The sequence below is a fragment of the Pan troglodytes genome, chromosome X, assembly GCF_028858775.2.
Source record: "Pan troglodytes isolate AG18354 chromosome X, NHGRI_mPanTro3-v2.0_pri, whole genome shotgun sequence".
NCBI classification, from domain to species: Eukaryota; Metazoa; Chordata; class Mammalia; order Primates; family Hominidae; genus Pan; species Pan troglodytes.
In genome coordinates, this window is record NC_072421.2 from 133969751 (window position 1) to 134041839 (window position 72089).

The window sequence follows — 72089 nt, forward strand, 5'->3', positions numbered from 1 at the left end:
TCACTATGGCTGTCTTGGGATGAATGGTTTAGAAAGGGGTAAAGGTGGAGGTCAGGAGTCCAGTTAGGAGGCTGTGGTGGTGATGGTCCTGGGGAAAAATGATGAGGGCTTGGACTACAGTGAATGTTGGAGAGGTAGTAAGAAAGCACAGATTGGAAAGCATCTGGAAGGCAGAACTTTCAGGATATGTGGATGTGTTCCTCCAACCCCTCTGGTGGGTTTCCTTCTCACTTACAGGAAAAGCCAAAAGCTGTAGCGTGGCCAATGAGGTCCTATGTTACCTGGTCCTCATCTTCTTTTCCCCTCACTCCCTCTCTTCTAGCCACACTGGCCTGCCTTTCTGTGAACAGATTAAGCACTATCTCATCTTTTGAATTTGATGTTCCCTCAGGTATCAGGAAAGCAGGTGTCCATGTGGTTTTCCCCCCTCAGGGTTCTGCTGAAGTGTCACCTTATCAGAAAATCCTTTTTTGGCCACCCTCTATAAATTAGCACCTAGCCTACCACTCCCTGTTCTTCTACCCTGCTTAATATCTCTTTATAGTACTTATCACCATCTGGCATTGTAGATATAATGTACATATGTGTATATATACACAAAAACATATAACATGTGTATGTATTTATTCCATGAGGACAGGGATTTGGTATGTTTTGTTCACTATAGAACACAACCTCCAGAACAGTGCCTGGCACACAGTTGGCATTCAATAAATATTTGTTGAATTAATATTCATGAAGTAGACAAAGAGAGGAGCAAACAATGGTTCCAGGATTTGGGGCCTGAATAATGGTGCCACTTACTGAGGTAATATTGAGGGGTTTTTAAAATGAGGATTAGGATCCCCTCCTCCAAACCTCCTGCCCTGAATTGCTTTGCGTATTGCAGATTGAGAGAAGTCCTTTCTCCCTCTTTGGCCAATGGAAGCCTGTGACAAGTCCAGACTCCTAGGGGTCTGAGCTCTCTTTTTCTTCCTATGGAGAGAGAGAGAAAAACTAGAGATAAACCAAACTGACTCTCAGTTCCTGAGACTGATGTGACATCGGCTTGATCTAAACCCCAAAGCTGATGTTTTATTTGTTGTTGACTCTGTGTATGGTTTTGGACAAACAATTGGCCTCCCAGTTTAAGAGACAATCTCACAAAATGCTTTTTTTAAACCAAAAAGAAAGAAATGAAAAAAAAAAAAAAGAGCTACCATGTTCCTCATTCCTGCAGGTGCCCAACCAGGTTGACTTGTTGGAGTACATTTTCTGCATTCTTAATAGATAGCTAGCAGGAAACGCCTTGTACAGTCCCAGCTAGAGGGGCGGAAAGTAACAAGGAGGTGGGGGTACAAATCCTCAGCTCTTGCTTCCGCAAGCACTAACCTGCTCTGAAGTGAGCCAGGCAGCTCTGGCCATCTTTTCCCAGCCATAGAATCAGGTGATGGTCCAGAATTAAGAGGTAAGAGAATCTGGGGATTTTTTTTTCTGGGGAGAAGGAAAGAAACTTAACTGGGAAGAAATGGGGGTAGTCATCAAATACTTTGCTCAATGAGATACAATCTGGTCCCCTTGGGGATTTCGTTCCAAGTGATTGGTTTGACAAACTAACCCCTCTGACTTCCCACCCTACCCCAGACTGCTAGGTACCATTTTGGAGAAGTGCGGTAAGTGCGTCCATGCAGGCAGATTGTGGTAGAGTTCTGGCCAAAATGCTGGTTTGGGATTCTGTGCTCAAATATTTTTCTTTCTTTCTTTCTTTCTTTCTTTCTTTCTTTCTTTCTTTCTTTCTTTCTTTCTTTCTTTCTTTCTTTCTTCTTTCTTTCTTTCATTTTTTGTTCTTTTTTTTTTCAGAAGTGTGGGCAATATTTGAGGGAGCACTTTCTGTCTTTGTATCTTGTGAGATGGGGAAGTTGCAAACTGTCTGTTGTTCAGTAATTATGCCGTTCTGGCGGTACCACTGGTAAAACTTGGCCTTGGGGTTTTGTCTACTACGAGAGGCTTTTGCTATAAGCCAGGCACTGATATGGAAACATCTTCTCTGGGAGACAGCCACCCTTTCTTTAGCTTCACTGACATCCCCTTCTATCCAGCTTTGCAGCATCTCTTTCTCCTAGGTGAGACACACCCCAGCAATTAATTCATGAATGAAGAGACCTCTTATGGAGGGCTCATTTGAGGATGAAGCTCCTCATGTTTCTCCAGAGGTAGAGTGAGATGCAGTTCTTCATAGGACTAAGCCAATGACAGTTCTCAGAATTTTAATATTCCTCAAATACAGTTTCTCTCCACTTTGGTCCAAGTGCAGCCCAGGTAGTTGCTTGTGAGCCGATCCAGAGAAGTGGCCTATGGCTTTCCTTTTGATTGTGTGCGGTGTGGTTGGGGAGGAAAAGAAGGGCATAGGTAGTACTTATTCAGTGAATACTGAATTTATTATTCAGGATGCCCAATTGCCCACGGACTGAGCTCTCCAAGGTGAAGGGGCTGAAACACCACCTCTGACTTTCTCCATCTCTAATATTTCCTGACTGTAGCCAGTTGGCCTGGGGCATCTGTGGATTCTACCCAAGGACACTAGGCACATGCTTCAGGGCCCTAATGTCCTCAGGGTCCTACCAGCTCCTTCCCTTGTGGCTTCAAGGGGAGTTAGCAAAGAGAGATTGCAAGCTGTGTCAAGCCTGAACCTTGAGCAGTGGCCACTGGAAATTCTGAGAATGAGAGGGTGAGTCCTCCAAAGTTGTTCACTGGCCCTGCCAGCAGCAGGCAGAGGCTTCAAGGAGAAGCCCTGAGGGAGCAGACAGAGTTGGGAGTTGCTGCCTGCGTTATCTGAAGGAAACCAGATGGCTGGTTTAGGGTTCTGGCTTGAGGCCCCCTAGGGATTAGGAGATAGATGGAGAGACTGAGGCCCATAGAGGAGAAGGGACTATTAGACCCAATGGGTAGTCAATAAGGGATGGTGAAGGTAGGACAGAAGTTAACGCCAGAAAGACCTAGGTTGAAATCCCAGCTCTGCCACTCCCCAGTTGTGTAGCCTAGGCAGTCTATTTCACCTTCTTTAAGACCCAAATTGCTCATCTGTAAAATGGGGATAACAATACCTAATTTGAGGATTATGAAGATTGGAGAAGATAGCTGTGTAGTTTCTGGCACACAGTAGGTGTTCTGTAAACTGCAGCTTTAAAAAAGCACTGCCTCCATGCTTCTCATTGCTTTATAATTCATAACACCTTGGTTTTTATTTCTGTCCCTTCAAGTATCAGAATAGATCATGAGCTTTTTCTCTAAATAAAGGAATAATTTACCTACAGTGAAATGCATAGGTCTTATGTGTAGAATTTGATGAGTTTTAACAAATTTATCCATTCATGTAGTAACCATCTCCCTCATCAAGATGTAGAACCTTTCCAACACCCCTGAGGGCTCCCTCATGCCCTTTCCTAGTCAATCTCTCAATCTCTACCCTACAGGCAACCACAGTTCTGAATTTCATCACTGCAGATTATTTGTGCTTGTTTCATGTACGTGAAATTGTACAATATGTGGCCTTTAGTGTCTGGATTCTTTCACTCAACATGTTTTTGAGATTCATACATGCTGTTGTGTAGATTGGTAGTTTGTTTGTTTGTTCTTTTGCTGAGTAACATTCCATTGTATAAATATGTCACAGCTAATTTATTTATTCTCCTGGTGATAAACATGTGGGTACTTTCCATTTTTGGTTACTATGAAGAAAGCTGCTGTGAACATTCACATACATGTCTTTGTGTGGACATAGTTTTTATTTCTCTTGGCTATGTGTACCTAGAAGTGAGATTCCTGGGTCACAAGATAAGAATATGTTTAACTTTATAAGCAACTACCAGTTTTTCAAAGCATTTGTTCACATGTTTTTGGAAAGTAAGGGTGCAATGGATTCGTTTTTGAGCTAGTACCTGGTTACGCTTAGCATGACTGTCAACCAGAGGAAACATTGGTTACTTAACACCTACATTATGCTAGGTGCTAGGAATAAAGAAATGAATATGAAATTCTGTTCTCAAGGATCTCATAAACTAGAGAGAGAGACAGTCTATTAAACTCTAGTCATTTTCATTAAATTGACAAGAATGAATAGGTCAAACCCATCTTTAGCCAGAGCACATGGCAAGTCAGATTCGGTGATCAAAGGTAAAGAAGCATCCTGACAGGCTACTTCCCTAGTAAAGGAAGGCCACGGCATGTCTTGAGGGCCCACTGTGTGCCAGGACCTGGTCTGAATGCAAATAGCCAGCCTCTGCCCACAAGGAACTCTCAAGGTGGGATATGATGATACCAATGATGGAACCCAAGTTTAGGGCAGTTCAATACACAGCTATTGAGCATCTACTCTATTCCAGGCACTGTTCTAGATACAAAAGATGTGCTGGGGAACAGAGCTGACAATCTTACAATCTTTCAGGAGGTTTCCACCAATGGTGACAACATTGGTATAAAAATGTTTTTTTTGTACATCTGCATTTTGTTCAGAATATATCTGTTGGAGTCCTTAGAGATGGTGTTGTTTGTAATTGCTAGTTTCTAAGATGGGATGCGGGTAGGTGTAGGACACAGTCTTACATAGATTAAGGCGTCAGGGGAGTAGGAGAATTTGATGTGTTTACTCCTCTGCGTGCGAGTGGTCAAGATGGAAAGCAATGCCTACTATTGAAATTGTCAAGCACCGACTGGATTGCCTGGTCAAGCTCTCCATGGGAGCCCATGGTAGTTCTGGGCCAACCTTGGCTCATTCGTTTAGGAGAAAGGCACTTCCCCAGGAGGCAAGTTACTCTGCTATTTGGCCTCAATGTCCTCCCACCTCCCCATTTCCTGATGCTCTCTCTAGTCAGGTTGCGTGATCATTCTCATTTGTAAGAGAAGGCCCCTTCTCAGCACTTCATGGAGATTTGTCGTGTTGTCCCTTGAAGACTGATTAGACAAGGCTTCTCAACAGCATCGTCATTGACCTTTAGGAGCTATGTGGCTCCCTGGGGCCCCAGTGAGCACGTGTACCTGGTGGGAGCAAATTGCTTGCCCCCAAGGACACTGCTCACCCAAACCACAGCCAAGCCACTTGGTAAATAGTGCCAGTGACATTTTGCCTTTGGTCCACAGCTGTCACCTGTGTCATTCACTCACAATGGAAGAAATGAAGAAGACTGCCATCCGGCTGCCCAAAGGCAAGCAGAAGCCTATAAAGACGGAATGGAATTCCCGGTGTGTCCTTTTCACCTACTTCCAAGGGGACATCAGCAGTGTAGTGGATGAACACTTCTCCAGAGCTCTGAGCAATATCAAGAGCCCCCAGGAATTGACCCCCTCGAGTCAGAGTGAAGGTGTGATGCTGAAAAACGGTGAGCATGTGGGGAGGGAGGGAGCTGGGATTCCCTATCAAGGCTGCCACGGATACACCAGTTCTTTGATGTACTTGACACACTTGGACACTTATATGTTTGCTAAAGGCAAGTTGCTCTGACTAGTGAGAAGCCACACCCCTTCCTAGAAGTTTAATGTCAAAATGGGGCTACCATCTACTGCTCCAACCTCACCTCCCCAGCACTGTCCTCCAGAAACTGGCTTCCTTCTGTCCTTCATGTTCGCTTTGATTTCTTCCTGGCCTTTGCACAAACTGTTCCTTGTCTGCAAATCTCTTCCCTCCCTTCTCCTAATTAACCCACATTCATCCCAAGATCACTTCTTTAGGGCAGCTTTCCCTGACCACCCACACCCCCAAGCATTCAAATATCCTATTACAGATTCTCCTACCGTTCTTTAACTCTCCTTCACAGCCCTTGTCACAGTTGCAGTTTTTACACTTGTATAATTATTTGACTATTGCATACTCCTCCATTAAATGAAAGTTCTGTGAGGGCAAGGACCATTGCTGATTTTGCTTAATATTGTATTTCTAGCATCTAGAAACAGTGACTGTGACATAGGGGACAACCAACAAGGATTTGTTGAATGAGTAAATGAACATACAAATATGCAAATTTGTGAGCACTATATCTAGGTACAAAGAACCTTGAAATTTCCATAAAAGACTAAAACATAAATTAGAATCTTGCTGAATAAGCCATTAGAGCAGAAGTATGTTATGATAGTTTTTAAATGTTGATAATATTTGCATTTTATATAATTTATTTCCATAAATGGAAAGTTCCCAGTTGTAGAGAGGTGGTTTTGAAAAGTTTTAAAATCAAAGCTGGCTGGGTGTGATGGTTCACACCTGTAATTCCAGCACTTTGGAAGGCCAAGGCAGGAGGATCACTTGAGGTCAGGAGTTTGAGAGCAACCTGGCCAACATAGTGAGACCCTGTGTATACAAAAAAATTTAAAGAAATTATTCAGGTGTGGTGGCTCATACCTATATCTCTGGCTACTAAGGAGGGTGATGCAGAAGGATCACTTGAGCCTGGGAGGTTGAGGCTGCAGTGGGCCATGATTGCACCACTGTACTCCAGCCTGAGTGGCAAAGCAAGACCCTGTCTCAAAAGAAAAAAAAAAGTAAAGCTACTGGAAAAAGAAAAAAAGAAGTTTAATGTAAAAATGGGTGTGTTTAATCAAATCAGTTCACCTATTTTATTATTTCCTCAATCATGTTAAATGCTGGGTTTACTGCTCAGCACACAGTGAAACTCCACAACTATTTACTGTAATCATTATCAGTATTTTTCTTCTTCTTCTGTTTTTTAGAGACAGGGTCTCACTCTGTTGCTCAGGCTGGAATGTGGTGGCGCGATCATAACTCACTGCAGCCACGAATTCCTGGGCTCATGAAATTTTCCCGCCTTAGCCTCGCAAGTAGCTAGAATTACAGGTATGCGCCACCACACCCAGCTAATTTAAATTTTTTTTTTTTTTTGTAGAGACAGGATCTCGCTATGTTGCCCAGGCAGGTCTTAGATTCCTGACCTCGAGCGATCCTCCCACTTCAGCCTTCCAAAGTGCTGGTATTACAGGTGTGAACCACCACACCCAGCTAGTATTATTATCACTATTATTATTACTATAGGCCTGTTGGGGCAGGAACACCAAAGCATCTATGAAAAGAAAACGCATGTCCCATGTAGGTGCTCCCAGCCTCTTCTCAACTAATAGTGCATGGTTTGGTGAGCAAGGGTAGGGGCCAGAGGGAAGTAGATGAATAGTCTTGCCACATCCCTTTCCCACCCTTCACAGGGCCAGGTGTGTCTATTTGCTAATTGTTAAGAAATAAACAGTCGTACATCTCAAAACAGTTACTTCAAGATAACTAAGTCAAAATGTGCACATCAAAATATCCAGGTTTGAAGGAAGCCTTAAACATCACACTAGCAGGGGCTGTAGTATGACTTTCACGGACCCTAGACACTTTTGTCTTCATGGACCTCCTTCCTCCACAAAAACATTAAAAGTTACATTTTATGACTGCATTGGTATAAAGATGAATATAATCCAAGCTGAGTTCATGTTTTAAATATATTCAGTATCACTGTCATATTTATTTTTTCTTCTGATTTTAAAACATTTTTGTGGGCCCCTAAAACTATTAATGGGTCCTAGGCACTGTGCCTCCTGTGCCTAATGGAGAAGTCACCCTCGCCAGCTGGATGTCACTCAATATGGCTCCCTTTACCTTTTTGGAAAGTGAGCAAATATATCAGGGTCTGGTGGATTTCAAGAGCTCTTTATTGGTGTTGGTGAGTGCACATGTTGAATGACTTGCTCCCACTGGAAGACATACGTACCTCCAAGTGGGGGTTTTTGTGTAAAGTGGACAAGTGGGGCCTCTGCCTCCAGGCAAAGAGCTCCCCTGTTTCCAGATGCCATCATTCTGGCTTTGCTTTTTGGGACTGGAGAGGGAGTTGATGTGTATCTGATGTATTCACCTTTGCAGAATTTACTTCTCTCTTAGAATTTACTTTTGCAGTCAACCAATGTGGTTTTCTCAGAGAATCTAGTGGGTTAAATAAATATGTGGAAGGGCATGGGGTAGCAGCAGATACTAAAGGAAATGATGTGGAGCTTGCTGTTAAAATGGGCAGGAGGGGGTGGGTGGGGAGTGGGGAGGTGATGTCTAAGAGTGTGCTGAATAATCACAACAGAAGCAGGAATGACCATGGTCTTGAATCATTTGGGGGATTGACATGTGGTAAGAGCTGAGAAATGTGGTGTGTGGGATTCAGAAGATCTAACTGACTCCTTGGAAGTGTCAAAATCTCGGGCAGTTAATACACAGACAAGTATACTGACTTCGGCTATTTGACTCTGATTTATTTCTGAACACATTGGCTTGGATTCATTATAATCATTCCCTTGTAAGCATCATCAAGCCATGGTCTCACTTTCTCTATTCTACTTGCCTGGTAAAACCCAAGCTGGGATAAAACCAACTCTTGGCCTATTGCCCCATTTCTCTGCTTCATTTTGCAGCAAAACTCAAAATTGGTATTTATGTGTACTCTGTCCTTTCCTCTCATGCTCTCTAAACTCCATTCCACTCATGCTTTCAACCTCATCACTCCTTGAAATCGCTCTTATCAAGGTTACCCAGTGACCTCCACTTTCCAAATCCAATGGTCCCTATCTGTCCTCATCTGATTTGACCTATCATAACATTTGCTGCAGAAGATTGCTCTCTCCTCGTGAAATACCTACTTCGCCTGCAGTCAGCCCATAACATTATGCTTTCTTGGTTTTCCTCCTGCCTCCCTGGTTACTATTTCTTCTCAGTCTCCTTTGCTATATGTCCTTCTCTCTCCAACTTCTAAACATTTCAGGGCCCCAGTACTCAGGTCCCAGACAACTCCTTTCTCTGTCTACACTTACTGTCTTGGTCTTAAATGCCATCTATATGTTGAGCAATTCCAAATGCATATCTGCAACCCAGAATGGATTTCAGACGTGCCTGTCTAACTGCCTACTTGATCTTCACTTAACATGCCTAATAGGAAACTCAAACAAAATAGCTCCCAAACTGAATAAACTCTTAATTTCCCCCTCAACCTGCTCTGCCCACAGTCTTTCCCATCTCAATAAATGGGAGCTGCACCCTTCCAATTCCTTGAAGTCATGCTTAACACCTCTCTGTCTCACACCCCACATCCAATCCTTTTGGAAATTGTGTAGGTTCTATCTTCAAAATATCCAAGATCTGACCGCATCTTCTCACCTCCGTTATCACCTGGGTCCTAGAAGCTATCATCGCCCCCCGCTGAATTGCTGCAGTCACCTCCTAATTGGTCTCATTGCTTCTTCCCTTCCTCTCCTTCAGTCTATTCTTAGGAGGGCAGTCAGAATGGTAGCATTAAAATGAAAGTCACACACTAGCACTCTTCTGTTCAAAACCCTCTGCCAGCTTCCCATGTCACTTGGAATCATATCCAAAGTCTATAATGGGGCCCTACCTCATCTGGGCCCCCGTTGTCTTTCTGATCTCATATCTTACCACTTTCTGCCTCACCCGCTCCAGTCTAGGCTTCTTGGTATTCATAAACTATGCCAAGGACAATCCTGCCTCAGGCCTGCCCTTTGCACATGGTCTCTCCTATCCCTGGAATGCTCTTTCCCCAGATACCTGCATGGCTTCACCTTTCTCCATTCAAGTCTCCACCTGGATGTCACCACTTCAAACAGTCCTTGTCTGAGCAATCTATTTAAAAAATGAAAGCCCCCACCCTCTCACGTCTGTCTTCTTACCCTGCTTCATTTTTCTTCTTAGCATTTGTCACCACCGGGCACATTATATGTTGTATTTCTTTCTAGACTCCTCTCTCCCCTTACCCTCTGAGCTCCGTGGCAGTAGGGACTCAATCTGTTAACTGCTGCTTTCTAAGTACCTACCACAATGCCTGACACATGGAGGCACTCAATACATATGGCTTGAACGAATGAAATTATGGTTTTGATCACAAGGTGTTGACCCTACAGATGGGGGTCACTGTAGAGAGGGAGTACGGTGTGGTGTACAGCTTTAGAACCACTCAGCATGGGGCCAAGCCAGCTCCATCACTTACTAACAGTGTGGTCTCCAGAAATATCACTTCTCCTCTCTGTGCCTCAGTTTCCTCATCTCTAAAATGGAATAATATTGAATTATAGGACAGTGCTTGTGAGGAGTCAATGAGATAATGCATGTCAAGTGGCACATAGTAAGTGCAATGTAGTCCAAAGCTTGAGTTGAGTTTTTGAACAGCTAAGATAGATGTGAGGACCTGTGTTCAAAACACCAGGTTCACAGAGCAGCAGGCATCTCCCATAAGCCTCCAGGTTTTCAGGGGGTTCTGTTTCATGGCTGCCATAGAGTTTCCTGTGCCTTCTGATTTCACCTCGACCTTCTGTGAAACCCCTGCCTGCTGAGGGAAGTTGGGCATGGCCCTGTTCCTTGCCCAAGCCAGCCTTCACAGGCCAGATAGAGAGGTGACTTGGTTCTCCATCTTCCTTCTTGGTTGTTGCATTTTCCCTATAAGAACCCCACAAATCCTTTGACTGTGAAGATGTTGTCTCCCTCACAGAGTGTGGTGCGGGCTAGGCAAATATTTGTCCGCTGATTGAGCAAATGAAGGAAAAACTGCCTCCCTCAAAGCCTCTCTTATCACCACTAGGAGTCAAGTTTCTCATAAGCTCTGCTGCCTCAGGGGAGGGCCCCATGAAAGGCTTCCAGTCCCACAGAGGTTCTCACTGGAGGTGTTATATGACATACATATGGCTTTGAAAATGGTGGGAAATCTTTCAAGTGGCCTTTCATTACTGACTGTTAGTATCCTCTCAAACCCTACAGACCAGCACCAGGCCGTCCAGCCCAGCTAGGCCATTCCAAGGAGAACAGGCTCCCATTCATGGGCTCCCATGGCCAACTCGCCCACATTCTAAGGGCTCTCTGTTGAGCCAAATATGCAAGTCCCAAACACAGAGACCCGTGTGGCTAGGAAATGCCGTCAAATTTCCTGGCTTCTCTTCCCCAATCAGTGTTGTGTTTTTATTTACTTATGTATAATTTATACTGGCTGTACTTCAGAAAAGAAAATACAAGTTGAAGGTATCTTTGAATTATCTCCCTTTTAAAAGGACATTGGGAATTTTAGAATCAGTAACTAGAGAAGTTTCAGTAACTATAGTTTGTAGGGGGCATGGTCCTGGTACGTATGCCACCCTGTGTTCTTCTTGTCCTGTCCCCAGCCCCAGTCCTGAGGCCGGCCTCAGACCTGGCAACATTGCTCTAGGGCTGCTGAGAGAAGGTGAGAGGGTATATACATGGGCCTTTAGAGGTCTCAAAGGATCCAGCCTCCTTCTCTCTCCCCTCCCATCTGCCATAATCAGTAAGGGTAGGGAAGAAATGCTGGCTTTTTTTTTTTTTTAAAGTGTAAATATCTATGTGAGATATAGTCATGCTAGTTGTTTATGGCCCTTGTAAATACTGACAGTTTCCTGTCCTCTTTTCCCGTAAGGAAAAGGAATCTTTCTGCACAAACATATATGGAGCTTCCAGCGAATACCAGACACCACACTAAAATTAGTGCATTTTAGTTCAGTCCACGAAATCCACTGTGATTTATAAAGTTCAAAGACAGGCAAATCTAACCTATGGTGTCAGAAGACAGGATATGGTTACCTTTTGGGGGTGTTGTGACTGAGAGGGGTACGGTGTGCTTCTGGGGTGGTGATCAGGTTCTGTTACTCGAGCTGGGTGCTCATTACCCAGTTTATGAAAATTCCCCCAGCTGCACACTTCCATTTGTGCATTTTTCTGCATATTGGTTGTGCTTCACAAAACTATTTTGCAATGGATATTATTATCCTTATTTTACAGAGCAGGAAACTGCAGCCCAGAGAAGGTAAGTGCCTAGAGATGGGTCACACAGCCAGTGAGTGATAAAGATTGAAACCCAAGTCCATCGATCTCCAGAGCCAGTCTCTTGAATACCCCATTGTCTTGCCTTTGTACACTCTGACAATGCCCCAGCAAGAGGATTTAATACCTATAAGGACTATCGCTAATAATGTGTATAATGGCTAACACTTTTTGAACACTTTCTGTGTGCAAGGCCCTTTGCTAGGGTCTGTCACGTGGATTATCTCACTGAATCTTCACACCAACTCTACTGGTTAACTCTGACTATGTCCATTTTCCTGATGAGGAAACTGAGGCTCAGACAGTCAAGTGACTTGCCCAAGATCTCTCAGCTAATATGGGGAGTCTATAGTATTTGCCGGCAGATGGAATTGATTTCGGATCTTAGCCACTCAGCATTTTGAATACTAGCTCATATTCTGTGTTTGATCTCTATTTTCAGTTGGGAAAAGGAATCTGGATATTCATCCAAAGACTAGGTACCCCAGGGAGGCAGCTGTGAAAGAGGGGAAGGAACTGAGAGGCCCCCCTGGTGCCCTGGAACAGCACAATCTCCTCTAAGCTGTCCCTCCATCCCCAGTGATATTTTGACCTCAGCTAATGCAAACAATATGCTTTTTGTACTTGGGGGTGAATGGATGAAGTGCAAGTGCCACCAGCAAAGAGGGCAGAGAGGGAAAGTCAATGTGTGCAGATCATGCAGGCCAAAGGTTGGACTTTCACAGTGCAAAGTGTGCATGTGTTCAGAGGGTTCTTGATTTCAACTTCATCATAAAATGAGATTTGTAGGCCAGGCATGGTGGCTCACTCCTGTAATCGCAGCACTTTGGGAGGGCCAGGCATTCAAAACCAGACTGGGCAACATACAGAGACCCTGTCTCTACAAAAATATTTAAAAATTGTCCAGGTGTGGTGGCTCACACCTGTATTTCCAGCTACTCAGGAGGCTGAGGCGGGAGGATTGCTTGAGCCTGGGGAAACTGAGGCTACAGTGAGCTATGATCTTGTCAGTACACTCCAGCCTGGGAGACAGTGAGACCCTGTCAAAAAAAAAAAAATCCCACAGAATTTGCATTAAAAGATGCAGAAAGAGGGAGAAGAGAAGGAAGGAAAGAAGAAAGGATAGATGGAAGGAAATCAGGCAATCATGGATTAGTCGTTCACAGCTGTGACTCGTTTTTTGGGAGCTTCACGTGTCAAGTGGTTTCTTATGTTTTTGCTTAAAACATAATTTTTACTATTTACAAACATAAAATATACTCCTTTTTGGAAATTTAGAAAACACAGATAAGCATTCAGGAAACAAAAACCACATGTACATCCATGGACATGTACTAATTTTTACAACGTGACATCATTTTGCACAGAATGGGTTGTAACCTGCTTTTTTAAAAAATTCATCAATGTCATATCCACTTCTCCATGCCATTAAATGTTCTACTACAACATCATTTTAATGGCTTAAGAGTATCATTTTATAGATGTACCAAATTTATTAAGATTTTTGGATATTTAGGTTGTTGCTAATCTTTCGCTATATTATACAAATCACTTTGAACATCCTTGTGGGTACATTTTTACATGCATCATTGACTATATCCTTAAAATAAATTGCTACAAGTGGAATGCTTGGGTCAAAGAGTACACACAAATTTTAGGGTTTTGATATTTACCGACAAATTTCTTCCTAGAAATGTTATGCCAATCTGCCAGCCCTCCAACCCAAGGAGCATGTAAAAGTGCCCACCTCACTGCATTCTTTGCAATATTGGGGAGGCATAGTTGGTAAGAGCATAAGGTTTGGAATCAGACACCTCTACCACTTGCTAGCCGTGTGTCCTTAGACAAGTCACTTTAACCATTCTGGGTCTCGATTTTCTCATCTGGGTTGCTGTGAGGATCACATGAGATCATGTATGCAGAGTGCTAAGTAAAGTGCCTGGCCCATAGTGAGTACTCAATAAACGAAAACTACTATATATTTACAAATTGTTCCTGCCCACCTCTGATGTGTTATTCCCTGGGAATGGCCACAGACTGAGCAAAGACTTCTGAAATCCCTCTTTTATAACCAGTATCTACTCCAGCCTCCAAACCAGCCCTGAAGTGCTGCTGCTGCCTCTGCTGCTGTTATGGGCCCCTTGGCTCAGTCCTTTCTGCCCCTCCCTTCTCCAGCACTAGGTGACTGTTGGCAGGGAGGGTTCTTAGGCCTCATGCATTAATGACCATCTTGCTTTTTCTCACGTTGATTGTGCTGAGTGTTGCAAACCAGTAAAGAAACCCAGAGTGGCTTTTTAAACTGAAATGATGAATAATAACAACAGCAAGAGCTACCACTTATTGAGTGGCAATTGTGTACCAGGAACTGTGCTAAACCTTTTACATGGATGGTCTCATTCAATCTCATAACAGTCTCAGAGGTGGGAGGGGACTTGCTCAGTGTCACATAGCTAGGAAGTGGCAGATCTGGGATTGGATTCCAAGCCTCTCTGATTTCAAAGTCTGTGCTTTTAACCACTTTCATCCTGCTCTCTTCGATTTAGAAAGGTTCAGTGGGGAAGGGTGTGTATGTGTGTGTGTGTGCATGTTTGTGTTAGTGAGTGTGTACATGTTTGCAACTGTGCATATGTATGTGTGTTTGTGTGTAAATAAGTGTGTGCACTCATTAGAATAATACTTTTTCAGGGCCACTATGTGCTAGGCACTGTGCAAGTTCTTGGGGATATAATGGTGAACAAAAGAGAAATGATCTCAGCTCTCGCCAAGCTTACTGAACAATAAAGAAGACCAATAGTGAATGAATGAATGTAAGAATTAAGAAATAAATAAATTACAGTATTACTGCCATGAAGGAAATAAACAGGGTGCAGTCACAGAAAGTAACAGGGTCACAAACTTTAGATTGGAAGTTGAGGGAAGGCCTTTCTGAAAGGGTGACATTTAAGTTTGTATGTTGAAAAACTAATCTGGAATAGGAAGTCAGGGCCTCCATGCAAGGATAAAGTGGAGGGAAGGTACTCTGGAATGGCAGCAAACTCATAAGTGCCTGAAGATGTTTTCTAGAGTGTTCTGGGGCTCCCAAAAGTGTATATGGGTGGAAATGTGTGGCGCCTCTGGGTATGCATGGAAGGCAGGGGGAATGGCCTGCCAGTTTCACCGAAAAAGGGCAGTGCAGGAAATGGAGACCAGCTCTCTCTGGACAGGTTTTGTCTCAGGACCAACAGCATCAGGAATTCTAGAGGGATGAATGGGACTAAGAGGTAGGGTCTAGATGCCCAGGGTTGAAGTTAGTGGAGTGGAAGCCATTTGTACTCCTGCTGAAAGAAAAATCCTAGCCTGCCCCATGTATGCCTGCATCAGGGTGTTTCTTACCTGCTCTCCACTCATTCATGTGGTCAGGGGCTTGAGAAGGCAGCAAATTCTGCCCTGGGGCTCCCTCTCTCACTTCTAGAGGTAACTAATAGGGGGCACTTGGATGAAAAAAATGTCACCAGGATCACTTTTAGTAGCAGCAGCAGCCTTGAGCCAGTGCAGGTTTGTAGTTTAAGAGGTCTTTACCCATCCACAGGGTAGGTGGGAGTGGCTGCTGGAGCAGTTGGCCCAAGAGGCCTGAAAAAGAGAGGCCCACTCAAATCCAGGGTCTCCACTCCATGGGCCACTGACTTCCAAGCCTAATCTGGAATGATGTGTTTCCCCAGGCCACCCAAGGCCCGCTGTTGGATCACTGTGAATTTGGGGTTAGGACACCCTGTGCGTGCCCAGAAGCTCCCATCCAAACTGTGCTCTGGGGCACCTGGTGACCATATAGGACTTTGGACTGTGGCACACCAACCCACTTCCCTTAACATTTCAGAGAATTCTAGAAAGGAAGCAGTTAAAAGAAATATTCAAAACATTCTGGGGCTCTGCTTTCCACATTTCAAGCATTCAGCCCCTAAGTCATATGTATGAGATCTGTAAGGCCTGTTCAGATGGAAACTGCCTAGTTGTCAGGGGCTACGCTTTGTTTCTAATTTGTGCTTAGGACATGCAGTACCCTCATTCAATATGAAACACAGACTGTGATTACACCAAATTAGCTTAATCACTCTCTTTGTGCACTGAATTGCTTCTGGCCTGGAGATACCAATTTTCAGAAGTAGCATTCACCCTCACCAAAACAAATCTTAATATATTGTCTTGCCTTTGGTTTCATAAGAAGGGCCAACCATCCCCCATCACTCACTGTGAATGGTGTGAGATGTTGGGGAGAATGTCTTTGCCTTGAGGGCTTGGACTTCTGTTCCTATCCTTTGTGTCACACTGAGTGACGGCACTCCAGTAACACTGGGCAGGCCTCTCAGAATTTTTTATCTTGTACACAATCCAGTCAAACCAAACATTCAAGAGCGCTAGGAGAGGTTTGTACGGGAAAGAGGACCAGTGTCCCAGACATCCTCTCCAGCCGGCTAATCTTCCTTTGTCTCCACACCCACCCTCTCTCCATTATCTTGGATAGATGATAGGCTCCAGGCTTTAAGAACTGTGTGGAAGAACTCTTTCCTTCCTCCCTTCTTGCCTGAGTGGGTGTTGAGAATGGGGAAAACATTCATCCTTGTCCTAAGCTATCCTGGACATTTGAGATCTCAGATTCAGCGGCTATCATAGGCACAATAAGAATAGTGTCTATGGGACCAAAGGACACTCCATCCCTCTTAACCAATCCACATGAACTTCACAAGAAGAAACTAAGTCACCTCTTGACCCTCAGAATTCTGCTTTTGCAAAATGGGGTCCAAGCAACTACTTCCCTCCCCATTACTTATCGTTCCAGCTCACTTCCCTTCTTGGCTAATCTGTTTTTGCTACCTTGGTTCAGTCTCTTAACATCCCTGTGCCTCATATTACTCTGGAAAATGTGGTTTTAGCTCCTAGAGTTGTGTGAGTGACCAGCACAGGTAAGTGTTAAGCCCTTTTTAAAGTTCTGTCGAATCCCCCTATTTGGTGTATTTAAAACACCAGCTGTAAAATAAAGCTAGATGATAGCAGCAACCAAACACAAATCAAGCACGTTTACTTCCAGAAAAGCATCCTTAAGGAGCTGGTTGGATCCGGGAGCAAAGGTATCTATACAGAGATGCTCATTGTAATGCTGTTAACATAATAGAAAAAAATGGAAATAACCAAGCAGTGCACAAATATGACATTTGTTAATTACTGCCTTACCATGGACTACTTACTGTACAGCACTTTAAAAAGCTGGTGTTTGGCTCTCCCCCTTCCCTTCCTTTCCCTTCCCTTCCTTTCTTTTTCTTTTTTTCTTTCTTACCGAGTCTCACTCTGTTGCCCAGGCTGGAGTGCAGTGGTGCAATCTCGGCCTACTGCAACATCCGCCTCCTGGGCACAAGCAACTCTCCTGCCTTAGCATCCCGAGTAGCTGGGACTACAGGTGTGCACCAACACACCCAGCTAATTTTTGTATTTTTAGTAGAGATGTGGTTTCACAATATTGGCCAGGCTGGTCTCGAACTCCTGGCTTCAAGTGATCTGCCCAACTCGGCCTCCCAAAAAGCTGGGATTACAGGCATGAGCCACTGTGCCTGGCCTATTCATTTCTATAGGAGGCTTTTCATGATATTTTAATGAAGCAAAAATGGCTTGAATAACAATATATGTTGTGAAAACAATGCATACATGAATAGAAACCAATCCTAGAAACAGTACACCTACGGAGGACAATGGCTATTTCTGGATATTATCATTAGGATGATTTTATTTTAGCTTTTCTGTATTTCCTTCAAGTTAAAAAAAATAGAGTATGTATTAAAAAAAAACTACATCCATTTTGAAAACAATAAACACCTAACATGTCTTCTAAATCTTTCATTTTCAGATGATAGCATGTCTCCAAATCAGTGGCGTTACTCGTCTCCATGGACAAAGCCACAGCCAGAAGTACCTGTCACAAACCGTGCCGCCAACTGCAACTTGCATGTGCCTGGTCCCATGGCTGTGAATCAGTTCTCACCGTCCCTGACTAGGAGGGCCTCTGTTCGGCCTGGGGAGCTGTGGCATTTCTCCTCCCTGGCCAGCACCAGCTCCTTAGAGCCTGGCTACTCTCATGCCTTCCCTGCTCGGCACCTGGTTCCAGAGCCCCAGCCTGATGGGAAACGTGAGCCTCTCCTAAGTCTCCTCCAGCAAGACAGATGCCTAGCCCGTCCTCAGGAATCTGCCGCCAGGCAGAATGGCAACCCTGGCCAGATAGCTGGAAGCACAGGGTTGCTCTTCAACCTGCCTCCCGGCTCAGTTCACTGTAAGGAAATGCCTACAGATACTTGGAGGGGTGCCTCTGATTGGTTGTGGTTGAGAGTGAGTTGGCATGAGATGAGGTGCCAAGACTAATTGCTGCCACTCTGGACATAGGGCTGCTGAGGGAAGGGATGTTCTGCTTAAATGTTCCATACATCTTCACTAGGCTTCATTGACATTCACAGTTTAATAGCTAAAGGGTTACATAGATAGCCAGCCAGATGGACTTGGCCCGAAGTACTCACCCTAGCCTGTCAACTTGGCCTTACCTTAGAAAAATGATGGGCTGCTGTGTAATATCGCAGGGTCCTGTGTTTACCTCATTGGGAGCAATTAAATAAGCCATTTGCAGAACAGAGCTCTGTGACGTACCTACAGGCTCAAACTGTAGCCTCCAAACAGGTTGGCAACTTGCAGTGATGTCAGGCTCCAGGCAAACAACAAGGGCAATCTATACCAACCATCTGCTCCACACATTAAAATTCAAAGCGACTGTAGAGGCAGCCCCATTGCTGCTTGGAGACCTAACAGTGCCTGACTGTCCTTGGCTTGCTCCTGCACTCTGGGATCCTCCTGCTTGGTTTCCCTTGGGTTCCTGCTCCCTGATCACCACCCCTCCCCTGAACTAAAAACACCCTTAAGGCTCACTCACCTCTTCATTCACTCATTCACCCAGCAAATATTTAATTTGCGCCTACCAGATGCAAAATATCCATCAGAAAACAAGGCTCCCTTCTTTGTAAAAGGACGGGGAAGAATTGGCATTAATTATACTTCCACCAAAAAATCAACCTACTCTGTTGCAAGATTTGCCTTTCATATGAAACACTTATAAATATATATTTTATAGTTTCATGGAACCAAGTCTGCATCCTCTGCCATTCTGTACTCTGGACGAATTTTCTTTTGCAGCTTCCTTGTCCATACATAGTGTGGTTCTAGTGTTCCATGCCTGAAAGAAATTACTAGAAGCCATCTTTACACTGAACTAAGCATATAGTAAACAAAAGGCCTGTTCAGCATAGCCTACCTAAGTCAGGCACTGTGTTCTATTCTAATGTGGAAAACAAATTTCCCATTAAAATACCACTCTGTCATTTCCAGAATTTGATTAGGAATGTACTTAAGGAGTAAATCATAGAAGTGTCATGTTTGGGAAACCTGTGAAATTTCCTACCCCTCTACTCTTTTTCAAAAGTCCTTTCCTACTGGATTCACAGGGAAAATTAGGCCAACTGTGCTTGTATATATGCCTGTGCATACACACAGCAGAGCCCTGTTTCGACAGTAGGTTAGAACACAGATGGCTGAAATCATCACCTTCCAAACTTAGCAACTCTTTACAGTTCAAGTCCAATTCAGCAAATATTTAGTGAGCATCTACTGTAAGCCAGGCACATCATGGTGAAACTAATGCAGGCATTGTCCTATTCCTGAAATCTCAAGACACATTCACAAACAAATGGTTATCACCAAAGTCTTCATGCTCATGTTGACATGAGTTGTATTAATTGGTGACTGGAAGTCCAGGATCTGTTGAGGAAGTCAGTGACCCTTAATCAGGAACACTGCCTTGGAAGGTGGTGGACCTTTAAAACAGAAGCTTCTCAGTTTTTGTAGCATCTGATATGAGAGACTATGCTAGATATTCATAAACTTAGGGCCAGGCAATGTGGGGCCCCTGGAATGCTACTGGGCACTCTCTAACCTAGTCCTAGAAATTTCAGTTCCAATAATGTTTTCTTCTTCTTTTCTAGATAAGAAACTATATGTATCTCGTGGATCTGCCAGTACCAGCCTTCCAAATGAAAGTAGGTATCTGGGCCAGCCTTTGATGGTGTGTGTCTGTATCCTGAGAACGAACTTGAGAAATAAGGCTTCTGTCTACTACTGGAGACACTGGTAGTATAAAACCCAGAGTCTCCAGTAATGGACGGGAGCCTTATTTCTATCACTCAGTGTTTTCATAGATAGAATTTGTTTCATTTTAGCCTCAAAAAAGAGTATATGCACTTCCTATCTTGTAAAATTTTATTTTGCTATAGAAGCAACTCTCCTTAGTTTCTTTTTTCTTTTCTTTCTTTCTTTTTTTTTTAACCTGAGTTTGACTTAACTGAAGTAGCCAAGGTGACTCAGAAAAATTAAGAAATTCATGAGGATGAGGATTAGCTTGCTGTGTCCCAGATGTTCAGTTTTCAGCCTAGTATTCTTTTATTTATTTCTTTTTTTTTAACCTGAGCTGGACTTAACTGAAGTAGCCAAGGTGACCCAGAAAAATTAAGAAATTCATGAGGATGAGGATTAGCTTGCTGTGTCCCAGATGTTCAGTTTTCAGCCTAGTACATAGGGCCACCCCAGGACTCTGCAGTCAGTGAAAATGTCAACTGAGGCGTGAGGCCAGGACTCTGAGCTCCACACTCGATTTGAAAGTGGTGTCAGTGGGAACTTACAAAAGAGGACAATCTGGGTGGAATGACAGGAGGATCTTCATGACCTGGGTTCAGGGTTCAATTGCCAGCTTTATTATTTACTTGCTTCAGGAACCTGGTCACATTTCTTAACCACTTCATGCCTCAGTTGCTTCATTTTTGTCAAATAAGCATAAAATAGTGCCCACCTCATTGGGTGAGGTGTGAGGAGTAAATGAAATAATGTATACCAATGCTTAGAATAATGGCTGGCACATTACTCTAAGCGTTGGCATACATTAAACCATCAAGAAGTCTTTTTGGAGGGCATCCTGTGTTCCCCAAGCTGTGCTCTGTGTGCTGTGTTTAAGAGAGGACTCAAGCCGGGTGTGGTGCCTCACACATGTAATCCCAGCACTTTGTGAGGCCAAGGCGGGAGGAACACTTGAGCCCAGGAGTTAGAGACTAGCCTGGGCAACATAGCAAGACCCTCATCTCCATAAAAAATAAAAATAGAGAGGATCCAAAGGAAGAGCCACTACCACAGCCCCTGATCTCTGGCATTTGACAGTCTGGTGTGAAGTAGGGGTGAGGGCAATCTATAGACCCCACTAGAATGTCAACCCCATGAGGACTGAGACTTTGAGAGGTGTACCACTGTATCCCTAGCACCTTGCACAGTGGTATACAAATTTGTTGAATAAATGAATGAGTGAATGCTGGAAACAATAAAAGAGCATTTAACAAGGAAACGGTAAGAAAATGTAGTAATGTAGTAAAAATTATTCCAATGTAGTAAAAATTATTCTGTTTGATGCCTTCGTGTGAGAGACAAACAAAACAAAAACCAACCCTGGTGATTAATTGGCCATGCCTCCATGAGGAGATTCATTTAGAGCTGGTTCAAAAGCCTTAGCATGGCCAAGGCAGGCATCACATAAGTCCCTGCCCAAGGAAATGAGTTCTGCTGGCCTTCTAACTTATGAAAGGCAAGGATTGTGGTGTTTCCTGAGTACTTGTTAATAGTTTCTACATTTGTTTATTGTGAGTCTCAGAATTACTGATAACTTGATGCTTAAAATTGTTCATAGACTAAAACTAACAGCAACAACAACATGTATTGGGTGTTGACTATGAGCCACATACCACATACTCCATCTTGCTCAGTCCCCACCATGACCTTGTGAGGTGTATGTGAATATGTCCTAGGTGCTTTACTCAACCGATATTCAGTAAATAGTGATTGAATGAATGAATATCCCCATTTTATAGATGAAGAAACTGGATCTCAAAAAGGTGAAAGGACTTGCCTTAAGTCACACAGCAGCAAGTGGCAGATGCAGTATTATCTCCTTGCTCTCACAGTGTCATAAAATTATCAGAAACAATTCCAAGTTAAGTCAAGTATACAACAGTGAAAATTAGTCACTGGTGAGATTATTTTACCACACATGAGTTCACTGTCTATCTGGGACCAGGGCACTATCCTAAAATAAAGGAAGGGGGATGCAGAAGGCTCAGAAAGCAAGCAAAAGAGCAAAGAAAAATATACCTTTGGGAAAGAAGGTGGGGGATGTTCTTTCCTTGCAGAGAGTAGTTGAGGAAAGGTGGCTATGCCAACAGGCCCAAGTCCGCCTTTCTAACACTGTGGCCCTGGGCAGAGGGAGGTAACATGGAGCTGAGAGGAAGAGAAGGGACTTCCTAGGGCTCCAAGTAAAAGGACAATGGAACCCAGCAAAGCCCATGCTCTTAAGCATGACACCAGTCTCCCAATCTTGCCTGATGGTACGAACCACCTGGGGAGCTTGTTCACTGCCCAGATCCTGCTCCCCCACTTCCTGGGGGAATAGATTTGGCATGAGACTCAGTTGCCTCTTCATGTTTTATTCTTTTTTTTTTTTTTTTTTTTTTTTTGAGATGAAGTTTTGCTCTTGTTGCCCAGGCTGGAGTGCAATGGCGCAATCTCGGCTCACTGCAACCTCCGCCTCCTGGGTTCAAGTGATTCTCCTGCCTCAGCCTCCCAAGTAGCTAGGATTACAGGCACCCGCCACAATGCCCGGCTAATTTTTTGTATTTTTAGTAGAGATGGGGTTTCACCATGTTGATCAGGCTGGTCTTGAACTCCTGACCTCAGGTGATCAGCCCGCCTTGGCCTCCCAAAGTGCTGGGATTACAGGCGTGAGCCACCGCTCCAGGCCTCATGTTTTATTCTTTATATAATTTATATTAACCTCATTTCAAAGTGAACTACATGAACCTTTCAGTGGAAATTTAGGTTGTTCTGAAAGATTTCCTATGTGAGGCTCCAGAAAAATATTTGTCAAGGAAGGGAGGCAGAGTCTCCTCCTGCCCCTCCGATACGGCCCTAGTCCCCTCATGTGGGCTGTCATGCATCTATGAAGCAGGGGCATGTGGAGCAGAAGAGTCATCAGAGCCAAAAGGGTAGTCAGAGAGACCTTGGAGAAAGACATTCTGGAGGTTAGTCTCACAAACGTTGGTCAAAAGTTTTAGTGAATTTGATTTTATCTTTTGGTCGGTAGAAATAGACATACTGGTTATATATTGCTTCAATGGCTACAGATAATAATAACAGTTGATATTGCTAATTTCCAGACATAGGACTATAATATACATTGGAGATATAACAGTGAATAAAATTGTCTTGGTCCCTGCCCTCATAGAGTTAATAGTTTTGTGGGGAAGACATGCCCACCCCCAAAGGGAAAATACAAAATATTTGCAAGTTATGATAAGTGGAGTGAGGAAAACACATGAGGTGTTGAAATAGGGAAAAATGGGGGCCAACTTTAGATAAAGTGTTCAAAGGAGGCCTTTCTGAGGAAGTGACATGTGATCAGGGACCTGAATGAAGTGAGAGAGCCAGCTCTGGGAAGAATTAGGGCAGAGATGGAGGGAGGTGGAGAAAATTGTCCCTGCAAAAGCCCGAGATGTGTGTGAAGAATGGAAAAAAAAAAAAGACCAGGGTGACAGGAGTGGAGTAAGAAAGGAGAGAGTGTGGTACAAGAGAAGTCTGGAGAGGTAGGCAGGGGCCAGGTGGTACAGGGGCCTTATGGGTCACATTGGGAGTTGAGATTTCATATTCTAAGTGACATTGTGAGCCATGGAAGGATTTTACGTGTGATCCAACTTGCATCTGATAAGATCACAAAAGCTGTTCTGTAGAGGACACATTGGAGAAAGGGAAGAATGAAAACAAAGAGGCAAGAAGCATGAGAGGATGATAGCCTGGATTAGGTGGCAACAGCAGAGACAGGGGTATTTGAGATCTACGTAGGAGGGTTAGCTCTTAGGACTTGGTAATGGATTAAATAGGAATGGCAAAGAAACGGGAAGAATCCAGGTTATCTCCTAGGTTTCATGTTTCAACAAATGGATAGGAGAATACAACTGTTTTGGCCATGTCAATTCTGAGGTGCCTATAAGACATCCAAGTGGATATACCTTTTAAACAGTTGTATATGTAAGTGAAGAAAGTCTGGGTAAACATTTGGGATGTATATTAGTTCTGTACATAAGTGGTATTTAAGGCCATTGGATGTGATCACCTAGGCAGAGGACGTAGACATAGAAGAGAGGAGAGCTGCAGAAAGAGGCCTGGAGGGTGTCAATATTTAGAGACTGGGGACATGAGGAACAAACGGAGGAGACTGAAAAGGTGTAGCCAGTGTGATAAGAGAAGAACCAGGGCAGTGTGGTACATAACAGAAGCTAAAAGAGGTGAATGTTTCAAAACAGAAGGAGTGATCAACTGTGTTAAAGGCTGTGGAGAGATCAAATAAGAGAAGGTCAAATAAGAAGAAATTCCTATTGGATGTGGCATCAGAGATTTTTGTAGACGTGTTAAGAGCAGTTTTCATTATGTGATGTGGACAGGAGCCAGATTGAAGTGGGCTGAAGAGTGAACCAGAGATGAGAAAGTGGAGACAGTAAATTCGAGGAGCTTCTTAGAGAAATTTAACATTGAAATGATAAAGAGAAAAAAGATGTTAGCTAAAGAGGCCAATGGGGTTTGAGAAGGTCTTTTTTTAAGAGGCAAATATTAGAGCCTCTTTGCATGATAATGGGAATGATCCAATATAGGAGGATGAAGGTAACTTGAGGGGTGAAGTCATTGAGAAGACAGAAGGGACATGTAGAAGCACTGACCTTTCATAAGAACAGGGGCTGTTCTGCCATTGAAAGTATACAAAAGAAAGCTAATAAGGACACAGATGCAAATTGATTTTCAGGCTTGCTTGTGAGGAGACTAAAAAGTACTAATCTAATGATTTCTATTTTCTCAATCAACTGTGGAGCAAGACAGCAAGAGTGTGGGATATTTAAAGAGAGTGAGAAAGTATGAAGAAGTCTTCTTGGGCATTGGGAAAGCAAAGCCTGATAGTAGACAAACATAAGTAGGATTTCTGGGTGGTGATCTGAAGTCTGAGCTCATGAATTTCAAGTGCGAACTCTCAGTTGGGTTGTGCAATTTTCATCAGTGATGTTAGCTTAGTGTAATGTGCAGAGAAGGCAAATGGGGACGCTTATCTAGGGGTGAGGTTGTGGCAAGTGAGTATGAAGGATAGAGAATAAGGAAAAGGAGTCAAGGGTGGGCAAGATCCATTGAGAATAGGTTGAGGCTGTGGGTTTCCTACATTTTCAAAGTTTGAAAAGAAGCTGAAAAGTCTCAGTCTGGTCCTGATGAATGACATACTTTCACTTGAAAACTTTGGTTTCTCAATTCTAACAAAGTGACCCCCAAATGCAATTGTTGAGAAATCTGATAACTTACTTATTAGAAATTGAGTAAACTGCCCATCACAAGTTGAATAAATTCTGTTGTGGCTGCAATAGAATTTATTCTGTATCCAGAGCATTTCTTGGATGCAGTTTCATGAGTTTCTGTCTTCCCTTCCTCTGAGGTTGAGGACTCTGGTATCTGACATCCCACAGGTGTTCATCTGGACCCTGGAGGAGACTTACAGTCTTCCATAGGGGCCTAACTGGCTTTCATTAACCATGTAACTTCTCCTTTAGCTCTTTCAGAGTTAGAGACACCTGGGAAATACTCACTTACACCACCAAACCACTGGGGCCACCCACATCGATACCTGCAGCATCTTTAGTCAAGTTGGAGGAGAAAGACAACACTTGGTCTAAGACACGGCAGCAAGACATCCCTGCATATTGTTCCAGATAAAAATGAAAGCTGCTCACACCCACTTGCCTCCCCAATCTGTTAAACAGCTTCGTGTCTAGTATGAGCTCAGTACTTGCCCTGTGAAAATCCCAGAAGCCCCCGCTGTCAATGTTCCCCATCCACACCCTGCTTGCTCCTGTGTAACAGCTCAGATGATGAATAATAATAAAACTGTACTTTTTTGGATGGTGCTATGCCGGGTTCTAATTTCTTTCACATCCATCATTTCATTCAAATTTTCCAGCAACCCTAATATTGGCATTATTATCTTCATTTAATATATGTGGACACTGAGGCTTAGAGAAGCGAAATGACCTGCCTAAGATCACATGGCCAGTATCAGGGCCAACACTGAAATCCAGGCCTCTGAACTCAGGGGTCTTTTCTCACCACTGGAATACTTAATATCAGGATATTAAGTTAATGTCAGGATGGCTCTTAGATATTTTCCCCTCCCATCTGCTATGTAAATAAAGAGCACAACTCTTCTATGAGTGGATTGGCGATCTTGGCATTAATACAGTAATTCTCCTGTCTCAAGAACAGTTTTTCCAGTGTATTACATATGTTTCCTAGATTCAGTAAGAGGAAAAAAGGCTTAAGGAGTACATTTTCTTTCAAAGTTATTTACTTTCAAAATCCATGTTCTTCTTTAGGTGATGGTTGGAAAAATTCAGGGTGGAGGCTGATTCTAGAGCGCTTGTAGCACATAATTATAGAAGTGTGTGTTTATCTTGGCTGACTCTAGAAAGATTCATCTGTGTTAGAAGATAATATATACCATTAGAAGTGAACTCTTAACATGCAGTTTAGGGAAAAGAAGAAATGATTCCAATAGAATTGGCATATTATGTAGCTTGGATGATCTAATAACATTTCCCTGCAAACCCCTGGAAGCTCTCTCTTGAATAAAACTGAAGGCAGTAATAATTTTTCTACTTTAATAAAGAGGAAAGAAAAGACTCCCTGTTCCTAAGAGACAAACGCTCGCTCCTCTGACATAAGCAGGTAAATTCCTGCTCACATCAACTGATACTAATCTCAGACTCAGATTTCTGGCTTTTCATATCTATCTTGTTTTTCCTTTCCCACCTTACTTCCAAAGAGCTAAGGGGAAAATTATTTCTTTGTATCACTTTGGCATTTTACTCTTGCAATTAAAAAAGTACTCTCTCCCCTTGCAAACAAGGTGTATACCACCCTTTACACACAAAGGTGGGGTAATTGACCTCTGCGTGTTGTCCGTGTGACTTCATCTACATGCTAGTTAATAATCTTGTGAGATGCTAACTTGGGCAGAGAGTAGGGGAGGTGGGATTTTTTTTTCCACCAGGTCAATCAAGGTCTTGAAACTGTGGAAAGTCAGGGCCCCATAGGACTAGAGCCTATAAACCTCATTCACCTCTTTCTCTATAGTTTTGAGAAATTTACAAGTGGCCCGATTGGCTTTGACTTAGCAGCTGCCTCTGCCCTCCACATCACCCACCCATCACACCCCCAACACGCACCCATTCCTGACTTTACAATCTGGAAGAATTGAAATTGCTTCAAATGGACTGGACACTCACATACTCAAATGATGCCTGTCTCTGAAAAAGCAAAAAGGTGGCAATTCCCTTTTTCTGTTAGCAAAGATTATCCTTTAAAAATCTCAGCTAAGACTGTTGTTTGCAGATCCAAATGAGACTTGTGTTTAAGAACATTTCCATTCTAAAAATCAGTGATCATGTTCAACACTGAAAATAAAATCACTCCTCCACAAATAAATGCTAAATAGAATATGTTATTTTTTTCGATGTAAACAATGAACACTGACCTTTCCCTAATTATTTCCCTAGCTTAACATAATTAATTGAAAATAATTTTGCAACCCATTTGTGTATACAATGGTTTCTTTCAATTAATTTAATGTGTAAGATTTTAAAATAGCATGTTAGTATGAATTTTTATAGATTAGTGATTATAGAAATGAACTAGGCTATAGCATCCTCATAAGGATTACAGTTTTATCACTATTTTTATTTTTATTTTTTGTGGTTACATAATGGATGTATATATTTATGGGTTGCATGAGATATTTTGATACAGGCATGCCATGTATAATAATAACGTTAGGATAAATGGGGTATCCATCACCTCAAGCATTTATCCTTTGTGTTACAAACAATCCTCTTACACTATTTTAGTTATTTTAAATTATTTTTGACTATAGTCACCTTGTTGTGCTAGCAAATACTAGGTCTTTCTCATTCTTTCTAACTATTTGTTTGTATCCATTAACCATCCCCATTCCCTCCCACCCACCACCAACTCTCCACTATCCTTCCCAGGCTCTGGTAACCATCCTTCTATTCTCTGTCTCCATGAGTTCAATTGTTTTGATTTTTAAATTCCACAAATAAGTGAGAACATAAGATGTATGTCTTTCTGTGCCTGGCTTATTTCACTTAACATGATAATCTCCAGTTCCACCCATATTGCTGTAAATGACAGGATCTCATTCTTTTTATGGCCGAATAGTACTCTATTGTGTATATATACACATTTTCTTTATCCATTCATCTGTTGATGGACACTTAGGTTGCTTCCAAATCTTGACTATTGTGACTAGTGCTGTAATAAACATGGCAGTGCAGATATCTCATCGATAGACTGATTCCTTTTCTTTGGGGTATATACCCAGAAGTGGGAATGCTGGATTTTATGGTAGCTCCATTTTTAGTTTATTGAGGAACCACCAAACTGTTATCCATAGCGATTGTACTAATTTACATTCCTGCCAGCAGTGTACGAAGGTTCCCTTTTCTCCACATCCTCACCAGCATTTGTTACTACCTGACTTTTTGATAAAAGTCATTTTAACTGGAGTGAGATGATATCTCATTGTAGTTTTGATTTGCATTTCTCTGATGATCAATATTGAGCACCTTTTCATATACCTGTTTGCCATTTGTATTTCTTCTTTTGAGAAATGTCTATTCAGGTCTTTTGCCCATTTTTAATCAGCTTATTAGACTTTTTCCTATACAGTTGTTTGAACTCCTTATATATTCTGGTTATTAATCCCTTGTCAGATGGGTGGTTTGGAAACATTTTCTCCCATTCTGTGTGTTGCCGCTTCACTTTGTTGATTGTTTCCTTTGTTGTGCAGATGATTTTTAATTTAATATGATCATATTTGTCCATTTTTGCTTTGGTTGACTGTGCTTATGGGGTATTACTTAAGAAATCTTTGCACAATCCAATGTCCCAAAAAGTTTCCCCAATGTTTTCTTTAGTAGTTCCATAGTTTGAGGTCTTAGATTTAAGTCTTTAATCTATTTTGATTTGCTTTTTGTATATGGTTTTGCGGGGTCTAGTTTCATTCTTTTGCTTATGGATATCCAGTTTTCCCAGCACCATTTATTGAAGAGACTGTCCTTTCCTCAGTGTAAGTTCTTGGCACCTTTGTAAAAAATGAGTTCACTGTAGATGTAGGGATTATCTCTGGGTTCTCTAGTCTGTACCCTTGGTCTATGTGTCTGTTTTTATCTCAATATCATGCCATTTTTTTGTTACTATATCTCTGTAGTATAATTTAAAGTCAGGTAATGTAATTTTTCCAGTTTTGTTCTTTTTGCTTAGGATAGCTTTGGCTATTCTGGATCTTTTGTGGTTCCATATAAATTTTAGGATTGGCTTTTCTAGTTCTGTGAAAAATGTCCTTAGTATTTTGATAGGGATTGCACTGAATCTGTAGATTGCTTTGGGTAATATGGACATTTTAACAATATTGATTCTTCCAATCCATAAACATGGAATATCTTTCCATTTTTTTGTGTGTCTTCTTCAACTTCTTGCATCAGTATTTTATAGCTTTCATTGGAGACATCTTTCAATTCTTTGGTTAATTCCTAGGTATTTTATTTTATTTGTACCTATTGTAAATGGGATTACTTTCTTGATTTCTTTTTCAAATTGTTTGCTGTTGGCAAATTGTTTGCTGTTGCTACTGGCCGGGCGCGGTGGCTCACGCCTGTAATCCCAGCATTTTGGGAGGCCGAGGCGGGTGGATCACGAGGTCAGGAGATCGAGACCACGGTGAAACCCCGTCTCTACTAAGAATACAAAAAAAAAATTAGCCGGGCGCGGTGGCGGGTGCCTGTAGTCCCAGTTACTCCAGAGGTTGAGGCAGGAGAATGGCGTGAACCCGGGAGGCGGAGCTTGCAGTGAGCCGAGATCGCGCCACTGCACTCCAGCCTGGGCGACAGAGCGAGACTCCGTCTCAAAAAAAAAAAAAAGAAAGAAAAAAAGAAATGCTACTGATTTTTGTATGTTGATTTTATATCCTACAACTTTACTAAATTTGCTTATCAGTTTTAATAGTTTTTTGGTGGAGTCTTTAGGTTTTTCCAAATACAAGACCATACCATCTGCAAACAAAGATAGTTTGACTTTTTTCTTTCCAATTTGGATGTTCGTTACTTCTTTCTCTTATTTGATTGCTCTAGCTAGGACTTGCAGTACCATGTTGAATAACACTGGTGAAAATGGACATTCTTGTCATGTTCCTTCTTAGAGGAAAGGCTTTCAGTTTTTCCCCATTCGGTATTATACTATTTACGGATCTGTCATATATGATGTTATTATGTCAAGGTATGTTCCTTCTATACCCAACTTTTTAGGGGTTTTACCATGAAGAGATGTTAAATTTCATCAAATGCTTTCTCAGCATTTGAAATGATTATATGGTTTTTGTCCTTCATTCTGTTGATATGAGATATTGCATTAATTGATTTACATGTATTGAACCATTCTTGCATCCCTGGGACAAATCCCACTTGCTCATGATGAATGATTTTCTAATGTGTTGTTGAATTTGGTTTGATAGTATTTTGTTTAGGATTTTTGCATCAACATTCATCAGTGATATTGGCCTGTAGTTTTCTTTTTTGTTGTGTCTTTGTCTGGTTTTGGTATCAGGGTTAATACTGATCTCATAGAATAAGTTTGAAAGTATTCCATCCTCTTCTATTGGAATAGTTTGAGTAGAATTGGTATTAGTTCTTCTTTAAATGTTTGGTCAAATTTAGCAGTGAAGCCATCAGGTTCCAGGCTTTTGTTTGCTGGGAGACTTTTTATTATGGCTTCAATCCCAGTACTTGCTATTGGTCTGCTCAGGTTTTGGATTTCTTCCTGGTTCAATCTTAGTAGGTTGTATGTGTCTAGGAATTTATACATTTCTTCTAGATTTTCCTATTTAATGATAGATAGTTGCTTATAGTAGCCACTAATGATCCTTTGAATTTCTGCAGTATCATTTGTAATGTCTCCTTGTTCATGTCTGATTTTATTTATTTAGGTCTTATTTCTTTTTTTCTTAGTCTGGCTAAGGGTTTAACAATTTTGTTTACCTTTTCAAAAAGTTGACTTTTTGTTTCTTTGGTCTTTTGTATTATTTTCTCAATTTCAAATTCCTTTATTTCTGCTCTGATCTTTATTGTTTATTTTCTTCTACTAATTTTGGGTTTGGTTTGCTCTTGCTTTTCTAGTTCTTTAAGATGCATCTTTAGGTTATTTGAAGTTTTTCCTTTTTTGACGTAGGCACTTACAGCTATAAGCTTTCCTCTTAGTACTGCTTTTACTGGATCTCATTGGTTTTGTTATTTTGTGTTTCCATATCATTTGTTTCAAGAATTTTAACATTTCCTTCTTAAGTTCTTCATTTGCCATTTTGTTATTTGTTTTCTGGCTGTTTTGTGGCTTTCTCTCCTTTCTTTCCTTCCTTCCTGTCTTCCTTTCCATGAAAGGTGATTTTCTCTGGTGGTATGATTTAGTTTCTTGCTTTGATTTTTTGTGTATCTATTGTATGTTTTTTGATTTGAGGTTACCATGAGGCTTGCAAATGGTATCTTATGACCCATTATTTTAAGCTAATAACAACACCGTTTGCATAAACACACAAGCAAAACGAAAACTAATAAAAACTCTACAACCTAACTTTGTCCCCTCTGCCCCCTGACCTTTAAACTTTTTGTTGTTTCTATTTATATCTTATTGTATGGTCTATGTTTTCAAAATTTGTTTTAGTTATTATTTTTGTTTGGTTCATTTTTTAGTCTTTCTACTTAAGCTAAGAGTAGTTTGCACACCACAATTACAGTGTTACCATATTCTGTGTTTTTCTGTGTACTTACTATTAGTGAGTTTTGTACCTTCAGACTTCTTATTGCTCATTAATGTCTTTTACTTTCTGGTTGAAATACTTCCTTTAGCATTTCTTGCAGGACAGGTCTGGTGTTGATGAAATTCCTCAGCTTTTGTTTGTCTGGGAAATTATTTCTCCTTCATGTTTGAAGGATATTTTCACTGAATATCCTGTTCTAGGGTAAAGGTTTTTTCCTTCAGCACTTTAAATATGTCATACTACTCTCTCCTGGCCTGTGAAGTTTCCACTGAAAAGTCTGCTGCCACACATATTGGAGCTCCATTGCATGTTATTTTCTTATTTTCTCTTGCTGCTTTTAGGATCCTCTCTTTATCCTTTACCTTTGGGAGTTTGATTACTAAATGCCTTGAGGTAGTTTTCTTTGTGTTAAATCTGCTTGGTGTTCTACAATCTTCTTGTATTTGAATATCATTATCTTTCTTGAGGTTTGGGAAGTTCTTTGTTATTATCCCTTTAAATAAACTTTCTACCCCATCTCCCTTTCTACCTCCTCTTTAAGGCCAATAACTCGTAGATTAGCCCTTTTGGGGCTATTTTCTAGAACTTGTAGGTATGCTTTATTGTTTTTTATTCTTTTTTCTTTTCTGATTGTGTATTTTCAAAAAGCCTGTCTTCAAGTGCATTAATTCTTTCTTCTGATTGATCAATTCTGCTATTAAAATATTCTGATGCATTCTTCAGTATGCCAATTGCAGTTTTCCGCTCCAGAATTTCTGCTTGATTCTTTTTAATTATTTTAGTCTCTTTGTTAATTTATCTGATAGAATTCTGAATTCCTTCTCTGTGTTATCTTGAATTTCTTTGAGCTTCCTCAAAACAGCTATTTTTGAATTCTCTGTCTGAAAGATCACATATCTCTCTGTTTCTGTAGGATTGATCCGTGGCACCTTATTTAGTTTATTTAGTGAGGTCATGTTTTCCTGGATGGTCCTGGTACTTGTAGATATTCATCTGTGTCTGGGCATTGAAGAGTTAGGCACTTATTGTAGTCTTCACAGTATGGACTTGTTTATATCCATCCATCTTGGGAAGGCTTCCCAGGTATTATACCACAATTGGTATTGTGTTGTGATCTTGGTGTTGTGATCTAGGCCATATCTGCGTTAGGGGCAACTCAAGACCAGTAACACTGTGATTCTTGCAGACTCATAGAGGTATCACCTTGATGACCTTGGATAAAATCCAGAAGAATCGTCTGGATTACCAGGCAAAGACTATTGTTCTCTTTCCTTACTTTCTCTCAAACAAATGGAGTCTCTCTGGTTCTGAGCTGGCTGAGGCTGGAGGTGGAATGACACAAGAACCCCTGTGGCCACCACCATTGGGACTGCACTGGTTCAGACCTGTAGCCAGTACTGCACTGGGTCTTGCCCAAGGCCTGCTGTAACTACTACCTGGCTACTGCCTATGTTCACTCAAAGCCCTGGGGCTCTACAGTCAGCAGGTAAAGAAGTTAGCCAGGCTTGTATCCTTCCCTTCAAGGTGGTGAGTTTCCCTAGGCCCTTGGCAGGTCCAGAGGTGCCATCTGGGAACCAGGGACTTGAATCACAAACCTTAAAAGTCTCCCTAGTGTTCTATTGTACTGTGGCTAAGCTGGTACTCACACTATGAGATGTAGTCCTTCCCACTCTTCCCTCCCCTTTCTACATGCAAAGGAGCCACACCCCATGGCTGCCACCAGCACAGGCCCATGGGGAGTACTGCCAGGTTACCACCGATGTCCTCTTAAGGCCCAAGGGCTCTTCAGTCATCTTGTGGTAAATGCTTCCTGGCCTGGGACTCACTCTTCTGGACAACGGGCTCTCCTCTGGCCCAGGGCAGGTCCAGCAATGCCACCCAAGAGCTAAGGCATAGAATTAGGGACCCCAAGAGCCCACTTGGTGCTCTATGCCCTTGTGGCTGAGCTGTTACCTAAGGTTCAGGACAGAGTCTCCTATACTTTTCCCTCTGCTTTTCTGAAGCAGAAGGAGTCTTACCACATAGCCACCATAGCTTGGAATGTGCTGAGTCTCACTTGAGGCCAGCTAGTTTCAGAATGTCACCCAAGGCCATGGCATCCTACCTGGGTATTGCTGCTGGTTTTCAGGGCCCAAGGGCTTTTTAGTCAGCAGGTGATTGGTCCTGCCAGGACTGGGTCCTTCCCTTCAAGGCAGTGGGTTCTCTTCTGGCCCAGGGTGTGTCTAGAAATGCTGTCTGGGAGCTAGGGCCTGAAAAGAGGGCCTCATGATGCTGAGTAGTGCTCTATCCTGCTGTGGCTGAGTTGGTATCCAAAATGCAAGACAAAGCCCTCTTTACTCTTCCCTCTCCTCTCAAGTGGAAGGAACGTGTCTCTTATGGAGCCATGGGCTATACAGCCTGGGGTTAGGAGAGGAGTAATGCCAGCACTACCTTAGCCACCCCAGATGGTGTTTCGGAAGATCATGTGTCCTTCACATCCACTGGCTTTGAGCCCAGTTCAGCACTAGGAGTTGCAGTCCTTTTGGCCTAGGCTACCTTTCAAGTTTATTTAGGGTTCCAGAGCCCTTGAGCCTATGGTTGGGAGGCTTGCCAGAACTCAAGTTCCAGTTGCTGGGATAGGTGATTGCCCTCCAGCTAGGGCTGGTTAAATATACCCTCCATGGGCAGTTGTCAGTTGACTTCAGTCTGGTTTTGCTTTCTGCTGTGACAGGGCAGCACAGAGTTCAATCCAATATCTCACAATCCCTGTGCTCTTCCTCTCCCAAGTGCACAGATTCTCTCTCCACCCCACACAGCTGCTCCATGGGGATGGGGAAGGGGTAGCATCAGCGATTCAAGACTGTCTTCCCTACCCCTTCCAGTGCCTCTTTCAGCGATAAGAAGTTAAAACCAGGTACGGTGAGTGCTCGTTTGATTTTTGGTTCTTATGAAGATTTGTATGTGTGTGTATATAGATAGTTGTTAAATTGGTGTCCTTGCAGGGGGTGGGAATGATTGGTGGAGCCTTCTATTCAGCCATCTTTCTCCATCCTCTATCACTATTTGTTTTCTGTTTTTATTTAGATTCAATGGGTACATGTCCAGGTTTGTTAAATGGGTATATTGCATGATTTTGAGGCTTGGGCCTCTAATGATTCCATTGCTCAAGTAGTGAACATAGCACCTGATAGGTAGTTTTTCAACCCTTGTTCCTCTCCCTCCTTTCCCTTCTTTGGAATACTCAGTTTTTATTGTTCCTACCTTTGTGTCTGTGTGTAGCCAACATTTAGTTCCCAGTTATAAGTAAGAACATGCCATATTTGGTTTTCTGTTCCTGATAATGGGATAATGGTTTCCAGCTGAATTCATGTTGCTGCATAGGACATGATTTCATTACTTTTTATGGCTGTGTAGTATTCCATGGTTTATATGTACCATATTTTCTTTATCCAATCCACTGTTGATGGGTACCTGGATTGATTTCATGTCTTTGGTATTGTGAATAGTGTTTGGATGAACATATGGGTGCATGTGCCTTTTTGGTAGAACGATTTATTTTCCTTTGGGTATATATCCAGTAATGGGATTGCTGGGTCGAATGGTAGTTCAACCCTTAGTTCTTAGAGAAATCTCCAAACTGCTCTCCACAGTGGCTGACCTAATTTACATTCCCACAAACAGTAAAGACATACACAAACAGTGTATGTGTTTATATATTTATAAATTGTCTCAAAGTTCTACTCAAATACGTTTAGTTATATTATTCTTCATTTTAATGATTCTGTATGCTTAGGAGTAAGTCAATGAGCCTATTTATTATATTTACAGCAGTTATACTTACCTTTTAGTTGAAAGCTGTGACCTTCCACTAATCTTTAAAGATGAGAAGTCTTTTCCTAATGCTACTGAGAACCTGGACTGAGAGTTAGGACAGCTGGGTTCTGGCCCTGGCTCTTCCACTAGCTTGCTGTGTCATCTTGAATCAGTCACAGCCCCTCTTCCCTGTTTCTCCAAGTCTCAGTTTCTGTATGTATAAAATAAGTTGATTCCTAAGGTCATTTTCAACTATGTGAGCCTGTATTTTGAAATAAATGTTGTAGCTATGAGAAAACCCATCAACAGTTGCCATATTGTGTCTCGAAGAAGAAGACAGGGTCTGGATAACTGAGGAGCAGAAGAGAGAACTGTGGCAGCCATTGAGGGCGCTGCCAGGAACTCCCTTCAAGAAAGAATTTGCCATTCAGTTGCAAGAAGTGTCGTTAGTTGAGTACTTCCACCTATTAGCACCTTAGGATCTGTTTCAGCTATGCTGTTTGTGGGCTTTCCCAGTCAATGGTTGAGCATTATATGGGTACTAGGGCCTGGCCATTTCTGCCCCAATGTGGGACTGCTCCAAGGGGCAATATTTGTTCCAGAACCCCTACTAATTTGGCTGAACTTTTGTCAGATCTGCATCTTGGTCTGAGTCTCTCCCTGCTCAATTCTTCTTCTTCCTTTTCTCTTTTGCAGGTGTTACTTACCAGGCCCCATAAACCCCTCACACCTTTAACTCCTCAGCTCCTGCTTTCTGGAGGACCTGCTGATACAAGGATATAGCGCACTTTAAGAGAAAATATAAAGGGAGAAATCCCAAGACTCATTGAATAGATGGTGATTAGACTAGTCTGGCTTAAGCAGAATATTTGGGTTGATGAACAGTTGAAAATTAAGCTGGCAAGATAGATTAAGGTCAAATTGATGGGTTGAATGACAGTGTCACTTAGGAGGCAGAGTTAAGGTTGGTGCCAGATTGGAGCCCTGGGCCAGCCCCAGACACATCTTTAATCACCTACCAAGATCATCTTCCAGACCAGCAAGTGACTGTCTCCCTATCAAGAGATGGTTACTGTTGCAGACCTATGTGGTCTATATCAGTGGTTCCCCAAATCCCCACTAGACACATCAGTATCACCTGGGGAGCTTGTTGAAAATAAATGCCCCCTGACTCTTCCCTAGACTACTGAATCAGCATCTCTGTGACCACCCCCTACTCCTGCCATTAGTCACATGTGCAACCAGTTGTTATCAGTTTTCTAACCTGCTCTAACAAATTACCACAACCTTGGTGGCTTAAAGCAACACATATTTATTATCTTACAATTCTGGAGATCAGAAATCCTCCTACATGAATCTCACTGAGCTAAAATCAAGGTGACCTCAAGGCTGCATTTCTTCTGGATCCTCTAGGGAGGATTTGTTTCATTACCTTTTCCAGCTTCTAGAGGCTGCCCACATTCCTTGTCTCATGGCCTCCGGCCTCCATCTTCAAAGCCAGAAACGTGCATCTCATTCTTCCATAATCACACCTCCCTAGGAATCACTTATTTTGCCTTCCTCACCCATTTTTTAAAAACCCTTGTAATTACATTGGGCCCCAGATGATCCTTCTGTTTTAAAGTCAGCAACCTTAATTCCATTTGCACTCTTGGTTCATCTTGCCATGTAACATAACATATTCACGGGTTTTGGGGGGATTAGGATATAGAAATCATTTGGGCTATTCTGCCTACCATATCAGGTTTGGAAACCAGCAATCTATGTGGTATAAATGTTTCTTCCCAAGGCTATCATATCTGAAGACATTTGCTCAGCCAATCTGCATAAATGTATTGACAACCTTTTCCTTTAAATGAAGTGACTACTCTTAAAAGTACACATGCCCTTTGAGCTGACAACTTCACCTCTACGGATGTATCTAAAGAAAATAAATTTGACAAATGCACAAAGATTTAAATACACAGATGTTCAACACTGCAGTGTTTATAATAGTGAAAAATCAAGAACAACGTGAATGTCTAACAGCAGGGCATTCATTAAACAAACTATGTTTCATCCCTCTGATATAATATACAGCCATTAAAAATGATGCTAGAGATCTGTATTTATTCATTAAAATGCAGATTAAGTATAAAAAGTTATATACACATATACTGCACACGCACATGCACTTTAAGCTCATTGTAAAAATATATATATATAATTTGAATAGGTATAATTATTTATTACAGCATTGTTAGTAGTAGCAAAAAACACCGTAAATGACCCCAATTTTTATCAAAAATAAATTGTCTAAATAAATTATGATACATCTATACAACTGAACACTATGGAGCAGGTAAAAAAAATCAGGTAGATTTGTATACACTGATATGGAAAAACATCTAAGATATATCATTAATTGAGAAAAGCAAGTTATGAAAGTCTATTTAATATTACTGCATTTGTGTTTTTTTTAAAGGGAGATGTTAATGTGTGTGTGTTTGTGTGTGTGTGGAGTTGTTGTTTTGTGCAATGCTGCACAATTCCAAGGGAGACCATTCACATTCTATCACATGATAGTCTGTGTGGCAAAGACTTTATGAAACACAGGGTTATGTATGTATATGCATGCATGTACATATGTTTATGTGTGTATACATACACACCATATGTGTATACAGTATATGTGTATAGGAAACTCATAGCTAATTCCAAAAAATCTGTTCACAGTGGTTTCCTTTGGGGAATGTGATTGGGGAGACTGTGTGTGTGTATGTATGTGTGTGTTTGTGTGGTGGTATTGGTCAGGGAAATTTTACTTTCACATTATATCCTTCTGTGCTGTTTAAAATTTTTTACAATCCTGTGTCACTTTCATGAGAATATATATATATATATGTGTGTGTGTGTGTGTGTGTGACAGAGTCTTTCTCTGTCGCCCAGGCTCGAGTGAAGTGGCACGATCTCGGCTTACTGCAACCTCCGTCTCCTGGGTTCAAGTGATTCTCATCTCAGCCTCCGCAGTAGTTGGGATTACAGGCGCCCGCCACCACACCTGGCTAATTTTGTGTAGTTTTAGTAGAGACAGGGTTTCGTCATATTGCCCAGGCTGGTCTCGAACTCCTAAGCTCAGGCAATCCACCCACCTCAGCCACCCAAAGTGTTAGGATTAACAGGTGGGAACCACTGCACCCAGACGAGAAAATCATTTAAATATGTATCTTATTCAGAAAATTTTTAGAAAAATGAGCAGTGGCTATCTCTAAGTAGTTGTAATAATTGTGAGGCAGTAAAATATGCTCCATTCTCTCCACGTTTCTCTGATAACCCAGACCACTTCATTTTTCCTGTCCTGTTCCTTTTGTAACACTGGAAGAGAATCATACACTCCTGGGGGCAGCTACAGCCTCAAGAGATTATCTAGGCCAGGCTGCTACCTTCGTACAGATAAATTATTTAAATGATCCAGGAAAAATCATTGCCTATCAGGAAAATGTCAATAACTTTCTTTGGAAAATACTAATCAAATACTAATTACCTGTATTCAGTGATTATTTTCTTTCTTGATTAGTTATAACTTTTGTAGAAATAAACTTGAATTTAAAAAATTTATTGAGTGTCCATTATGAAGTTATTTTCACATACATTGTCACAATTTAAACCTCACAGTGACCCTGTGCAATTGGCTGATGAGGAAACTGAGGCCCAGGCCTCAAGGAGATGTGTATATACTGCTAAACTGGGGAGAGAAGATGGAACCAACATTTATTTAGCACCTACTATATACTAGTTACAGTATAAAACTTACTTCGTTTTCTCTTAACAGCATATAGAAGTTATTGTTCCCACCTTGCTGATGAGGAAACCGAGGCTGTGAGAGGCTCAGTAACTTCCCCCAAGGTCACACAGCTTGAAACTTGGCAGAGCCAGAATTCCAAGCCAGCTCTTTCCTCCACCCCCACCCCCATTTTTTGTTTTGTTTTGTTTTTTTAGACAGGTTCTTGCTCTGCCACCCCAGGTTGGAGTGCAGTGGTGCAATCATGGCTCACTGCAGCCTCAATCTCCTGGGCTCAAGCGATCCTCCTGCCTCAGCCTCCCAAGTAGCTGGTACTACAGGTGCATGCTACCATGCTTGGCTATTTCTTAAAAAATTTTTTGTAGAGACAAGGTTTCACTATATTGCACAGGCTCGTCTAGAACTCCTGGGCTCAAGCAATCCTCCTGCCTCTGCCTCCCAAAATGTTGGGATTACAGACATGAGCCACTGTGCCTGGCCCAGCTCTTCCTCTTCTGAGAAAAGTGTTCTCCCCATTAGCTTGATGGGATATCTCTGCAATTTTCCCCTGGGGGGCCTTGAATCCCCTTGATATAATCCTGCAATCTTAAAAAAATCAATTTTTAAATTTCACAGATTACAGAATCCTGCATTTGAGGATCTCAAAACTTCTGCTCCTAAGCCTTGTGAGCAATGATGGTTACAAAAATAAACTCAACTCGGAGATTTTAGTTAACAAAAGATAAAAGCATTGCTATTTCCAAATCATTTTTTTGTCCCTGAGGTGGTGGGCAGGGAAAAAGAGAGAGCTGTTTATTTTTGTGGTAATTACTGCTTTGGGTAAAAATACTGACCCGTATAGGAATGTCTGTGAGTGATCCCTTGATATAACCATCAGAGTAGGGAAAGGAAAATGGGGAGCTGCTGTTTAATAAATATAGAGTTTCAGTTTTGCAAGATGAAAACGTTCTGGAGGTCTGTGTTGCATAATAATGTGAATATCCTTAACACTACTTAACTTGACACTTAAAAATAGTTAAGATTGTAAAATGTATTTTTTTTATTTTTTTTTTTTAGAAACAGGGTCTTCTCTGTCACCCAGGCTAGAGTGCTGTGATGTGATCATGGCTTACTACAGCCTTGAACCCCTGGGCTCAAGCCATCCTCCTGCCTCAGCCTCCTGAGCTGCTGAGACTACAGGCATGGGTTACCACATCTGGCTAATTTTTTAGTTTTCTGTAGAGATGGGGGCTCACTATGTTGCCCAGACTGGTCTCAAATTCCTGGACTCAAGTGAACCTCCACCTCAGCTTCCCATAGTGATGGAATTACAGGCATGATTTTTTTTTTTAAAGACAAGTCAAGTGCAGTAGTGAGAAGGGATGGGTGGAAGTAGAACAAGGAGTTCGATCTGCAATTGTGAACAATCAATTGAGATAACCCACTACCTTCGGACGAGCCAAGATGGCAAATTTTATGTTATGTGTTTTTTACCTCAATTTAAAATTAAAAACAAAATATATTAGAGATTTCTGGGAACTTTTAAACAATGTCCAAGAAAGAGAAATATGAGAAAGAGGGGTGATAAGCATGTTATTTTCTTCATTTTAACAGTCTAAGTTTATTGCTTGCCCTTACCCTTGTAATAAATGAAGATCTAGAATCTTCAAATTTCAGACCTGAATCTATGTCAAGGTGAGGAATCAAGACACAGAGCTCATGGTTATAGCGAAGAGTAAGGGAGCTGACCATTTCTTTGCACCTATAATCTATATGTGAAACAATCCACAATGACCTGAGCCCTCAAGGATTCTCTTAAAGAATTATTAACTTAAAAAATATTTACATGTCAGCTATATTTTGCCATACCACTAGATGGTACAAAAACCTAGTTTTCTGGTAATGATTCGCTCATGTTGTGAAGGCAATGGTAGAGTATTTAATGTGAAATACTCCGAATATGTTCTTTGTGATGTTGAAAAGTAAAACATGTTGGAGTAACACCTGGAAAAAGTAGCATTACACTCTCATTTTCTGTTAGTTTGCTTCCAGCTTGCTAATGACAGAAAAGGCACATTTGGGAAGATAGTTTATACACGTCTTTTAAATCTCCCAACCCTTTGACTGGGATTTTGTATCTCAGATATAGTTTTGATGGTGATATGTCTACTCTGTCTGGTTTAATCTCAGTAACTTCTAGAGTTGTTAAAATTATGGTAGAAACATCTCCAATTTTAGGTCACAAGTGCTTGATACTTTGAGAATATATTGGCTTTTCTGAAAAGAGAAATGCTTTGAAGTTCCAAAAGAGGATGTAGCAGTATTTTGTTTAGATAAAGATCAAAAACAGGTTAAACAAATCCATGTGTTAAACATCAAGGTTCTAAATGAAATAAAACTAGAATTTTAAAGTAAAAACTAAAAAGACCCTTCAATCTGGAAGTTTTAAAAACTCTTGAGTGAAAGGGGGGGAAATCAGAAATTATAGATTTTCTGAAAAATAATGGTAATGAAAACACTACACATCAGAATTTATGGGATTTAAAGCAGTGGCCAGAGGAAAATTCATAGCCCTGGACATCTACAACAATTAAAGGAATAAAAACAAATGAATTAAATTCTCAACTCAAAAAAAAAAAAACTGGAAAAAGAACAAGGCAAACCAAAAGAGAGTACAGCAAAGGACATAACCAAGATAAAAATAAAAGTGGAGGTTTCCTTTGGAGGGAGTGGGCAGTGGCTTGAAAGGAGGCCTTGGGGAGGAGTGCCTCGGCGGTGCTGGTAATGCTCTATATCCTGAGCTGGCTGTTGATTACACAATTGTTTTCACTTTCTCACAATCCACTGAGCTGGAATTCACTCTCTCTAGAGAAAGAAAGTTTAAAAGGGCACAAATATTAAGTGGCCATCTCAGTGAATATATATATGTATAATATATAATATTATATGTATAGTATATAATATATATTATATAATATATTATATACATATACATATTATATGTATATATATACACATATGTACATGTAAATATATACATATATACATGTATATATATACATATTATATATAAATATATATAATATGTATAATATATAATATATAATATATATTTTTTAATTTTTTTAACAGAGAAGACCCTGTTTCTAAAAAAATTTAAAAATTATACATTATATAATATTATATATTATAAATATTAATAATATATTATATATTATAATATTATATTGTATAATAAATATATATTACATTATATATTATATATAATTTTATATTATATATTTATATATTATATATTATTTATATTATATTATATATTTTATATATTATATATATTCTCTCTATATATATTCTCTATATATAGAGAGGGAGGGAGGGAGGGAGATATTTACATTTTTATGGGTACATAGTAGGCATATGTATTTATGGGGTATGTAAGATGGGGTACATAAGATATTTTGATATAGGCATGCAATGTGAAATAAGCACATCATGGAGAATGGCATGGTACTGGCATAAAAACAGACACATAGACCAATGGAACAGAATAGAGAACCCAGAAACAAATCCACACACCTACAGGGAACTCATTTTCAACAAAGGTGCCAAGAACATACACTGTGACCTTTTAAACTTCATTGAAGAATTTCCCCAAAAAGAGAAACTGTAATTTTATTATTCTGTTTCCCCCAGTACATTGTTCTCCCTCTGATGCTTAGCACTGTATCTTTCACAGAGCAGGCACTCAATAAATGTGGAATTGCCTTTAATGGCTTTATATGTTTCACCATTGAACCTGCCATTATTGGAATGTGAGGCCATAGATAATGAGAGTAATAGTAATGGTTTAAACACATACAGCACTTTATAATTCAAAGCTCTGAATCCCTGACTTTCATGTAAGTGGAACAGGTTGCCTGGATCCATTAATTATGTGGATCAGATGTACATGTGGAGGTCTCCTGACCTGGAAATGGTGGCTATTCCAGTGATAACGACAAAGTAGGGTAACAACATACTATACTCATCTAGGTTGACCATTCATCCTGGTTTGCATGGGACTACCCCGCTTTTAGCATTAAAAGTCCCATGTCCCAGGAAATTCCTCGTTCCCAGGCAAACCAGGACAGTTGGTCACATTATATCACTTTATGTGCATGATCTCATTAGCCTTCACAATAACCTTATCAGGGAGGGACTATTATTATTTTTATTTTACTGATGAGAAACTGGAGGCTCAGAGGGGTGAAGTCACTTGTGTAAGGTCATGCAGCTAGAAAGTAGTGGAGTCTCGACTTTAGCCCTCTTTGGACTGAATCCAAAGTCAACATTCTTTCCACTCTTCTGCAGCTGCAGAGAGCCAAAAGAGATAGACGACCGCAGTCAGTGGGGACTGAATTACTGAAGTTATCCTATTGGAAAGGACATTCTTCAACTTGTCCAGAGAATGACAGAGAGATTCAAGACCAGTTGGGAGAAGTGCAAATTGGGATAGCTCCCTTGGCCCAGAGCCAAAAGCTATGGTTTAGTGCAGTCATTCTGGACAAGGGGTTGATTAAAACCTTCAAATATGAACAAATGTTGCAGAGTTCTCCCTAGGTAGAGAAGCAAATCCCAATGACCTATTAAATTCATTAGCAAAGAGCTAAATTCCCTGAGGACTTGGAGCAGCTCCTCTGAGTACAGTTTCTAGATAACTTACCAAGCAGGGTGGCCAACTCCACCCAGAGTGGAAATTCAGAATCACAGTTACGGTTTGAGCTAATTGATGTCAGTTTTTTCCAAATGACCCACAAAGACTGTTTTCTGATCTTTGGAGTTCATTAAGTCCAGGTTCCTATTATAGACCCAAAGATTCAGGAGGAAATGCAGGGTTGGAAGCTCCAGGATGGAACTTTCAGGAAGCACCTGGACAGAAATAGCGAAAGATGAACATGATAACAAGTAAACAAAGGGCACAGAAGCAGCAATGCCTTCCCAAACCAGCAAAAGAGCATAGAAAATTATATTCAAGAGCTGCCCTGGTGGGATATTCTGAGGTGTGCAATAAGCACATCATTTGAACCTCATTAGTTTCCCAGAAGCACAGCTGGGAATATCTCAACTCTCCATTAATGCAATTTAGCGTGTCCTACCTAAGTGCTCTGCCCCCTGGCAGGTAGAGCAAATCTCAGTATTAACATGCATGTTCATATCACTGACATTAAGTTTCATTTCACCCTCAAAAGCCAAAGGACGATCAGTCTTCGATATTCTGTTAGCTAATCCCATAACATATAATCATGCAGAAGGTTTCAGAAATTCAGGTGTGCTTTCCTGCTTATAAGCCAACACACTTTGTGACACAAATAATAACAAATAATCAACAGATATTTTAACCAGGCAGAAATCCATCCAATGGATTATTCAGCCTTGGTTATTATTCTTTGTTACCTGAAGCTGATGGAGTTGGTAATTCTGAATAAACTGAAGAGCACCATTGTCACCCACTTCCTAAAGGAAAGTACCAGCTTTCAGAAGGACAATGCCCATGTCTGAGCCATCTCTGTATTTTATCATGCCTAGCACAGCAACCTAGTTCAGTAAATTTTTTCCCCAAAAAATAAATGAATGAAAATAGCATTGTGTCACTGACCAATTGATATTACTCTTGGCCAACAAATAAAACAAATGAACTTTACAGATTGTTTTTGGACCTTCTCAAGACTGGAATAGCTAACCTCCTCTGATATCCCATGGCGCCCTGGGCTTCCCCTATCTCCTTGACACCAAGTCACAGCATAGGTCACTTTGTGTTTATCCCAGGTGACTATTTCTTTGTCTGTCTTCCCCACTAGACTATGAGCTAGGTCTGCCGTGATCATCACTGCATCCCCAATGCTATGTTTGTGAATGACTGGTTGCCTGAAATATTAATTCTACTCTATGTTCCAGAAGCACTAGTTTGAGGCTAAGGAATAATCAATTTACCACTTTTTCCCCAGGTGCCCTTGCTCATCCAACTGTGTGACCTTGGGTAAACAGCTCAGCTTCCTGGGAGCCAGTGTCAGTTAGAGTAGTGGGCTCGGGGATGGACCTGCAAGGGGGTGCAGGGCATTCCCTGATACTAGGGCTCTGAGGGGGGACCTAAGGCTGGAGGCAAGAGTAGATTGCTCCTCCCGAACAAAGTTGAAAGGGGGAGGCTTGGTTTTCTGGTGATAAGGTATAGAGCCTTTGGCTTCAGATAGATGAAGGCTTAAGGTATATCTCCAGCACTTATGACTAACTTTGGACAATTAACCCCATCCCTCTGAGCTTTATTTCTTTATCACGGCTCATTTTGGCATCTTACCCTAACCATTGTGTATCCTCAAGGTGAATTCATAATTTTGTGTACATGCGTATTTGGAATTTTAAAATAATATTTGAACAATAAAGGCTACCATTTACTGAGCACTCAACATGTGGTGGGCTCTGGGCTAAGTGCCTTAGATACATCATCTCATTATATCAGCAAAATAACCCTTGGAGGCAAGAATTAGTGTGCTATTTGACAGATAAAGAAATTAATTCTTGGAGTGGTTTAGTAAGTGGTCCAGCCCATGCAGCTGGGTAAGTTGAAGAGCAGGGATGCAAGCCTGGTTTTGTCTGACTACAAAATCTCATCCTCTTAACTGGTACACTAACTGCTGTAATTAAAAGATATTAAAACGGAAACATGTAAAAGCCAAAGTACAAAGTAAATAAATAGAAGAGCTTTTGCTTTCTGTTGAAGGGCCATTAGTTCCAGGCCCATTCTGATGTCAAATGGAAAAAATAATAAGGTTGGTCCATCAGTTAGCAGAAACAAACAGACCACTTTTCCAGTATGCTGGTCCTTTCTCCCCATTACTAGCTAAAATGATTACCATCCACTCAACCACTTTAATGACTCCTGACTCAGAGCTTTCATTTGGCTCTCTTTTTACCCATAAGATATCAAAATATTATGTAGCTAAAAAGTTCTCTCTGAAAGAACTTTGCAAACTTTTTTTTTAAAGCAGAAGTCATCAGTTATCAGTCTTCTAAAGCCAGGAATTCTTTCAAAATTCTATAAGATCTTTTGTCAAATGAATTTAGCTCTGAATGAAGGAAATACTAAGCGCCCTTCACACTGTCCTTCCCCGGAGAGTTTCAGACCTCATGGACGCTGTGTAACATTGGGAATGACTTTGGTGACTAAAACTGGTCCTGTTGCCCTAGTTTCAGGACAAAATTTGCAAACTGCTTAGGTGTCAGGGGAAGCACATTTTAGTCAAACCAAGCACAATTTCCATCCTGTTAGAGACAAGCCAATTACTGTGCCAGGTTAGAGAAGAAAGGAGACAGGCCACAGGCACAGGGGCTTGCATCGTCTATGCACAGGTCTATGCTTTGGGGGCTCTGCTGCTCTCTGCTGGCCACAGGCTGTTGCTGTAGTCGCCGAGAAAGTGATTCATTCAAAGTGCTGCTTCTGGGGTTTCTCCTACTATTGTCACTACCACTAAATAGTACCTTTTATTGAGTGCCCTTTCGGTGCCAGGTTCTGAGCTAGGTGCCACGTTCTGAGCTAGGTGCCACGGAGTCAGAGATGACAAGTCTTGGTCCTCATCCTTGGCAAGCTCAGTCTAGTGGGGAAGATAGATTCTCAAACAGAGAATTATAATAAAGTGCAGCAAATGCCAAAAGAGAGTGTGAGAAAAATCCTTGCTTTCCCTCAATCAGCAGTACTGAGTTCCTACTCTGTGTCAACTGTCTAGTGAGGTTCTGGGAAAATAAGCACAGAACTTTATAGGTGTAGCTGTCCACTCAGTACATGTCTCATCTCATTTCATCATCACAACAAATCCGTGAGGTTTACAGGGCGGATAGTAATAGCCCTATTATATAGATTAGGAAGCTGAGACTCAGAGAGGTTGCATGAGTTGCCAAATGTAACACAGCTAGGTGCTAGGTTATAGAGGCTTGGACTCGATGGACTTCAAATTCACTCTCTTTACTGCTGCACCACACTGCTTGGTGCTGCTTACTGAGAGGTTGGTAGGGTAATGGTTAAGACTAAGTGCTCCTAGAGTCAGGCTGCCTGGGTCCACTCTGACTGTACCACTCTCTTGCATCAGGCAAATTACTTAGCTTCTCTGTGCCTCATTTTCTCCATCTTTTAAATGAGAAGAATAACAGTACTTAACTTACGAGATTATTTTGAGGACCAAATAAGTAAATGCTTATGTCAGTCATATAATAAACAATAAATGTCAGCTCTTTTATTATTATTATTATTATAAAGATGGGGGTCTCACTATGCTGCCCAGGCTGGCCTTGAACTACTGGGCTCAAACTACCCTCCCACCTCAGCCTCCCAAAATGCTGGGATTACAGGCATTAGCCACTGCACCCAGCGGTCAGCTGTTAATATTACTGTCAACACGTGAGGCAGAACAACTTGGGGCAAGTAGGAAGAATAGATGTAGATCAAGGAAGGTGCTAAGTGCTGCTAAAGTAACATCTGATTAGTTATTCTTGCTTGATTAACAGGAAAAACCCTTCCAGCTCTCTATACAGAGTCCACTCTGATAGCTAATTTTTCCAGTCCTCCAGGGACAGCCCCTCTTCTCCTTGTCTCCAAGAGTACCCGCACAAGTAATGGGGCTACAGAAAGCAGAAGAACTAATTCTGCCCTGGATAGGTGACCTCTGCCTTTGTAGGGCTGGGGGCAGAATAAAACTGTCAGAAGGACCAGGATTTGTAAAAGCGTCTACTGTAGAGGATTTATAATTGAATGAGTCATCTTATCCATCTCTTTAAAACAGGGCCAGTATGGGTTAGTACTGGAAATATGAGCAGAGACTTAATTATATAGTGATATTTAAATTGGATCTTCCTTCTATCTCAATACTCTGGGATGCCATGGCAATCCCCTTCTCCCACTTGGCCGCTTTACCTCAATTCGCTCTGACAGCTCCTCTTTTGGCTCCTCCATGAGCTCTTCTACCACCCCTTAAATGCTAGTGTTCCCCAGGGATCTTTGCTTGGCCTCCAGTCCTCACACACTACACTCTTTTTCTATGTAATTGCATCATTTCCCACAACATAAATGACCATCTATTTCCAAGTTGATAACTCCAAAATCTCTGTCTCCTGCCAAGACATCTGCCCAAGCTCCAACCTCATAATCTACCTGTCTGCTAGATATCAGCACCTAGAGACCCCACAGGCAACAGTCCCTGCCAAATGTGTTTCTTCATTTGTGTTCTCTACATTATTTTCTGACATCAGCATTAACCTAGCCAGTCAACGTAGGCACTTGGAAGTCATTCTTTTTTATTGAGATATCACATACCATAATATTTGCCTTTTTAAACTGTACAATTCAGTGCTTTTTAGTAAATTTACAAAGTTTCTCAACCAGTCCCACAATCTTGTTTTAGGACATTTCATCACACCCGAAAAAGTTCTGCTTGTCCATTAACAGTCACTCCCCATCGTCCCCTCTCCCGGTCTCTGGAAACAATGAATCTGTGTTCTGTCTCCTTGGATTTGCCTATTCTGTATATTTCACATAAATGCAATTGTACAATATATGGTATTTTGTGATGGCTTATTTCACTTAGCATAATGTTTTCATGGTTCATCTGTGTTGTAGCATGTATCAGTCCTTCATTCCTTTATGTGGCTGAAAAATATTCCATTGCATAGATTTATCACATTTTCTTTATTTATCAGGCAACTGACATTTGAGCTGTTTCCACTTTTGGGCTACTATGAATAATGCTGCTATGAACATCCACATACAAGTTTTTGTGTGGACATATGTTTTACTTAGTTTTAGAGTTGCTGAGTATATACCCAAGATTAGAATTGCTGGGTCATTTGGTAACTGTACGTTTAAGCTTTTGAGGAACTGCCAAACTATTTTTCAAAGTGAGCACACCATTTTACAACCCTACCAGCAATGTATGATGGTTCAAATTTCTGTAGGAGTCATTCTTGATTCCTCCCTCTCTCTCAGTCCACACAGATAGTCAATCACCCAAGTCTTGCCAATTTAACAACCTAAACCTCTCTCAGTACTGCAACTGCTGCTCTTGGTCAGTTCTACATCATCTTTCACCTGGACTATTGTAATAGCCTTCAAGCTGGTTCTTGCCTCTGGCTACTCATCCACCTGTACCAGCATAAGCTTTCTAAAAACAAGCCCCAAAGAATGTCAATTCCCTGTTTGAAACCCTTTAATGCAGTGACTGTCAACCCTGCCTGCACAGTAGAATCACCTGGACAGATTTCAGATATCCTGATGCCAGGGCTGCACCCCAAGCTGATTAAATCAGAATATCCAGGTTTGGCATCCAGACATCAGTATTGCTAAAGCTCCCGAAGAGATTTCAATATGTAGCCAAAAACAGAAACATTGCTTTAGTGACTCCCTACTGCCCATAAGATGAAGTTCAAGCTCCCTAGCATGACCCACGGGTCCTTCATCATCTGACTCCTGCCCACCTATTTATCTGCATCTTGTACCCCTCCCTGCATCACACGTAATACCCCAGCTGTACTGATCTGCATGTGGCCTCCAGCAGAAACATATCTTTCTTCCCTGTCTTCTCTGCCTGGAATGTCCTTCTCAGCTGTCTTTGCCTCGGGAGCTCCCTCCTACTCATTCCTTAGGATTCAACATCTCTAGAAACTCTTCCTTTATCATGTCCTTTTTGTCCTGTGTACTCCTTCAGCGCTATTGGAATTGTTTGTCTTCCCCAGAAGACTGGGAACCACCCCATCCCCCACCCACAGTTTAGCACCTGAAATTTATCATGCCCTCTAAGTAAGAGCTTTTGGGTAAGTGAATGAATTAATTAATGTCCTCGAAAGAGTTGCAACACAGCATTTTGTTGTGTACCATCTTAACAATCAGACCCTGAAGGCATCTGGGCCAGAGTAGACAAGGACCTCAACCATGAAGAAATGGCCCGGTGTACCCAACCCCACCATACCAGCACACAGCTTCTCTAGCCAGGGGAATCTCAGGTGCCACAGAAATTGGACCTCAACCAGAGAAGTTGGCTCTTGACTAGAAAACACTGAAGATGAAATAAATTAGGACCTAACATGAAGTGGATAGCTTAGCAGACCCTTCCTGTAAAATTCGAAAACTCCTGCCCAAGAGAAGAGGGACCACTGCCTGCGCTTGAATAAAGGACTCAAGTATAGGCAAATCGAAGCACCTTCCTTCCCTGAGCCCATTCCAATGCTCATCTGATCTCTGGAGCTTTCATGTTGTACACCTCTCCACCCTATCTTAACCTTGAATCCCAGGTACACTCTGCCTGCTCTGACAACTCTCTACCTACCTACCTGCCTACCTGACTCTCATACCTTAGCTCCACTTTGATCACCTGGTAGCAATGGATTGTCCAACTACACCAAGTGTCAAGCCTACAGGCTCTCAGGAACCCATCTCTGAGAAAGGCATCAGATTTGCCAGCCAACTGCCTGCCCAATGTCCGGCCCCAGACTTGACCCCTTGATGAGGTATTCTCCTTACATATATCTCAATACTAAAATGACTTACCAACACTGCTATAGACTAAATGTTTGTGTCCCTCCAAATTCACATGTTAAAACGTAATCTCCAATGTGATGGTATTTAGGATGTGGGGCATTTGGGAGGTGAATAGGTCATGAAGGTGAAGGCCTCATAAATGGAATTAGTGCTCTTATAAAAGAGGCCCCAGAGAGCTCATCTGACTCTTCTGTCATGTGAGAACACAGAGAACACCACCATGTATGAACTGGAAAGTGGGCCCTCACTAGACACTAAATCTGTTGGCATATTGGTCTTGAGCTTCCTAGGCTTCAAAACTGGAAGAAATAAATTTCTGTTGTTTATAAGCCACCCAGTCTATAGAATTCTGTTATAGCAGTCCAAATGGACTAAGATAACACTAACACTAATTGCCCATATTGCATGCCAGCTGTAAGAGAAAGCACCATTTGAGGAAACATAAAACTAAACACACATTAGAGTCCTTTTTACAACTCTGCTTTGTTGCTGTTTAATTCATGGTTCTCAACCTTGACTGCACATTGAAATACTGTGTGTTTCGAATGTTTCGAAAATACTGACAGCTATAAGTAGGTAAACCAATCAATCGAATTACCTAATTTTGAAAGTAAATAAATAAAAATACCAATTCCTGGGTCTCACACCCAAATATTCTGATTTAATTAGTTCAGACGGCAGCCCAGACAGCAAAAGTTTTATAAGCTCTCCAGGTGATTCTAATATGCAGGCAGGATTGAGACCCACTTGCCCAAAAGCTACAGTCATGTGCCCCATAAAGATGTTTTGCTCAATCACAGGACCACATGTACAGTGGTGGTCCTATAAGATTACAATGGAATTAAAAATTTCCTGTTGCCTAGTGGCATTGTAGTCATAGTAACGTTGCAGCCCTAACACCATAATGCAATGCAATGCATTACTCGTGTTTGTGACACTAGTGTTAACAAGCTATTGCTCTGCCAGTCATATAAAAGACTAGCAATACGACTATGTATAGAACATATACTTGATAATGACAATAAACAACTATGTTACTGGTTTAGATATTTACTATACCATACCTTCTATCATTATTTTCAAGCGGACTCCTTCTACTTATTAAAAAAAACAGTTAAGTGTAAAACAAGCTCAGGCAGGTCCTTCAGGAAGTATTCCAGAAGAAAAAATTGTTAGCGTAGGAGATGACAGCTTCGTGAATGTTACTGTCCCTAAAGACCTTCCAGAGGGGAACAAGATGTGGAGATGGAAGACCATGATACTGATGATCCTGACCCTGTGTAGGCCTAGGCTAATGTGTGTGTTTGGTCTTAGAGTCTAACAAAAAAGTCTCAAAACTGCGCTTGCTTTGGCAGCCCATGTACTAAAACTGGAATGATACAGAGAATAGTAACATGGCTCCTGTGCAAGAATGACACACAAATTGTGATGCGTTCCATTAAAAAAAACTAAAAATAAGTAAAAATAATAAAAAGTAAAAGTTTTAAAGTAGATAAGCTTAGAGAATAAGGATATACATGATGAAAATATTTTTGTACAGCTGTACAATGTGTGTTTAAGTGTTATTACAAAACAGTAAAACAGGTAAAAAAATTTAAGGTTTATAAAGTGAAAAAATTATAGTAAGCTAAGGTTAATTAGTTATCGAAGAAAGAAAAAAATTATGTATTTTTTGAGACGGAGTCTTGCTCTGTCACCCAAACTGGAGTGCAATGATGCAATCATGGCTCACTGCAGCCTTGAACTCCTGGTCTCAAGTGGTCCTCCCACCTCAGCCTCTCAAGTTGCTGGGACTATAGGTGTGTGCCTCCACACACAGCTAATTTTTAAATTTTTTATAGAGATGATGTATTGCCATGTTGCCCAAGCTGGTTTGAAACTCCTGAACTTAAGCGATCCATCCACCTCAGCCTCCCAAAGTGTTGGGATTACAGAAGTGAGCCACCATGTCCAGCCAAGAAAAAATATTTTTTATAAATGTAGTGTAGCCTAAGTGTACAGTGTTTGTAAAGTCTACAGTAGCATGGAGTGATGTCCTAGACCTTCACATTTACTCACCACCCACTCACTGACTCAACCAGAGCAACTTCTAGTATTGCAAGCTCCATTCGTGGTAAGCGCCTTATACAGGTGTATAATTTTTTAAATCTTTTATACTGTATTTTTACTGTGCCTTTTCTATATTTAGATATGTTCGATACATAAATACTTACCATTGTGTTCCCATTGCCTACAGTATTCAACATAGCAACATGCTGTTCAGGTTCGTAGCCTAGGAGCAATAGGCCACACCATATAGCCTGGGTGTGTAGTAGGCTATACCACCTATGTTTGTGTAAGTGCACTCTGTGCTGTTCACACAACAAAATCACCTAACGACACATTTTTCAGAATGTACCCTCATCATTATGCAACACATGACTGTGCTTCTTAGACTCCAAACATACTTCCCCTGACTTGGTTCTAGGGAGTCAACATTGTCAATGTTACAACTTCGTCTTAGAATGGTTTAGTGCTCCCCCCACCTTCTTCTTATACCCAGGATCATAAAGGCTTCTTCAAGGGCATTTTGTTGGGCACGGAGCTGACCACTTCCATGTGTTTCCTTCCCTTCAGGCCTTACAGAGCTTATTCTCATTATTCCACCTCTATTTGCAACGGAGCCTGAAACCTATCCTTATTTGCAGTTTGCCATTTAAAAATCATCCCTTCTGGCTTTACTTTTTGCCCTGTTCTTTCTGTGTCCAAACCGAAAGTCCGAAGTGAGAGAAACTCATGCTACAGAGTGACTCGCTGGGGTTTGGTGTCAAATCTTAAAACGCCCACTTTCCAATCAAGGGTGACTAAATTATGAAGTAGCACCGCCCCCACCCCCTCCTTTTTAGCTCTTCACAATGCTTGCTATCACCTATTTTATAATTAGCAGTAGATTAGCATGAAAAAGATCTTCCTTCCTGAATTAGGCACTGCAAATATATTTTCTAACTTTTGACCTAAATTGCAGTCTGATTTAAAGTTTTGTTTGTTTGTTTACCGGTTTTCTAGAGAAATAAGAAAAAAAAAATAAAGTTTTGTTTGTTTGCTTGCTTGCTTGCTTGCTTTTTTTATTCACTCAACAAATCCTTAGCACATTTTGAACAAAGCAGCTTGAAAGCAGAGTTAGGCTATTTCTGTACACAAATAGAGAGCAACTAAGCTTGTGTTTTCACCAGTGGTCTTTTGCAGAAGATAAGGGTCAATAGCTATGAGGGACCAAGGCTCAAGTTTCACTTAAGGGAAACTGGATTCACTTCTCCAAGTGATACTGAAAGCTTGTATTCCAGGGTTAAGATTTACCAAATCAGGGACTCTCTTGTTTTCAGGGATAGTGCAGATTCTACATATCGGGTTTTTAGGGTGCACATGATGAATAGTTTGGAAACGTTTCTGCACCAGTTTATCACTGGCAAGACAGAGGTACCACTTGCAGTCCTCTTCCTGAGAAGGTTCCTCCCACAAGGCATCCCACTTCCTTTTCAAATTTTACTTATTTTGCTCATCAGCAATAAAATGAAAATGTGTCTTTCGCTCTCTATAATCATCTCCCCAACTCAGCAACTTAAGGTGCCTCTGTCACTTTGATTTATTCAAATGATTTGAAATGTCAACTTATTGAAGATCTGTAGAGGACCGTGGGTAATGTCACCCACTGCCCTGAAAAGCCAACGAATTTTAACTCTCTGAACGGATGTCAGACAAGGGCAAAGCTGAGCCCATGGAATCACTTTTTGCCATGCTTCTCAATGGAGCAATTCAAGGTGACTTCATCATGCTCATTGAGGAAGCCACATCTCCTGCCAGTTTGTATGGCATCATATTGGGAAAAAGGAAAAATGGTCACTGAGAGGAGACTTTTCCCCACAAGTATGATTTCTTAGAGAGCCATGGCATTATTTTGGTGCTTAATGAAGTGAAACCTTTTTATCCCAGCTACAGTCTGGCCTTACTGGATTGGCAACAGCCCCAGCAAACTGACAATTTAAATGAGGGTGCCACTGCTTGAGGACTTTATGTGAGGCCTCATTAATTAGTCTATGAGGATGGTCTAACACGGTGCTTGGCACAGAGGTAGATAGCACTCGTGGCATATTAACCATTGCTATGATTATGAAAAGTTCATTTCTAGAGAGTTCCACCAGTAGTTAAGAGGTAGGCTTAGGGATTTGACCTCTAACACACTGTGACTATTCCTGTCATTCTATCCTGCTGGTGGCTGGCCTGGTGCTCTAGGGTAGTCAAAACCATTTTAAGAAACCGCAGAGAAATGTTAAATTCTCCTGTTGTGCTGGAATTCAGTGAATGCCAATGGATCTTAAAATAATTGGGTCAGTGTCTGAGGCTTAGAAAGGCAAGAATTCTCTTTTGCCACATGGGATTTTGTGTGAATTTGGCATTAATATCAGACCTGTGCTATCTTGGCTTGCTTCTTTAGGAAGTAAGCTGGTGCTAACCCCTCAAGGAAAGGATAAAACACTTAGCAGAGCCTTGTTTGTTTCTCAGTAGGGAGTGGCACACTAGCTTAACATGTAGGAAGTTGGCAATAAAGTACTATATATGACGGAGATCTGACCTCGTTCTTAGCTGAGGTTGGTATGGCTTCCTCTAGAGCATTTGCCAAGTGGCCTTTGTGGTTAAACAGCACACTGAACTTTCTCTTAACTCCTTTTAAAGTGAGGACAAAAGGATGGATATGCCTGGCTGCCGCCAATGAACATTACACAGTGCCTCCTCTGTGTTAGGTGTTGGAGGTGCCATGAGCAGCACAGCCCCAGTCCCAGTTCTCAAGTTCACAGTCTAGTCAGAGATACAAACAGTGATGCGCTGGAGCCCATTGCTACTGACTCATGAGAGTTGATAGATGTTTAGAAATTTTTGCCAGTCAGTCGTTAAACACACACTTATTAAAAATAAAATTCTATAAGCCTGCAATTAAAATACATTTCAAACAAAGGTAAGAAACACTCAAAATGTATCACTTCCTAATTATTTTACTGCCATTGCTTATTATATATGCTCTTGAGGTGATCTATAGCTATTGTAGCAGTCTGATGGAAATGCTGTATAATGCTGTACTACTGGGCATTTCTACCCAAATCAATGTGTAACCTCACGTCGGTAGCTTGAAATTGGTCATGGTGGGAATATTTACACAGTGGAAATTGGCAATCACTATAAACTTGGAATGTTTTCTTTTTTCCTTTCATAAAATCAGTTATTAAACATTTATTAGCACACCTGGAGACATTCTAGCAAATAGATTACAGTAAATCCAGTGGGCCCCATGGCTGTGGGATTATAGCCCATGGTAGGAGAACATGGGAAAGTGTTGTGAAAGGCTTCACACAGGAGGCAGGTGCTTGAAGCAAAGCTCTGAAAGATAATTAGGAGTGAAGGCCCAGAGGCAAGATAGGGCAGAATTGATCGAATGAAAAAGATGTGGGTTTTGCTCTCAGGGGCTCTCAGTTAAAAGGAAACAGGAGAAAGGGAGTGAAGGGTCAAGTGCTCTGTGGGGTCTACTGGGACTGCTGTAGGGGGCACAGAGGAGGGCACAGGGCTGGTGGGGGTAGAGTAAGGCTTCCTGGAGGAGGTGATGTGGCATCTTACCACGGAGATCAAAAGAGAACTAGGAGTAGCTACCATTCCTGGAATGGAGGTAGAAAAGTAATGTCTTCTTATATATTAAAATATATTGCCAATACAATCAGCATAGAAGAGTAATCAATGTTTTAAAAATGTATTCTCAGGAAATGCTTCACTCTTGAGATTGTGCAATCCTTGAAATATTGCCTTGTGAGTGGGGATCTTAGTTTCTAGTGCAGCCTCCCACCTATCACGGGGCTTTGCTTTATAATAGCCCTGGCTGAGGGCTTTGAAGTTCTGCCTGAATACTACGGGTGTTGGGGGAGAAGGGAATTGAGTGCATTTGTTAAATTCTGAACTAAATGGGAACAAAGACCTCATTTGGGGAGATAATTATTAAATCCTATATTCAGAAGTCTGGTGTTTGCTAAGCCCTTCAGTTTCATGGACAAAGCATAAACAATATTCCCTTTTCAACACCACAAATTAACTTTTCCAAGAAAAATTGGCTGTGAGATAAGGATAGATTATATTCTGGTATGTGTATGAGGAATGGGGACTTTGAACTGCTCTCAAGTCCCTAACTACAGAAAATCTAAGAAATGATGTTGTCTCACTTTGGTAAAATAACATCTGGGGAAAATACCTACTTTCTCTTTGCATTTAGTGCCTCATTAAAAAAAAAAACAAAAAAACTAAAGGTCAGATTAGCAACCTAAAAATGAAACTAGAATGGAGGTGAGGAAAGAAGTAGTGTAACATTTTACCCTGAGGCTGAGAAGAGGGAGCAGATCTAGTTGTGCAAGCACTCAGAGTCTGAAACGTAGGCCCTTAGTGTTACAAACAGGATGAATGCCTTGGCAAATAAACTCTTGAAAAGAAACCTGTGCTAAGCTTTCCCAGAGACTCTGAGTTTTCTTTAATCCTTTACATCCTTCTTTTTGTTACAAAAATAAATTTATTTATTTATTTATTTATTTATTTATTTATTTGGACAGGGTCTTGCTCTGTCGCCCAGGTTGGAGTGCAGTGGTGAATCACAGCACACTGCAGCCTTGACCTCCAGGGCTTAAGCAATCCTCCCACCTCAGCCTCCTGAGTAGCTGAGACCACGGACACACACCACCATGCCTGGCTAATTTTGTCATTTTTTGTAGAGACAGAGTTCTCTCCATGTTGCCCAAGCTGGTCTCAAACTCCTAGGCTCAAGAAATCCTCCCACCTCAGGCTCCCAAAGCGCTGGGATAACAGGCATGAGCCACTGCATCCGGCAAATTCTTCTTAACTTTCTTGTTTGCAAGAAATAGAAACCCATTCAGCTAGTTCAGATAAAGGATGGGTGGGAAAATGAAATTAATTCAGAAATATTAACTGACACTCACTATGTGCCGGGTTCTGAGCTAGGAGTCCCTGGTAAGCAGTGACTAAGATGGACACAGTCCCTGTCCTCACAGAGCGTACCATCTAGGAGGAAAAAAAGCACTAAACTAACAATTACACAGTTTGGGTGTTGTTGTTGTTGTTGTTTCTGAGACAGGGTCTTGCTCTGTTACCCAGTCTGAAGTGCAGTAGCGCAATCTTGGGTCATTGCAACCTCCGCCACTGGGGTTCAAGCAATCCTCTTGCCTCAGCCTCCTGAGTAGCTGGAATTACAGGCATGTGTCACCACACCACACTAATTTTTGTTTCTGTTTTGTTTTGTTTTTTAGTAGAGATGGGGTTTCACCATGTTGGCCAGGCTCGTCTCAAACTCCTGACTTCAAATGATCCGCCCACCTCAGTCTCCCAAAGTTCTGGGATTACAGGCATGAGCCACTACGCCCAGCCTATTTGTTATTTAATTATAAACACAATGTGCACTCTGAGGGAAAGGAGTGAGGGGTCGTGAGATCCCATGGAGCTCCAACCTAATAGGGCTGGATGAAAGGCCAGAGGAGGCTTCACTGGAGAAGTGATATTTGAGAAAACTCAGGAGCATACCTTTAGCTGGGATGAAGGAAGCATTATCTGGTACCCTTGCTTTTCTTTCTAATTCCCTTATCAGGCAATATGTTACAAAATCAGCATGAAATTTGATAAATTAAAACTCAGAAACAATGTAGAAAAAAAAGCCTCCCAATCTATTTTATACTCGCAGGCTCCTTCAACCAATATGCTCAATTATTTTCCCTGAACAGATGTTCCCAGACCTTTCACTCACCCAGGAGTTTATTTCTTGTTTATTCCTGACAAAATTGCTGTTTAGCATAAGATTTAAAATGTGTGCATTTACAGCACTACATCCAGAATGCACCCCAGAAAGGAATTTTCACCATTAAATGTACAACTTAGTCAGGGGTATGATGACTAAAATGTTGTGGGAATGCTGATTATTTAAACATGACATTATTAAGTTTTAATTCATCTTTGTAAACAATTCTTTATTTTTATACTGCTGCAGAATTAATACCACTGTTGACTTGTGTTTCAGTCTTTACATATCGCATTCCCTGTGCTTTTCACAGGTCTACTGTGTTTCCACAGTTACTTCCCATCTGAGAAGCTGGAGAGGAGGCATTTGCCTTGACCCTCCACCCACCTACAGTCAGGCAAACATGCCTCTGACTAATAGAAACTGCCTGAAGGTGATGACTTGGTACATCCAGCAGACACTGAACTGCTGGACAGAATCATATTTATAGCTTTCTTACAACTATCTTTTGCTTCTCACACAGGGTAGCTACTGGATACAGGAAGGTGCGTCTTCTTTTCTCACACCCATTTCTCTCCTTTGGGTTTATAACTCCACCATTGTAGACATACTTGTCTGGCCTAAGAAAGCAAACTGACCAAAGAGTTGCGCAAAACTCAGCAGTTTCCATTTTGTAAACCTTCTCCAGTTGGAATTGCATAAAAGAGCCCTTCTCCTTTAAATTTCACTTTGAACTCGACCTTGGCTGAACCAAAATATCAGAGGGAAACTCAGTCAAAACCACAGTGTAGACCCCAAATAAGTAAAGATATACTTGAAACCTGAAGATTTTCTCAAAAGCTTTTGAGAAGGTGCAGATAGAAAGGCCAACCTCACTTGGATTTATGATAAGGAGTGAAATCTGAAACCATGGGTTCTAGGCACTGGCTACCACTAGAGGTAGGTGGTAAAATAGCAATAATAATAATAATAATTACTGCTGCTACTACTACCTCTTGTCTTAAGCCTTTGCTATATGTCAGTAGATATTGTGCTAAGCATTGTTTATCTCAATGGCTTATCTCAGCAACCCTCTGGGGTGGGTGTGATATGACATCTCTTTACAGATGAGAAAATAAGACTTGTTCGAATTCTGCCAATTATACTTGCAAGCATGTATGTGTAGCTGTATGCAATTTTATCACATGTGAAGATTTGTGTAATCACAACCACAATCAAGATACTCAACTGCAGCCTGGGCAAAATAGTGAGACCTCGTCTCTAAAAAAAAAAAAAAAAAAATACAAAAAAGAGGCCTGGCGCAGTGGCTCATGCTTGGAATCCCAGCACTTTGGGAGGCCAAGGCGGGTGGATTACCTGAGGTCAGGAGTTCAAGACCAGCCTGGCCAACATGGTGAAACCCTGTCTCTACTAAAAAATACAAAAATTAGCCAGGTGTGGTGGTGCATGCCTGTAATCCCAGCTACTTGGGAGGCTGAGGCAGGAGAATCGCTTGCACCTGGGAAGTGGAGCTTGCAGTGAGCCGAGATTGCGCCACCGCACTCCAGCCTGGGTGACAGAGCAAGAGTCCGTCTCCAAAGAAAAAAATAAAGAAAAATAAAGAAAGAAAAAGAAAGAGAGAGAGAGAGAAAGAAAGGAAGGAAGGAAGGAAGGAAGAAAGGAAGGAAGGAAGGAAGGAAGAAAGGAAGGAAGGAAGGAAGGAAGAAAGAAAGAAACAAAGAAAGAAAGAAACAAAGAAAGAAAGAAACAAAGAAAGAAAGAAACAAAGAAAGAAAGAAAAAGAAAAGGCCGGGCACAGTGGCTCACGCCTGTAATCCCAGCACTTTGGGAGGCTGAGGCGAGCGGATCACCTGAGGTCAGGAGTTTGAGACCATCATGGCCAACGTGGTGAAACCCCGTCTCTACTAAACATACAAAAAAAAAATTATCCGGGCATGGTGGTACACGCCTGTAGTCCCAGCTACTCGGGAGGCCGAGGCAGGAGAGTTGCTTGAACTCAGGAGGCAGAGGTTGCAGTGAGCCAAGATCGCACCATTGTACTCCAGCCGGGGTGACAAGAGCAAAACTCCATCTCAAAAAGAAAAAAAGAAAAAAGAAAAATAAAACAAAAAAAGAGCCAAGCTCACACCTGTAATCCCAGCACCTTGGAAGGCTGAAGCAGGACGATTGTAATTACAGGGGGGGTGGTTTGTGCCTGTACTCACAGAACCTTGGAAAACTGAGGCAGGAGGATGGCTTGAGCCCAGGAGTTTGAGGCTGCAGTGAGTTATGATAGCACCATTGCACTCCAGCCTGTGAGACACAGCGAGACCCTGTCTCTAAAAAAATTAAAATAAATAAATAAAATAAAATAAAAGATACTTAACTGTACCATTGCCACAAAACTCTGTTATTATCCTTTTACGGCCACATTCGGCCCCTCTCTCTTATCCCTGGTAACCATTAATCTGTTCTCTATCATAATAGTTTTGCCATTCTGAGAATATTATATAAATGAACTCATAGACTACATAAACTTTTGAGATTGCCTTTTTTTTCCCCTCAGCATAATTGCCTCGAGATTCATCCAAGTTGTTGCATATTGTATTGTTTGTATTATTGAGTGGCATTTCACGGTATGGACATAGAACAATTTCTTTATTGAAGTTTATTCCTATTGAAGGACATTTGGGTATTTTTCCAGTTTTTGGCTATTACAAATAAAGACAAGTTTCTGCATGCAAATTTATGACCATAAAGTTGTTTGTAGTATTTCTTATTATCCTTTTAATGGCTGCAGAGGTTGCTGTGATATCTTTGTTTTATTCCTCATATTGGTGATTTTGGGTTTTTTGGGGTTTTTTTTTTTTTTGTATTTTTTTAGGGACAGGATCTCACTATGTTGCCCAGGCTAGAGTGCAAGTGGCTATTCACAGTCACAATCATAGTGTACTACAGCCTCAAACTCCTGGGCTGAAGCAATTCTCCTGCCTCAGCCTCCTGAGTACCTGGGACTACAGATGTATGCCACTGTGCCTGGTCTGATATTGGTGATTTTTATCTTCTTTCGTTTTACCTTTGTCAAATTTGCTAGAGGTTTATCAACTTTATCAAGTTATTTCAAAGAACCAGCTTTTTTTTTTTTTGAGACGGAGTTTCGCTCTTGTTGCCCAGGCTGGAGTGCTGTGGCACAATCTCGGCTCACCACAACCTCCACCTCCTGGGTTCAAGCGATTCTCCTGCCTCAGCCTCCCGAATAGCTGGGATTACAGGCATGCACCACCACACCCAGCTAATTTTGTATTTTTAGTAGAGGCAGGGTTTCTACATGTTGGTCAGGCTGGTCGCAACTCCCAACCTCAGTTGATCCGCCCGCCTTGGCCTCCCAAAGGGCTGGGATTACGGACATGAACCACTGCGCCTGACCTGAACCAGCTTTTTGTTTCATCAGTTTTTCTAATGATTCTCTGTTTTCTATGCCACTGAAAACAATGGTATTGACTTTCTCTTCTTTTTCTAGGCTCTTAAGATGTGAGCCTAAATTATTGATTTGAGACTTTTGCCCTTTTCCAATGTAAGCATTCAGTGTTATAAATTTCCTTCTTGGCACTGTTTTAGCTGATTTCCACATATTTTGATATGTTGTGTTTTCATTTTATTCAGTCCTATTTATTTTTAAATTTCCTTTGAGACTGCTTTTTTGACTCATGTATTATTAGGCATGCTGTTTAGTTTCCAAGTGTTTAGATATTTCCCTTTTATTTTTCTGTTATTGATTTCTAGTTTGATTCCATCTGGCCAAATAACACATTGTATATAATTCCATTATTTTAATTTGTTAAATTTTTTTTGTAACCCAGGGTATAGTTATCTTGGTGAATGTTCCGTAGGAACTTGAAAAAAAAATGTGTATTCTGCTGTGTTTGGGCGGAATGTTCTATATATGTCAATTAGATCCTACTGGTTAATTGTGTTAAGCTATATCCTTGATGATTTTTTGTCTAGCAATTTTATCAATTGCTAAGAATGGATTGTTGAAGTCCCCGAGTATTATTGTAGATTTGTCTATTTCGCCATTCAGCTCTATAGGTTTTGCTCATGTATTTTGCAGCTCCATTCTTTGGTGGTCTTCTCAGTGGTTTGACCCTTTATCATTATGTAATATCTCTCTTTGTCTCTGATAATTTTCTTTGCTCTGAAGTCTACTTTATCTGATATTAATATTGCCACTTCTTTCTTTTGATTAATGCTTGTAGAGCATCTTTTTCTATCCCTTTACTTTCAAACTATCCTGTTATATTTGAAGTGCATTGCTTATGAACAACATATAATTGAGTCACATATTTAAAATCTATTCTGCCAATCTCTTTTAATTTGTGAATTTAGACCATTTACATTTAAAGTAATTATGGAATTTCTAGAGCTTAAGACTGTCATTTTAATATTTATTTTATATTCATTCTCTGTTTCTTGCTCCTATGATATTTTTTCTTGCCTTCCTGTAGGCTACCTGAACAACTTTTAGAGTTTCATTGTATTTATTTATAACGCTTTTGATTATACTACTTCATATAGTTTTCTTAATGGCTGCTCTAAGTCTTACTATACACATACATAAATTATCATAGCCTAATGGTATTGACATTTTACCAATTGAGAGAAGTATGGAAACATTAATTCCATTTAGGTCCCTTTAATCTCCCCACTTTTCAAATACAAGTGTCTTAGGTATTTTCTCCAAAATCATTGAGCTCCACGTCAGATAGTGTAACAACACTTCCTTCAACTATAAAATATGATTAAAGAAACTCATGAAGTAAAGAATAGTCCATTACACTTACTTCTATTTTTACCAATTCCATTATTCTTCCTTCCTTTCTGAAGGTCCATATCTCCTTTTGTTAACATTTTCTTGTTCTTTAGAGACCTTCCTTTAGCCATTATTTCAGGGTAGGTTTGATATTGACAAATTCTCTTAGTTTTCCTTCACGTGAAAATATCTTGATTTCCCCCTTCATTCTTAAAGAATGGTTTCACTGGATACAGAAATTGTAATTGACATGTCTTTTCTTTCATTACTTAAAAAATGTGCCACTTCCTTCTGGCCTCCATGATGTCATTTGAGAAACCCTCTGTGATTCAAACTGGTCTCCTATAGGTAAGGCATGGTTCTCTCTGGCTGCTTTCAAGATTTTTTTTTCTTCAGTTTTCAGATGTTTAATTATGCTGTATCTGACTCTCTACCTCCTACTCCATCCTTGCAAATTTATGTGGTGTGGATTCATATTGGTGTGAATTTCCTTGGGTTTATCCTAACAGAGATTTTCTCAGCTTCTTGAATCTTTAGGTTTATGTCTTTTGACAACTTTGGGGAATTTTCATCCATTATTACTTCAAATACTTTTTCAGTCCCACTCTGTCTCTCATGCACCTCTCATAATATTAATATTTTTATTTGTTTCAAGAGAACTTGTAAATTCAACAGAATTTGTAATAGATCATTGAAGCATTTTTATGACATCTGCTTTAAAATCCTTGTCAGATAATTCCAATGCGTGGTTCATCTCAGTATTGGTGTCACTTGGTTGTGTTTTTTTCTGGTATTTGGTATGACAGGTAATGCTTTGTTTTGTTTCACTTTATACAATACTTTTATCTCCTTTTGTTTTTAGTTGACATATAATAATTGTACAAATTTATGAGATACAGAGTGATATTTTAATACATGTATACAATGTGTAATGGTCAGATTATACACTGTACATTTTGCTTTTTTATGTTAGAAGACTTGATTTTATTTAAATCTTCTATTTTAGCAGTTAGTTTCTCTTCTTAGGTTTAGTATGCAAGTTCTGACCTACATATGTGGGCTTTAGTTCCAATGAAAGTTTAGTTTGCTGAGCCTTTGGAAGCCATCATCCTATGGGCATCTGCTCTGGGTTTAGGTCATCTCTCAAGATTACAAAAACCCCTGGAAAAAAAAAATGAGTGTAGTGTTTCAAGCTGCTGCTATGAAGTCCCAAGGGTTTCTATTAGACCAGAATTTTCCAAGACCGTAGAGACGAAGCTCAAAACCACTCTTCTGCTACTACAGCTGCTAGCATTTTGGTAAATTATGTTGACTAAAGAGGATGTCTTCACAATGTTTGATGCTGATGTTTTTATCTCTTCTACTTAAAATTGATCTGTGTTGCAAGTTATACCCTCCTAAAGAGTATGCATACAACTTTTTTTTACTAACATTTTCTTACAGAGTTTGCTCTGAAGCAGTGTTTTCTCTATCCACTTCATGCTATGATGCTAGTTCTTCTGGAATATTTATTTTAAACAGGTACATTTCATTCTAACCAAGAATTTTGGAGGATAATCTTTCTGATTGACTTAAACTAAGAATTTTAAAGGTTAGTCTTTCTGATAGACTAAAGGGAGTAATACTATATAACTTTTCCATACCATTCTCATTTTTAAAAAATTACTTTGCTTTCCATCATAAACAAAATGGTTGGTGCAGTTTTAGATAGGATAGTCAGGGAAGACCATTTCAAAAGAAGGTAGCATTTGAGCTGAGATGATACAATAAGAATCTAGCTATATAAATATCTGGGGGAATAGCCTTAAAGGCAAAGGAAACAGAAATGCAAAGGCTCTAGCAGGAACATGTTAGGTGTGCTTGAGGAACAACAAGGAAATCAGTGTGGCTGTAGCAGCATGAGTAAGGGAGCAACTAGTAGAAAATGAGATGAGAGAATGGCAGGAGCCAGTCCTATAGGGCTTTATAGGCCACAATCAGGATTTTAGATTTTATTCTAAGGTATTCCACTTAGATAGACAGCAAGACATTGGAGGATTTTGAAAAAAAAATTGAAAGACATGATCTGATTTACATTTTAGAAAGATCACTCTGGCTGTGATATAGAGAATGGATTGGAATGGGGCCAAAAGAAAAATTAGAATAGTGAGGACACTATTTCAGTGGTCCAAGCAAGGAATGACTAGTCTCTTTGGACCAGGCTTAAACTAGGAGGAGAATGGTAGAGGTAGTGAGAGGTGGTTAAATTTTGATATACTTTTTAGATATAGCCCATTGGAATTTTTCAGGGTTTATATGGAAGGGATGAAGAAAAAGTGAGCAATCAAGAATGTCCTAGGTTTTTGCTTGAGCAACTATTGGAGTGTGATTCCATTTTCTGAGATGGAGAAGCCTGTGGGGGGAACAGTTTTGCAGGGATATGGTAGGAGGTAGGGGGTCAAATGTTTTGCTTTGGCTATATTAATTTGAGATGTCTATTAGACGTCTAAAGGAAATGATTAAGCAGGAGGTGGCATATATGAACATGGAACTCAAATAAGGGGTCTAGATTGAAGATTAAATCTTTAGAGCCATCAGCATACATAGATAATAGATAAAGCCATAGGACTGGATGAAATAATTTAGAGACTATAGGCAAATGAGAGGGCCCAAGGTTAAACTCTAGATAGGGTTTTGCCATGTTGTCCAGGCTGGTCTCAAACTCCTGGACTCAAGTAATCCATCCAAGTCAGCCTCCTAAAGTGCTGAGACTACAGGCGTGAGCCACCACGCCCGGCCATGATCTCTCTTCCTCACTGGAGTATAAGCTTCATAAGAACAGAATGCAGATTTTCTTTGTTCACTGCTTATATTAGTTTGCTACGGCTGTCATAACACAATACCACAGCCTGGGTGGCCTAAACAACAGAAATGTATTGTCTCACTATTCTGGAGTCTAGAAGTCTGAGATCAAGGTGTCAGCAGGGTTGGTTCCTTCTTGAGACTCTGAGGAAGAATCTGTTCCATGCCTCTCTCCTAGCTTCTGGTGGTTTGTTGGTGATCCTCAGCATTTCTCAGCTTGTATATGCATCACCTTGATCTCTGCCTTTGTCTTTACATGGTGTTCTGTGTGTATGTATCTCTGCATTTAAGTTTTTTCTTTTTATAAGAACATCTGTCATATTGGGTGAGGGCTCACCCTAATGACCTAATTTTAACTTGATTATATCTTTAAGGATCCTATTTCCAAATAAGGTCACATTCTGAAATACTGTGATCTAGGACATCAACATATCTTTTTGCGGGACACAATTCAACACAGAACACTGCTCTGTCTCCAGCATCTAACACAGAGCCTGCCTCCGGGCCCCTAATTCCCCTAGTGACTCCTTGATGAATGAATATATGAATGGACTTTAGAGCTTCTGTGAAATGGTAAGCAATGTTGTGAAGGATGTGTGTGTGTATGTGTGTGTGCATGTATGTGTGTGCATGTATCTCTCTGGAGAGAGAGAGAGCCCCTCTAGCCTTTCATCAGATTCTCAGTGATCCATGATCCTAGAAGTGCCAAGACCCACTAGCTTATAATGTAAACACCACATCTTTGCTGTGATATAGAGGCCCTTCATTATATAGCCCTGCTTTACTCTGCAGCCTGGCCTTTTAAACTACACACACCTGTCTCCAGTCACACTGAATCACCTGTGGTTCCCTTCATGGACCATTCTCTTGTTCACCTCTGAGCCTTTTCATATTCTGGTATCACCCCTGCCTAGTCTAGGATTCATTTTCAATCATCTGGCAGATTCTCAATCATCTTTCAAAAATAAGCTCCAGGGTTTGCCCCTCAAGGAGAATTTTTCTGACTTCTCTGGAAGGTGATAAGCATTTTCACTTCTGGGAACAATGTTCACACATCCACTAAAGCAACTGCCATAGACAGATGGGTCTGTTTCTTCCACTGGACACTGAGATCCTGGAAGATAGAGACCAATTCTTACTCACCTCTGCATCCCTAGGCTAGAAGGGTGTCAGTCACAAAACAAGCCTTTAAGAGTGAATGAAAAAAAAAGAGTGGCTGCCCTGGGGAAGACAGATTCTAACTTAAAGAATAGCCTAGTTCCAACAACAAAATCTGTTTCACAGTGAGCTAAATAGTGTGCAGTTTCTGGACACCACATGACTACTCATGATGGGGGATAATCTAGAAAGAGCATATGCATTGGATGGAAGGTCGAGCTGCATCTGGCCCCCACGACCTCTTCCACATCTGAGTATTTCTGATTCCGCGACAGCCCGACCTTCCTTTTTTTTTTCTTGTGACTGGAACCTGGCTTCTGAACTGGAGGGTGTGTCACCCTCGAACTCCCGCTGACTAGGCCAAGGTTAGAAAAGGTACTTTCCAGAAGTTCACCATCCCAGGCAGACTCAAGGTGCCTGGCTTTGCCTTCTCAGCATCTCTGACTTCCCATCTGAAAACTGACTAATACTTGCTAATTGTATGTTCTAAGATCCTTTGATGAAAATGCCAGAGTATGTAAGTATCAAGTATTGTTATGAATAAGAAAAAAGGAATGAAGTTTCTGTTGCTTACTCCTTGAACGACATTATAGAAAATGGATGTCTTTTGCCAAACCACAGGGCATAGCTGCATTGTAGAAAAGAAACTGGTAAAAATGTATTCAACCCCTCCATCCTTTGGATTCAACATTTAAATATCTGCTTTTCTAGGACCCTCCTGATTACAAAAATGCCAAGGAGTTTTTGGTGTCATTGTGGATTGTGCTCAGCAGTCTTCCATGAAGTCCTGCAATGAAACCTCACTGCAGTGGTGATCTAGCCTGGTGTTCTGTCTACCTAGAGCAGCACTCCCCTTCTGGGAAATGCTTTTTTCTCCACTCCAACCATGCATTTGAAGGATGCCTGCTATGTTCTTCTGGAACTCTGTTGCACACAGTGACTGGTAAAGACATGGGCACCTGATCCAAGCTGTGTCAATTAAAATCCTTCCAGGGACTTCGAATACATGGGCATAGAAAAAGTGAATAGAAAGTCCTCTCTGGAAGCAACTCTGGGGCAGGGGGGTATGAGTACAGAACTGGCCAGCTACCATGCATCAGCGGTGTGGGAGAAGACTGAGAGAATGAAACTGACACTCAGGCATAGGTGGGAGACAGAAAAAAGAGGGAGGAAGGGTGGGAAAGGAGAGAGAGAATGAAAGAGAAATAGACAGACAGAGAGAAATCCTGTTAGTTACTCAAGTCCTTTGTTCTAGTTGTTCCTGCCTTCCCATGGCTCGGTTACATGATCACCAATAAGCCTCTTTTTTTTTTTTTTTTTTTTTTTTTTTTTTTTTTGCCTAAGCAAAATTCCACCTGGCTTTCAGTCACTGGAAACCACAACAATCCTGACAAATATACACACAGAACATGCTATTAGCTCCAGAAAGAAATGAAGAGCCTTACAGTCTCCAAGTATTTTCAGCTCAAGACAGTTTTTCTATCAAAATGACTTTTCTCAAGAATGTCCACTCTTCCTCCCATGGCAATGACCTAGGAAGAAAAGGAAAGAGAATGGGTTGACATTCCTAAGTACTTGTGCATGAAACGGGCTTTACAGATCATCTGGTCAAACCTCCATTATACAGATGAGGAATGGAGCCCAGGGATGATGTGCAACTTTGGGAGCACATCATCCCTTCCCCTCCCTGAACTAGAATCGAGCTCTGGCTCTATTACTAACTTTTTACTAATAATGTTTGTACTAATACAAAAATTTGTTACTAAGAACAAATATTATTAGTAATATTACTAATAATTATTACTTATTACTAATAAGTTAGTAATAGAGCCAGAACTCAATTCTAGTTCTCCCAATTTATTCTGACTCACCAGTTTCCTACAGGCCTCCAATCTGAAATTCTGTAAATGAAATTGCAATGCATTTTTTTAAAACACCAAACTTTATTTTATTCCTGGAATACACATCACTCCCCACCCCCACTCATTCTATTTCTTCAAGTTCATGAATATGTAAAATGTCAAGAATTTTAAGTTATATATCTGCTGGAGGGTTACTGTGGCTGTGACACTTAAAATTTTAGTTCTGCAAGCTATTTTGATTCATATCCAATGCTTGACTCTGACATGAAGGTCTAATGAAAAATCAGGCCTCTGGCCTTTTTGTTTTCATCTTGTAGAACTACTGCTACATTTGGCCTTTTAAAAATGATGTGACCAGCTTTCATTTTGACAATTGCATCCTCAAGACTTCCAGAAACTGATGAAATTGTCATTGCTGTGAAATTATCCTGCAATCATTGTGAATATATATATATAGTGAATATATATATATACAATCTTTGTGAATATATATATATATGGTAAGTTATAATGTGACTCATGTCCACTCATGTCATTGTCAGGCCCTTTAATATTTCTTCAGAAGGAAATGTGTGCAAGTAAGATATTATTGCTTATTATCAATCAGTCCATTGATTAATCAACCAATCAATCATTGAGTACCAAGTAGGTGCCTAGCACTATTCTAGTTGTTTCAGGAACAAAAGAAATGTAAGGCCCTGAGATATTTAAAAGTATATGAATGCAGATATATTTCCCATCTTAAACATGCAGCAGCTTCCCCATGGTGGCTTACTTTTGTTACAATAGGAAGTTATATGGTAGAGTGGAAAGAACATGGACTTTGGAGTCAGGCTGTCCTGAGTTTGAATGTGTATTACTAAAATTGTGCAAACCTGGAGAAGTCACAGCCCACCACTGCCCCTCACTCTCCTCATTTGTTAAGTTGGAATAATAATAATAATAGCAAAAGTATCTACCTTTATCTACCTTTCAGGGTTGTTCTGATAATTAAATGTTATCATTTACCTGGCATAGATAGGTGCCCAATAAATGCTAACTAGTATTGTAATGAATATGATATATGTTTAGGTCCAGTTGTTCAAGAGAGTATGGTAACTCAGGAAGGTTTAGCAAGCTTAGTAGGCAGCAGTATGGTGTAGGAATCCAGAGCAAGGGCTCCAAAATCCGACAGAATTTGAGTTGAATCCCAGCTGTACCACTTTAACTTGTTGGGTGACCTTGGACAGATTGCTAAACTTCTCAAGTCTCAGTCTTTTCATCTCTCAAGTGGGGATAACGGAATCTACCACAGAGAGCTGTTGGCACAACTTAATGAGATGATGACTGGAAAGAACTAGTGTACCACCTGGCACAAAACACTATTTGGTCACGTGTGAAGCTGTTAACATCTGTGCTATAAAACGCCATGGTCACTTTATAAATTACTGTTATTGAGACACCCTTTTGCTTTCCAGTATTCACAGGTAAGAAAAACTGAGCCATTCTTTATTTCCATCTGTTTTTGTCATTTAAAAATAGCATTCATAGCAGAGACCTAAGGATTACTTTTAAGAAGCACTTAAAGATTTTCAAGATAGTGCATCAAATTGCAGGAAGTCTATATTATTTTTCAGAGTAGAGTTGTAGATCTTCAGCAGTTACTCCTCCAGATACTAATGTACTAAGTAATCTACTGTTTGAGGGTCTTTCAGAGAAAAGGTACTTTGTAAATATATAAAATTGCTTACACTGAAATAAAATAAATCCTTTAGGTACTCTGAGATTATGTACACTAATATTTTATATATACGTCCAACTGCTAATATGATTCTAAAGGAAAGAAAAGACAAGATCAAGAGTGCACTTTTCAAATGCATTTTGTAGAAAAAAAAGACTAGAAATTTTTACTGTATTAAAGCACTGCATTAAGAATTCTCAAGTTCATGTCCTTTGTAGGGACATGGATGAAATTGGAAATCATCATTCTCAGTAAACTATCGCGAGAACAAAAAACCAAACACCGCATATTCTCACTCATAGGTGGGAATTGAACAATGAGAACACATGGACACAGGAAGGGGAACATCACACTCTGGGGACTGTTGTGGGGTGGGGGGAGGCGGGAGGGATAGCATTGGGAGATATACCTAATGCTAGATGACGAGTTAGTGGGTGCAGCGCACCAGCATGGCACATGTATACATATGTAACTAACCTGCACAATGTGCACATGTACCCTAAAACTTAAAGTATAATAAAAAAAAAAAGAATTCTCAAGTTAAGTTTCTGAAAATAAACACTTTTTTGAAATGGAATAAAAAGATTGCACTGGAAGCAGAGTCATGGAGGAAACAGAAGAAAGCTAACATTCATTGACCATCAGTCATATTACTTGATCTCATTTAAACCATGCAACAATCCCATGAGGTGGGTGGTATTATCCCCATTTAACAGAAGAGAAAACTGAGGCCCGGAGAGGTGAAGTAACTTGTCTGAGAGCACACAGCAAGTCCGTTATCAAACCGAGGCCTATTTGACTCCAAGCTCCATGTTCATTCCAGATCTATCCCTTGTGCTGACACCAAAAATCTGAGTACTCCTGAATATGTCATTTACCTTATTCATGTCTTGTATCTGTTCAGTGGC

General features: G+C 40.9%; 1 protein-coding gene and 2 non-coding genes across 3 annotated transcripts; all 3 read left to right on the forward strand.

Annotated features, from left to right (window-relative positions):
* The first annotated feature begins 5140 nt into the window (after positions 1–5140).
* Positions 5141–25915, forward strand: VGLL1 (vestigial like family member 1). Its single transcript, XM_016944268.2, has 4 exons — positions 5141–5354; positions 17706–18125; positions 19879–19932; positions 25567–25915. Exons 1-4 carry the CDS (start codon positions 5141–5143, stop codon positions 25653–25655), a joined length of 777 nt encoding a protein of 258 aa, XP_016799757.1. The 3' UTR covers positions 25656–25915.
* MIR934 (microRNA mir-934) lies at positions 19990–20071 on the forward strand. The gene has a single exon (NR_036010.1). It is a non-coding gene; the product is annotated as a microRNA mir-934 (primary transcript).
* Positions 25916–52340: 26425 nt separating the features above from the next.
* Positions 52341–52446, forward strand: LOC112207174 (U6 spliceosomal RNA). Its single transcript, XR_002941634.1, has one exon. It is a non-coding gene; the product is annotated as a U6 spliceosomal RNA (small nuclear RNA).
* The last annotated feature ends 19643 nt before the right edge of the window (positions 52447–72089 follow it).

Excerpts from the sequence above, each read along its gene's own strand:
- VGLL1 (XM_016944268.2), top strand. The coding sequence starts at position 5,141 with ATGGAAGAAATGAAGAAGACTGCCATCCGGCTGCCCAAAGGCAAGCAG. Across the intron at positions 5,355-17,705 it reads AGGTGTGATGCTGAAAAACG|ATGATAGCATGTCTCCAAAT; the intron begins GTGAGCATGTGG and ends TTTCATTTTCAG. Across the intron at positions 19,933-25,566 it reads TACCAGCCTTCCAAATGAAA|CTCTTTCAGAGTTAGAGACA; the intron begins GTAGGTATCTGG and ends CTTCTCCTTTAG.